The sequence below is a fragment of the Saimiri boliviensis genome, chromosome 4 (assembly GCF_048565385.1).
Source record: "Saimiri boliviensis isolate mSaiBol1 chromosome 4, mSaiBol1.pri, whole genome shotgun sequence".
Taxonomy (NCBI): Eukaryota; Metazoa; Chordata; class Mammalia; order Primates; family Cebidae; genus Saimiri; species Saimiri boliviensis.
The window spans coordinates 145,159,255-145,230,960 of record NC_133452.1 but is presented as its reverse complement, the minus strand read 5'-3'; the positions used below and the strand labels follow the sequence as shown (position 1 = coordinate 145,230,960).

At 47.2% G+C, this 71,706-nt stretch overlaps 1 long non-coding RNA gene across 5 annotated transcripts; it reads left to right on the top strand.

Moving 5' to 3' along the window:
- The first annotated feature begins 25,398 nt into the window (after positions 1-25,398).
- Positions 25,399-71,212, top strand: LOC120361157 (uncharacterized). Of its 5 annotated transcripts, none has more exons than XR_012517425.1 (4): positions 25,399-25,636; positions 57,946-58,314; positions 58,785-58,938; positions 69,672-71,212. It is a non-coding gene; the product is annotated as an uncharacterized LOC120361157 (long non-coding RNA). The 5 variants fall into 5 exon arrangements; XR_005577513.2 differs by lacking the exon at positions 25,399-25,636 and adding an exon at positions 31,739-31,837; XR_012517426.1 differs by lacking the exon at positions 25,399-25,636 and adding an exon at positions 31,739-31,837 and having other exon boundaries at positions 69,085-71,212.
- The last annotated feature ends 494 nt before the right edge of the window (positions 71,213-71,706 follow it).

Below are 71,706 nucleotides of genomic sequence, written 5' to 3'. Positions count from 1 at the left end.
CAAAGACTCAAAGTGATGGAGAAAGATTTACCAACCAAACAGAGAGCTAAAATAAATAAATAAAAAGCAGAAGTTACAATTTTTGCCTCTGATAAAATAGTCATTAAAGCAACAAAGATCAAAAGAAGCAAAGAAGGACATTATATAATGATAAAAGGATCCATGCAACAACAAGAAGAGCTAAAGATCCTAAATATATACGCTTTCAATACAGGAATACCCAGACATACAAGACTAATAAAGAGACTTAGACTCCCACACAATAATAGTGGGAGACTTCAACATTAACATTAGACAGATCAATGAGACAGAAAATTAACAACGATATCCAGGACTTGAACTCAGATCTGGAACAAGTAAACGTAATTAACATTTATAGAACTCTCCACTTTAAATACACAAAATATACACTCTTATCAGTACCACATCATATCAACTTAGAAGTTTAAACGAAATGTTGGTTGGCTCCTTGTTTGTTATTCTCTTCCCTCATTTTCCTTCATGTCTCCATTATTAAGGACAATTATAGGCATACCCATATTTAGACTGCATTCTAGCCCGGGCAATAAAGCAATACCCCCATCCTCTCTCCCTCTTCCTCTTTCTCTTTCTTCCTCTTCTTTTTCTTATTATTCTTTTTTTCTTTCTGTCTTAAAAAAAAAAAACACTAAACTGTGTCAGAAATACAATAGTCTTTAAAATGAGGTTAATTTCACATATTATTTGAAAAAAAAACAAAGATAAAACTTTGTAGACAGTATGTTCAAAAGCCACACTTTAAAAAAATACATAAAATTAATCACAATATTTATTAGTGTAAAAAAAAAAGATTTAAGATTAAGTGTTTTAAAAAGTGGCCTTTTCTTTGACTAAGTATTATAGAAAGTAATTTGGTTTCTGGCATGCTTCTCTGAATGAATAGTTCAGACATTTCAAAACGCTGGCGGATTTGAAAATCAAATTCACACTGAGAGGGTGAGTTGTGAGAAAAAGATAGCATAGGCACCATGATTCAGGTCTGCGGGGTGCTGCAGACTGACATCAAGAAATCAAGTGAGAGGCCGGGTGCTGTGGTTCACGCCTTTAATCCCAGCACTTTGGGAGGCCGAAGTGGGTGGGTCACGAGGTCCGCAGTTCAAGACCAGCCTGGCCAAGATGGTGAGACCCCGTCTTTACTAAAAATACAAAAAATTAGTCAGTGGTAGGCACCTGTTGTCCCAGCTACTCAGAAGGCTGAGGCAGGAGAATCACTTGAGCCCGGGAGATGGAGGCTGCAGTCAGCTGAGATTGCACCACTGCACTCCAGCCTGGGCGACAGAGTGAGACTCTGTCTCAAAAAGAAAGAAAGAAAAAAGGGAAATCAAGTGAGAATAAACTATGATTTAGCTGTGAGTGTGCAACACGCACATGCACAGAGGCAGCTAGTTTAAAAGTCAGGAAAGCCCACGCTTCTAGCTGCATTTTCTAGACTACATTGAGGGTTGGGCTTTTACTTTTACAGGTAGAAGGAGCTCAAGCCTGTAATCCCAGCACTTTGGGAGGCCGAGGTGGGTGGATCACGAGGTCAAGAGATCGAGACCATCCTGGTCAACATAGTGAAACCCCGTCTCTACTAAAAATACAAAAATTAGCTGGGCATGGTGGCTCGTGCCTGTAATCCCAGCTACTCAGGAGGCTGAGGCAGGAGAATTGCCTGAGCCCAGGAGGCGGAGGTTGCGGTGAGCTGAGATCGCGCCATTGCACTCCAGCCTGGGTAACAAGAGCGAAACTCCGTCTCAAAAAAAAAAAAAAAAAAAAGAAGGAAAGAAGGATCTGGAGAGCTGACTCTACCTGTGCTCTCCCGCCCTGTTGTCTGACCATGCAGCTTAGATGGCTAATGGCAAGGCTTCCTATGGGCCAGATGAGGTTGCAGAGAATTTTCCATTTCACAGTCCAGACTGCCCTGTTGACCCAGTCAGCAGTATCACAGATTAATGTCACTGGCTAATGGAGAGGACACTCAGCAGGCATGAATGCGTAGGGCCTCTGGAGCCCAGGAGCCGCGAGCAGAACCCTCACCGACTGGACCTCATGGCAGCTCCTTTCCAGTGGCCTCTCACAGGCTACATGGCCTGTCATTTTTGCTTTTCCTTACACATCTGCTCTTGTTTGCTTCTCTCAGCGAACTTCCTTTGTTAATTCACCTGGAATATGGCTCATGAATGCCACCAAGCTTGATTTTCCAATGCTACCTTTCTTGGTGATCGAATTCATTGCATCTGCCAACGGTGTCTGCACAGCTCAGTTAAAAACTTTGAGAGTTTCATTGACAAGCTTTGGAACTCATTGTCCAATCCGACTCATCTAATACCCTGGGTATTAGACGGCTGTGGGAGTAAGCCAGGACAGGTGGGAGGATGGCGGTGGGAGCCCCGTGGCATCCAGGACTACCTACCCTTCTTAGAGACTTCGGCTGGCAGCCAATAAAACAAGTCTAGAGCGCTGACTGAAAGCAAGTTGGATGAAAGAACAAATTGGTCGAGAATGAAGAGAGAAACATGCCCTCAGCTCGTAACGTGGTCCTGTTTAGCTTCCATCTCTCCTTGTGCAATAGTGGCCCTCTAGACATGACTCACTCATTGGAAAGACTGTAAAACCTCCATAGAAATAAAGCATTGTGATTGTCTTGTTCTTTTATGGACGGCCCTTGGTTACATTAATTAATTAGCCAGTTAATTAACTCATCAGCCTCCAACTGTGTATTGAGGCTGACTATGTGCCAAGCACTCTGCTTTCTCCCTTTCGCCTCAATGTACAGAGGCCCTTACAGTGGCTACGTTTAGCTTGGGAACTAAGACAAGCGTCCCCACACCTGGTAAAAGTACACCCATCTCCCAGACACTCTGTAGCAGCTCCTATATGTTATCATATTTAATTCCCTAGCAATTTCAAGTGCTAGGTCTTATATTTTTCCCTGTTGCAGGAATAAATCCAAGGCTCAGAAAGGTAGATGGCTTGCCCAAGTCACACAGCCAGCAAGTAGAGTTACCGCAAGTGATGTCCTAGATGGCCTTTTGCAAAATGTGTTCTTTCGGCACTCCGCAACCCTTGGCAAAGCTGTGATTAGTGGCAGATGTGCTGGAGATGCTTGATTGAAATATACACGCTGTAGATTTGTAACTCCCTGCAAGAAGTATAACCCAGATGTGTTTATTTTAAAGTGAATTTAAAAAAATACTGGCTGGGCACGGTGGCTCATGCCTGTAATCCCAGCACTTTGGGAGGCCGAGGTGGGCAGATCACCTGAGGTCAGGGAGTTTGAGACCAGCCTGACCAACATGGTGAAACCCTGTCTCTACCAAAAATACAAAATTAGCCAGGCGTGGTGGTGCATGCCTGTAATCCCAGCTACTCGGAAGGCTGAGGCAGGAGAATGGCTTGACCCCAGGAGGCAGAGGTTGCAGTGAGTGGAGATTGCGCCATTGCACTCTAGCCTGGGCAACAGGAAGGAAACTCCATCTCAGGAAAAAAAAAAAATATTGTGCCACTCTAATGATTTATCTGGAGAGAATAAGGGAAGGGGCTTCCTTTCTGATCGTTTCTAATTGTGTCCATTTCTTGATGCATCCTAAAACAACATTGATACGGTCTGTGTCTGTGTCTGTACCAAATCTCTTGTTTAATTGTAATTCCCAATGTTGGAGGTGGGTGGAAGGGCCAGGCTGGAGGTGTTTGGGTTATGAGGGCAGATCTGGAAAGTAAAACATAGAAATGTGCCTGAAAACACACACACACACACACACACACACACACACACACACACACACTTCTTTTCACTCTTACCACCCCACTGAACCTGATCTTGTAAGTGTCACCGTGTCGCCAAAACCATAGGAGGCTTCTGTCTTAGTCTGTTTTGTGTTGCTATAAAGGAATACCCAAGGCTGAGTAATTTATAAAGAAAAAAGATTTATTTTGCTCACAATTCTAAGAGCTGGAAGAGTTCAAGATTGGGCATCAGCGGTGGGCATCAGGTTTCTTCCACTCATGGCGGAAGGTGAATGGGACCGAGAATGTGCCCAGATACATGGCACATGAGGAAGCAAGAGAGGGGAGGTGCCAGGCTCTTTCCAAGAGCCAGCTCTCTCAGGAACAGAGTGAGAACTCCCTCACCCCAAAGGGGGCAGTAATAGGAGGTTCACACCAAGACCAAACACCTTCCACGAGGCCCCACCTCCAACACTGGGGCTGAGTTTCAGCATGAGGTTTGGAGGGGACAAATATCCACACCACAGTAACTTCTCTTCACTAATTCTCAAACTTCCAGCAGCGGTTCATACCATTGCTATTTGCTTTTGTGTGAATTTATTTTTCTCTTGATTTTGGGATGCCGTACTCTCCTGGTTTTCCTTCTAACTCACTGTCCACTTTCCTTCCCTTCCTTCCCTCCCTTCCTCCCTTCCTCCCTTTCTCTCTCTCTCTTTCTCTTTTTTCTTTCAGAGAATATGTTCTTGCTCTGTCCTTCAGATTGGAGTTCAGTGGTGTGATCTTGGCTCACTGCAGCCTCAACCATCTGGGCTCAAATGATTCTCCCACCTTAGCCTTTCAAGGAGCTATAACTCCAGGCACATGCTATCATGCCCAGCCAATTAAAAAAAAAATTTTTTTTTTTTTTTTTTTTTTTTTTTGTCGAGACAGGATCTCGCCATGTTGCCCAGGCTGGTCTCCAACTCCTGGTCTCTAGTGACCCTCATGCCTCCACCTCCTAATGCACTGGGATTACACGTGTGAGCCACTGTGCCTGCTGTCATTTCTTTACTGGCTATTTCTCCTGAGCCCAGTCTCTAGTTCCACTGTGGGATGCCTTTCCTCTCTATGTGGTCTCTCTATATTGTTCCATACTGTCCCTTGCTTTAAAAACCATCAACATGCAAATACTTCCAAAATATTTCCAACCCTGATGCTTCCCTGATAGGCAGACTTCGGAGCCTCTTGATCCCTCACTGGACGTCTTCACTGGGATAGCTAATGGGCATTTAAACATAAACTGGCCAAAACAGAACTCTTAATTTTCCACCGCAAATCTGTTCCTACACTAGTCTTTTTTCAGCTTGGTGAGTGGAACTACAATATATTCAGTTGTTGAGTCCGAAAATCTAGGAGTCGTATGAGATTTTTCTCTTTTGATTCAGTATTTTCATCTCTCCTGCAGCCCAAATCTGGCTCCTCAGCAATTCATGCCAGTTCTACCCTCAAAAAATGTCCTGAATCCATCTCCACGATCACCACCCGAGCCCGTGCTCCCTCCCTCACATCTGGCCCCAGTGGTTACTCTAGTGTCACCCTCCACCCTTGCACCTGATCCTTGCTTCTGTCTGGGGTCTCTCTAAGCCACCTTCTACCACGTGCTCCCTGCTTCTCCCTGCACTGCAACCTGTGCCCCTTCCTTGACTGTGCCAAGCCCACTCCTATCTTGCGGCTTCTCATTGTTTGCGTTTCCTGTGAGAGTGCTTCCCTCAACACTCAAACTGAAGCAGACCCTTTATCCCATAGCCCTTTGTAAATTTTCTTCTTAAGATCATCACTCTACAAATATATCTCCTTGATGAGTTCTTTACTTGCATTTTTTTTTTTTTTTGAGACGGAGTTTCACTCTTGTTACCCAGGCTGGAGTGCAATGGCGCGATCTCGGCTCACCGCAACCTCCGCCTCCTGGGTTCAGGCAATTCTCCTGCCTCAGCCTCCTGAGTAGCTGGGATTACAGGCACGCACCACCATGCCCAGCTAATTTTCTGTATTTTTAGTAGAGACGGGGTTTCACCATGTTGACCAGGATGGTCTCGATCTCTCGACCTCGTGATCCACCCGCCTCGGCCTCCCAAAGTGCTGGGATTACAGGCTTGAGCCACCGCGCCCGGCCTTTACTTGCATTTTTGTCCTTCTCTTCCGGAATGTAAGAAGCAGGAACTTCTCCTGTATCCCTGGCTCCTAGGATTGCCCTTGCTTTTAATCAGTACCCTAAAAATTGATTTATTTTAGTTCCCAGCGTATCATATTTGTCTTTTCCTGTGTAAAATATTTTTCCATATTGTTTACATACAACAGTTTTACATACTGCTTTTTTTCACTCAACATAGCTATTTTACATGTTATTTAACCATATTCATAAACACTCTTCTAATGATTGCATATGATACATGCCGTGGTTGTTTACTTTGGTTTATTTCCCTGACATTCAGGCCATCTCAAATTTTTCACAGTTACAGGCAACATGTTCATTCATTTTTATGCAAGGGTGCCTGTGTGTGAGTGTGTGTGTGTGTTGCCCTGTTTCGTCTGTGCCACTGAAAATATAATCAATCATTGGAGTTCCATGACACTGCAGCATTCTTCCAGAGCACTGCACACCTGGTCTGGCTCTAGTGAGGGAATAAAGCAAGTCTGGAGTGCAATTAGCATCTGAATTAGTGACCGGAGGATAAACAGGTGATTAGCCCATTCAACAGCTGTTGAATGGTGTTAAAGAGACACTGTCTGACAGCTTGAGCTTCATATGTAGGGTTTATTAACAAATGATCAAGAAAAAAAAGAGAGGACTATTGGTTTAAGTAAATGAAAATAGGGTTTCCAAAAGGAAGTTATTTCAAAGTGCTTTAAACCAAACCAAATTAAACTGATTCCAACTCTAAATCAAGTTGCTTGTTTAAAAAGTGAACGGCACAAATAATCACATTTCTACTTGCTGCCTTTCGTCAGAAGAGCTCAGAGTACAAACATAGACATTCTTTTTTTTTTTTTTTTTTTTTTTTTGAGACGGAGTTTCGCTCTTGTTACCCAGGCTGGAGTGCAATGGCGCGATCTCGGCTCACCACAACCTCCGCCTCCTGGATTCAGGCAATTCTCCTGCCTCAGCCTCCTGAGTAGCTGGGATCACAGGCACGCGCCACCATGCCCAGCTAATTTTTTGTATTTTTTAGTAGAGATGGGGTTTCACCATGTTGACCAGGATGGTCTCGATCTCTTGACCTCGTGATCCACCCGCCTCGGCCTCCCAAAGTGCTGGGATTACAGGCTTGAGCCACCGCGCCCGGCCGACATTCTTATTATACAATTTTGGTTAGGCAAAGAACATGTATAATTCAGTATCTGCATTTTGCCCACCGGGAAACCAAGTCAGAACTGTCCACAAAGTTCCATGGAGGTCACAATCAGATGTTGAAGACACAAAATTAGAACTCACTGTTCTAAGCTTTAGAAGCATCAGCTTCTAAAACTAACACTTTTTTTTCCTCTGTGAAATCAATGTTGAGATTTTTAGAGTTAGCAACAGATGAGAACATTTTTATTATCGATGATGTTTATCTTGACAGTTTTCCTTTAATTACCTGTTTTGGATTAGAGCTGTGGGAATCTGTGTCTGAGTTGGCGGGGACCTGACAGCACGTATTACAGCTGCTATTTGCTTTGTTTTCATAAAAGTTTATGCTTCTTAACTTTTTTTTTTGTATTAAGTTTTGGGTTGGTGGATTTAGGGTCAACACAGCATTATAAGCAGTGGTCTACGTTTTTCAGAATTTCTACAAAATTCAGTAAAACTTTCGCTGAGCCAGCCTTCTTGGTCAAGAAGCAGTAAAACCTTCTTAGCAGAAGAAATGCTGGAAAGAGTGTGACTTTAATAAATGCAAATATCACTTTCTCCTATGTACGTACGCGTGCAGCACTCAGAAACAACACAGTAAAAATGTTTTTCCTGTCAAAGAAATGGAAATACCCTTTAGGAAGCTGATTTTAGATAATTCGCAAAATGGGAGACCGAGTTCTGTTTACCAACCAAGTAACTCACGCTGGTGTTTGGATCTGAGGGAAGATTCGTGAACTCACCTGTCTGTGGCTAGCCTAGCCTCTGGCTTATGATTTGCATGTATGTAAATCATGCCCTTTCGTTTTTTCTTTCATGAACAGCCTGATAGTCCATGGGTTAGATCATCCTGAACAGTAATCTGGCACTTTATCTGCTTTTAAGAGAGAACTCACCTGCTATACTTTTTTTGGAGCCCGACGGTGGGCAGTGAGGCGGGTGGGGACAGGCTTAGGTTAGATTACATAGACTTACTGTATACATGGCCCAGATGATACGTGGAAGACTTACACAAAAATTCACTGTCTTTCTGAAGGTCAGATTTAACTAGGCATCTGTATTTTTTGTTTGCTAAATCAGGTTCGCTAAGCAGGCTAGTGCCGGCCACCCTTTAGCGGCCAGGCGTCCTGGGGGTCTCCCCAGCACGCTGTACAGAAGCAGCGGCTCCCCTCCGGTGGGTGTGGATCTCTGGGTGTGCTGCTCCGATGGGGTGCTGCCTCTCCCTTCAGGAGGAACATGGGAGTCGGGCCAGTTCACAGAGGTCTTTCTGGTCCTCGGTTAATACATAATATGAATGAAACTTATCACTTTAAATGAACCCAGGTAGCCGCCCTTGTTATCTTAACTACCAACGAGTGTCTCCGGGGCCGTTAAGACAGGGCAAAGGGGTGGGAGGATGGGGGAGAGGAAAGCCCGGACAGTCTTCATTCTGCCGTCAGCCGTCAGCCGTTCTGGAGACTCTTTCAGCGAGGGAGCAACGTGGCGTCTCTGAGTGGTTTTTTTTGCCCTAAAGGATGCTTACGTTCATAGGAAGCTTTTCAATGTGTTTCCTCCATGGGTGTCTGGGGCTTTTGTTTTCAGCTGTGCTTTGCACAGGAGCTGGAAGGCTAACTCCCCAAAAGTGAACTTCCTCTCCTTCTATAAACTGACCCCTGGTGGTTGCTATAGCAACTGCAAAGCGGAGCATAATGAGCCCTGTAAACAAGCCCCACTCCCAGTGCTGGGGTGCTGCAAGCCCTCCACCGAGAGGGCGAGGAGGAGGATGCTGTGCTTGGAAAGCGGCTCTTGGGGAGAGCTGGAACCGCCGCAAAGCGCCCACTCCCTCCCCTCCCTTCTCTCACCTCTTGAATTCCCACCAGCCCCTGGGAGGAGACAAAGGACGGAGGAGGGCGGCAGCATGCAGGGGCCTGCCTTTGACGCTCAGGACTTGAACATCAGACGGAAAATGAAATCTAAACATTTACCCAGAGCCCTGGGCTAGAAATGTGCCAACCTGACCCTGGAAAACAAATAACCCGCGTCACCGCCACACCTGCTGCTGGCCCCAGATGCCATCGGTACTGGAGGAATGGGCTGCAAGGCCAGCTACTCCTTGATTTAGCAATTGAGGAAGAACTGCCCCGGAGATTTCTGAGACCTGTGCTGCTTGCATTCATCTTCTTTTTCTTTTTTTGGAAAGAAGGAAGGTTAGAGAAAAGAACATAGTCCCTAAGTGTTTTGTGATTATGAAGCTACACGCACACACATACACACACACTTTTTTCCTCTCTGGGGACTTGACTGCTACTTGCAGGAAACTTTCTGCCCATAATAGCGAAAGTTCTAGTATTATTTTCAGGTTTTTTTTCATTAACTCTCTCCCACCCTCGTTCAGGCTGCTTTATTTTATTTTTTAGAAACGGTCTCACTCTGTTACACAGGCTGGAGTGCAGTGATGCGATCACAGCTCACTGCAGCCTCAACCTCCCTGAGCTCAGGTGATTCTCCCACCTCAGCCTCCCTAGTAGCTGTGACTACAGGTGCGTACCACACCACACCTGGCTAGTTTTTGTATTTTTGTAGAGATGAGGTTTCACTCTGCTGCCTAGGCTGATCTCAAACTCCTAGACAAGCAATCTGCCTTCCCTGGCCTCGCAAAAGTCCTAAGATTTCAGGTGTGAGTCACCGTGCCTGACCTCAGGTTGCCTTAAAGAAAAGTTTCTGTATATTAAATATAAACTATATGATGCACAGAACGCAACTTTCCTCTAAGCCTCCCAAAAAGATGATCCAAGTAAATTGGTGGGATGAATGGAAATCCCATATTGTTTCAGTCTTTACCATTGCCGGTATAGGTTCTCATTGCTTTCCATGAATATCAATGTGTTCTCAGTCACTGTGATTGGAAATCTAGTATAATGAACTGTATAACTCTTATAAAGTCACTTATATTTTACTACTAACTTTTTAGAATGTGCATACATCTATGATTTCAATAGGTTCTGACAAAAATCAGCCACATCTTATAGGGCAAATTATATCTCAAATTCTTCAGCTGAGAACACTGACATTAGGGAAATTAGATGATTCTACCACAGGGTCAAAAATTTAGGGCATAAAAGGAATTATGAAGGCACGAGTCACTACTGTTCCCAAGATATCAAGCCTCTGTATTTATATGAATCTACATAGCAAAGAACTTTTCTTCTTCTTTTCTTTTCTTTTTTTTTTGAGACCAAGTCTTACTCTGTTGCTCGGGCTGGAGTGCAGTGGCGCAATCTTGGCTTTCTGTAACCTTCCGGGTTTAAGTGATTCTCCTGCCTTAGCCTCCCAAATAGCTTGGATTGCAGGCACCCACCGTCACACCTGGCTAATTTTTTGTATTTTTAGTAGAGACAGAGTTTCAGCATGTTGCCCAGGCTGGTTTCGAACTCCTGACCTCAGGTAATCCGCCTGCCTTGGCGTCCCAAAGTACTGGAAATACAGGCGTGAGCCACCACATGGTGAGCAAAGAACATTTCTATAAGCTATATTTTACACATAAACTACAAAGCCTATGGTTACAGAGCATATTCCTCCAATACATTCAAATATATTCTACCTAGTATTACTCGTTACCTTATCTTTTCATACAGGTAACCAGATCATATTTTTGAAATTTGATTCCCAATTCTTGTCTTGTTTCCACTTTGTTATCTGGCGTTAAAATATTGCCCTCATTTTCCTTTCAAGCCATATTAACAGCTATTGCAAAGGCTGATCTGCTGTAAATGTATTCCTCTTAGAAAGAAAAAATGATGGCCGGGTGTGGTGGCTCACACCTGTAATCCCAGCACTTTGGAAGGCCAAGGCAGGGGATCACCTGAGGTCAGGAGTTCGAGACCAGCCTGGCCAACGTAGTGAAACCCCGTCTCTATTAAAAATACAAAAAATTAGCCAGGCATAGTGGGGCACCTATAGTTCTAGCTACCCAGGAGGCTGAGGCAGGAGAATTGCTTAAGCCTGGGAGGTGGATGTTGCAGTGAGCAGATATCATGCCATTGCACTTCAGCCGGGGCTACAAGAGCAAAACTCCATCTCAAAAAAAAAAAAAAAAAAAAAAGAAAAAAGAAAAAAAAGAAAAAGAAAGAAAGAAAAAGTGACCGACATCATGATAGTTCTTGCTTTTTCCACAAATTTTCTTTTTTTCTTAACTTTTGAAATTAAGTTATAGGCCACAGCATCTGAGGGTCTTCTGTAACTGCAAAGCTCAATCCTGACGATAAAAGGAAGGCACTCTGGACTGGTGATGCTCTTTCCTCAGGGGAAATAAGAAATCGTATGAAAAGTAACAATACTTTGGAGCCTAGCCCACTCTTTCAACTATTCAATGGAGGAAAACGATGACAGCTTTCTTCTACTAAGTGCAGCTTGAGACTCCCAGGAATCTGTTAGGTGCAGCCTCTGTGGGTGGTGTGGCTTGTAGAATCAAGAAATGCATTTCTATCAGTGAAACAAACTTGCAGTCTCCACCCCTAAGACCAAGGGACTAGGATTCTTTCTTTCCTTCCTTCTTTCTTTTTCTTTTTCTTTCTTTCTTTCTTTCTTTTTTCTTTCTTTCTTTCTTTCTTTCTTTCTTTCTCTTTCTTCCTTTCTTCCTTCCTTTCTCTTTCTTTCTTTCTTTTTCTTTCTTCTTTCTTTCTCTTTCTTTCTCTTTCTCTCTCTCTCCCTCCCTTCCTTCCTTCCTTTCTTTCTCTCTCTCTTTCTTCTTTCCTTCCTTCCTTCTTTCTTTTTTTTTTGTTTTAAGATGGAGTCTTGCTCTGTCTCCTGGGCTGGAGTGCAGTGGTGTGATCTCAGCTCACTGCAACCTCTGCCTCCTGGTTCAGGTGATTCTCCTGCCTCAGCCTCCCAAGTAGCTGGGATTACAGGCACCTGCCACCCCGCCTGGCTAGTTTTTGTGTTTTTAGTAGAGATGGGTTTTCACCATGTTGGCCAGGCTGGTCTCAAACTCCTGGCCTCAGGTGATCTGCCTGCCTTGGCCTCCCAAAGTGCTGGGATTACAGGCATGAGCCACTGCGCCCGGCCCAAGGGACTAGATTCTGATGGGATCTTATCCCTCCCTTGGGACCTCAGAAGGTGCAAACTTTTATCAGCCTAATTTATAGGCATGGGTGCCTTCCCCCAGTATAGGACTGTGGTGAGCTCTGGAGCCAAGACACTCCCCCAGTCAGAAGAGATAGTCCACTCTACAGAGATGAGGGGTCCCCTGAGCCTTTGGGTCTTCCACATTGTATGGGGAATGACCCCTGGTTTCTCCTTTGACATGAAAGCACAAAGTTAAGTACCCCTCCGAAAAAAAAAAAAGAAAAAGGAAACAGGTGGTTCTCCATACAAGATAGACAAATAGTCACTATGCACGTGAAAAGATGCTTGATCCACCATTAATCATTAAGAAATGCAAATCAATACTGCCATGAGATACCACTTCACACCCATTAGAATGGGTACTGTGAAAAACTTAAAAGTAACAGAAAATAGCATTGGTGAGGACATGAAGGTGTGTCAGTTGGTGAGGGTGTGAAGGTGTGTCGGGTGGTGAAGATGTGAAGGTCTGTTGGTTGTTGAGGGTGTGAAGGTGTGTTGGTTGTTGAGGGTGTGAAGGTGTGTTGGTGAGGGTCTGAAGGTTTGTTGGTTGGTGAGGGTGTGAAGGTGTGTCGGTTGGTGAGGGTGTGAAGGTGTGTTGGTTGGTGAGGGTGTGAAGGTGTGTTGGTTGGTGAGGGTCTGAAGGTTTGTTGGTTGGTGAGGGTGTGAAGGTGTGTTGGTTGGTGAGGGTGTGAAGGTGTGTTGGTTGGTGAGGGTGTGAGGGTGTGCTGGTTGGTGAGGGTGTGAAGGTGTGTTGGTTGGTGAGGGTGTGAAGGTGTGCTGGTTGGTGAGGGTGTGAAGGTGTGTGGGTTGGTGAGGGTCTGAAGGTTTGTTGGTTGGTGAGGGTGTGAAGGTGTGCTGGTTGGTGAGGGTGTGAAGGTGTGCTGGTTGGTGAGGGTGTGAAGGTGTGTTGGTTGGTGAGGGTGTGAAGGTGTGTTGGTTGGTGAGGGTCTGAAGGTGTGTTGGTGAGGGTCTGAAGGTTTGTTGGTTGGTGAGGGTGTGAAGGTATGTTGGTTGGTGAGGGTGTGAAGGTGTGTTGGTTGGTGAGGGTGTGAAGGTGTGTTGGTTGGTGAGGGTGTGAAGGTGTGTTGGTGAGGGTGTGAGGGTGTGTTGGTTGGTGAGGGTGTGAAGGTGTGCTGGTTGGTGAGGGTGTGAGGGTGTGTTGATTGGTGAGGGTGTGAAGGTGTATTGGTTGGTGAGGATGTGAAGGTGTGCTGGTTGGTGAGGGTGTGAAGGTGTGTTGGTTGGTGAGGGTGTGAAGGTGTGTTGGTTGGTGAGGGTGTGAAGGTGTGCTGGTTGGTGAGGGTGTGAGGGTGTGTTGATTGGTGAGGGTGTGAGGGTGTGTTGGTTGGTGAGGGTGTGAGGGTGTGTTGGTTGGTGAGGGTGTGAAGGTGTGCTGGTTGGTGAGGGTGTGAAGGTGTGTTGATTGGTGAGGGTGTGAAGGTGTATTGGTTGGTGAGGGTGTGAAGGTGTGCTGGTTGGTGAGGGTGTGGAGGTGTGTTGGTTGGTGAGGGTGTGAAGGTGTGTTGGTTGGTGAGGGTGTGAAGGTGTGTTGGTTGGTGAGGGTGTGAAGGTGTGTTGGTTGGTGAGGTGTGAAGGTGTGCTGGTTGGTGAGGATGTGAAAGTGTGTTGGTTGGTAAGGATGTGAGGGTGTGCTGGTTGGTGAGGATGTAGAGAAATTGGAACCCTTGTGCACTGTGAATGGGAATACAACATGATAAAGCTGCTGTGGAAAACAGTATGGTGGTTCTTCAAAATATTAAACATAGAATTACCATACAATTTAGCAATTCCTTCCTTCTCTGGGGTATACACCCAAAAGAAATGAAGGCTAGGGCTGGGTGCGGTGGCTCATGCCTGTAATCCCAGCACTTTGGGAGGCTGAGGTGGGCAGATCACGAGGCCAGGAGTTCGAGACCAACTTGGCCAACATGGTGAAACCTCATCTATACTAAAAATACAAAAATTATCTGGATGTGGTGACAAGTGCCTGTAATCCCAGCTACTCTGGAGGCTGAGGCAGGAGAATTGTTTGAACCCGGGTGGTGGAGGTTGCAGTGAGCTGAGATTGTGCCACTGTACCACAGCCTTGGCGACAGAGTGAGATTCTGTCTCAGAAAAAAAAGAAAGAAGGCTAGGACTCAAACTGACATCTGCACACCTGTGTTCATAACAGCGTTATGTGCAATAGCCACCCTTAGTGGAAGCGACCCATGTTCAACAACAGATGATCGGGTAAACAAAAATGTGGTCTCTACAGAAAAAGGAATATTATTATTCAGCTTAAAAAAGAAAGAGCATTATGACACATCCCACAGCATGGATGAACCATGAAGACATACTGTTCAGTGCCGTCAGCCCGTCATAACAGCACAGTACTTTATGATTCCACTTACATGACTTGCCTAGAGGAGTCAAGTTCATAGAGACAGCAGAATGAAGAGTTATTGTTTAATGAACATAGAGTTTCAGTTCTGGATGATGAGAAAGTTCTGGAGATGAATGGTCGTCATGGTAGCACAACGTGGATGTACTTAACACTACTGAACCGCAACCTTAAAATGATGAAAATGGTAAATTTTGGTGAGGTGCGGCGGCTGACGCCTGTAATCCCAGCACTTTGGGAGGCCGAGGCGGGTGGATCACAAGTTCAGGAGTTCAAGCCCAGCGTGGCCAACATAGTGAAACCCCGTCTCTACTAAAAATATGAAAATTAGCTGGGTGTGGTGGTGGGTGCCTGTAATCCCAGCTACGCAGGAGGCTGAGGCATGAGAATCACTTGAACTTGGGAGGCAGAGGTTGCAGTGAGCTGAGATTGCACCATTGCATTCCAGCCTGGGTGATAGAGCGAGACTCCATCTCAAAGAAAAAAAAAAGGCAAACTTTATGATATATATATATATATATATATATATATATATATATATATATATATATGTATGTATGTATTTTATGATAATAAAAAAGTGAATATAATTTTATACTCTATGACATTTAACCCAATAAAATATAATCAGTTCTACATACAATCAATGCTAAAACATTATTAATGACATAGTTTACCTTCTTTTTTTACACTATCTTCAAAATCCGGTGTTTTGTGTGTATGTGTGTGCTTTTAGTACATCCCAATGGCCACATGTCAAGTGCTCAGTGGGTACCTGTTGCTAGTGGCTGCCATATTGGATGTACCTCTTTAGATAATGTTTAGTGGGAAGATGACTTCAAGGACCCCTGACAATTGTCTTTTCAACCCCAGGTCCTGGAAGGCCATGGGGTGAAACCTTGATGACCGTCAGTAAGACAGGAAAAACCGACTGTTTTTCTTTCTCTATACTCTCTCCGACCACACAAATCACTTCTGTGACCAGATGTGACTGGAGATAGTGTCAGATCCCCCAGATGAATGGCTTAGCCCCACAAGACTGCCCCTATTTCCTGTGCCATTGTAGGTAGTAGGGCCCAGGTTACACACAGCTTCTGTCCAACCAGACTGCAGATCTGAGGCTCCCATAACCTCCTTCTCAGGTTCGATCATTTGCCAGAATGGCTCACAGCACTTAGGGCAAAGCTCTGCTTACTTTTACCCAAGTATTGTAAAAGGATACAACTCAGGAACTGGTGGCTGGAAGACAAGGTATGGGGGAGCGGTGAGGAGCTTCCATGCCCTCCCAGATGTGCCGCCCTTCTGGCCCTTATGTGTGTTCTCATTCACCAACCTGGAAGCTCCCCGAGTCCCAGAGTTCAGAAACTTTTATGGAGGCTTCATCATGTGGGAATGGTCAATTATTAACATAACCTCCAGCCCCTCAGTCTCCCCAAAAGATGGGAGTTGGGATTGGAAGTTCCAAGCTTCTAATCATAGCTCAGTCTCGCTGGTGACCAGCCCCGACTCAGGAGCCCACCAGGAGCCGCCTCATTAGAACAAAAGCACTCCTATCACCCAGGAAATTCCAAGGGATTAGGCACTCTATGTTGAGAACCAAGGCAAAGACTAAATGTTAGAACAAAAGATGTTCTCCTATTGCTCAGGAAATTACAACGTTTTGTTTGTTTGCTTGTCTTTCAGGAGTTCTGTGCCGGAAACCAGGGACAAAGGCCAAAATACATATTTCTTATTGTAAATCGCAGTATCCCACCATTGCACAGCCTGTGTGGTGTCTCCTGCCAGGCAGGGCTGCCTGACTTCCAGATTCCTTTCCCCTCCACAGGCTGAGAGGGACTTGGTCACAGCCCAGCATCAGGACGGTCAGGGTAAGACTAGACTGAGCTGGCTCCTGAGCCCGTATCTTCAGGTGTGGTTTAGTAGCAAAGGCAGAATTCAGAACACACCTTGTAAGGTTCACCAATGGCTACTGGCTGAGTGAAATAAGAACTGGCACTAGAGAAGGCAGGGATTTTATGGGGGTGTGAATAGGGCTTGATGGGCAAAGTCCTAGATGAGCTGGCATCCTTATCATTGTAAAAAAAAAAAATAGACTTTCTAGAATGATCCTTCTTACATAGCTTAGCTGTTGATAGATCAGTCCCTCCCTTCCCTCCCCCTCCCTCCCCCTCCCTCCCCCTCCCTCCCTGACCCCTTCTTCTCTCCCTCCCTCCCTTCCTTCCTTTCCGCCTCCCTCCCTCCCCCCCCCTTCTTTCCTCCCTTCTTTATTCCTCCCTTTTAAGTGTATTTCTGTAAGGTGGCTGTTTCCAAGTCTGAGGGGACTAGGTCCCCTCCCGTCCCCGGCCCCTGCTCTCTGGGAAGTCTGCTGGGTATGCTGGGCTGGCTCCCGGACAAGCTGAAGCTGAGGACTGCAGCAGCTCTCCCCATCATCACCCTGGCTGCCGTGGTGAAGCTGGCAGGTTTCTGGAAGAGTGCTTGCTTGGAATGCTTAGCATCCTCCCAGGCCTCTGACTCTCTACTGGGGATGCAGAAGGTCTTCATTGCAGTTTACTCCATGACTGAGAATTCCCGTGCTTCTAAAATCATCCTCTCACCTACGAGGGACTCCAGCTTGTCAGATGTCCAGAGGAGACAGAATGGAACACTGCCTCATGGCTTGGTGTGCATGGTTGTCAGCTCCTAGGATGGCAAACACCAGATTGATTAAAAGGAGGTTTTCTCAAACATAACACATAGGCAAAATGAATGGCAGTCCTGGGAGGGGCTCTGTGCAGCCACCCTGGACATGGGTGTGTGTGCATGTGGGGGGTGTGTGCATGTGTGAAAATAAAGAGGGTGTGGGGTGCAGAAAGAAATCGTCTTGTTTTCGTTTCTATCATCGTTTTACGACCTCTGGCTCCATTTCCTCTTTTGGAAAGTGGAGGGAGCCAACTGTCGCCAGCCAGTCCCAGGCCTGTGATCTCTGCGCTGGTTTGTGTAGGCGGCTCCAGAGACACAGTTGCAAGACTTGTGTGTCTCAAACTTGAAAAGGAACAAATTGCTGAGGGGTGGAAGGGGCAGGAGTGTGGCTGCCTGTACATCTATCTGCGCTCCTGAAACACTCCACCCTGAACGCCATCCAGGAGCTCCTTGGAATCTCAAAATACTTCACGTGTATTAGGATTTAGGTTTCCTGCTCTTCACTGTACACTCACGCCCCCTCTGCACACTCACACCCCACTGCACACTCACACCCCACTGCACGCCCACACCCCACTGCACGCCCACACCCCACTGCACACTAACTCCTGCATACAAACCCCACTGCACACTCACTCTCTGCAACTCACACTCCACTGCACTCACATTCTGCTGCACACTCACACCTGCACACCCACACCCCATTGCACACTCACACCCCACTGCACACTCACACCCCCACTGCACACTCACACACCCTGCACACTCATACCCCAGTGCATACCCACACCCCACTGCACTCACACTCCACTGGGCACTCACACCCCAGTGCACACCCACACCCGCTGCACACTCACACCTGGCTGCACACCCACACCCCACTGCACACCCACACCCACACTGCACTCACACCTGCTGCACACTCACATCCCGCTGCACACCTACACCCCACTGCACACCCACACCCCCACTGCACTCACACTTTCCACACACACTCCAGTGCACACTCACACCTGCTGCACACTCACACCCAGCTGCACAGCCGCACCCCACTGCACACTCACACCCCCACTGCACACTCACACCCCTTGCACACACACCCTCCACACACCCCCAGTGCACACCCACACCCCACTGCACTCACACTCCAGTGCACACCTACACCCGCTGCACACTCACACCAACTGCACACTCACACCCCACTGCACACTCACACCACCACTGCACACTCACACCCCCTGCACACACGCCCTCCACACTCACCCCCAGTGCACCCACACCCCACTGCATTCACACCCCAGTGCACACCCACACCTGCTGCACACTCACTGCACACTCACACCCCACTGCACACACACCTGGCTGCACACTCACACCCCACTGCACACACACCTGGCTGCACACTCACACCCCACTGCACACCCACAACCGCTGCACACTCACACCCCACTGCACACTAACACCCCCTGCACACACACACCCTCCACACTCACACCCCAGTGCACACCCACACCCGCTGCACACTCACCCCAGTGCACACCCACACCTGCTGCACACACCCCCCCACTGCACACTCATACCCCCTGCACACACACACCCTCCACACTCACACTCCAGTGCACACTCACACCTGCTGCACATTCACACCCAGCTGCACACTCACACCCAGCTGCACACTCACACCCTGCTGCACAGCCACACCCCATTGCACATTCACACCCCCTGCACATACACCCTTCACACTCACCCCCCAGTTCACACCCACACCCCACTGCACTCACACCCCAGTGCACACCCACACCTGCTGCACACTAACACCCACTGCACACTCACTTTGCTACACACTCACACCCACATCCGGCTGCACACTCACACCCCAGTGCACACCCACACCCGCTGCACACTCACACCCCACTGCACACTCACATCCCCTGCACACACACATCCTCACACTCACACCGCAGTGCACACCCACACCCCACTACACTCACACCCTGCTGCACACTCACACCTGGCTGCACACTTACACCCCACTGGACACTCACATCCCGCTGTACTGTGACGCAGGGCAGGCTGGTGTCATTCTTATTTTTAAAAACATGGGTTTGTTCAGCTGCATGGGCTCTGAGGAGACCCTGGGATGTGCGCATACCGGCTTTGGTAAAATCAGTGACCAAGTGGCTGGAGGGACACCGCAGCCCCTCTTCTGTGCAGTACAAAGGCCCCTCCCAGGCCCAGCTCCGGATCCAGGCTCTGCGCTGCATCCACCTGCTGCCTGGCCCCAGGCCTTCCTCCTCCTTGGAGGGCCCCGGCGCCTAGAAGGGTTGGCTGCCTCTTCTGCCTGCCCTTGAGCTCCCTGTCCTTGCGCTCTCTGTCCAGGCTTCACGCAAGCACCTCAACACCAGAGGCTGCATCTAGCCTTTTACAGCAGACAATCCAGTGCTCACACGGATAATGTCATGGACGGCACTGCTTTTATTCCCCTCTGGGATTAATGTCCTATGAATAAACATTCCACAAAGCCTGTATTCATAGAAACACTTAGGATGTGGAATTGGAGCCAAATGGTGCCTGTGGACAGCTTGGGACAAGGGAGTGTGGAGAGAAGGTGGGCTCAGGAGGAGAGGGGCAGCCGGGGACTGCTTGCTCAGTGATTGGGAAGCGGCTGCGTTGGTACAGGGCCGTCAGCCTTCACAGGCAGGACAGGAGACCAGGCAGGGAGCCATGTCGGTCTCCACGATGGAATCTGGACTCCAGAGCTCTCACCACGGCATCCCACGAGCAGCAGAAGGGGCTCGGGGTTGGCGGGCGGAGGGAAATACACAACACCCATAAGCGGATCCGTTCAGCGGAGAACTGGGGGTGGACTCATTCGATGCCGTGTTTGCTCAACATCGGATTCCTCCAGGAGCTACTGTGTGCTTACTTGACTGATTGCGTTTTTGTTTTTGAAAATAAAAAATATCGGTAGTACTGGACAGCAACATGTTAAAGCTGATGAGTGGGTATTTGGGCCTTTGATCTATTATTTCTGCATGTTTCTACATATTTAAATTATTTCATGATTTAATATATGTATTTATATTTAAAAAGAAGGAACTGGATATTCTTTATTTAGTTCGGCAGAATCTGTTTTGGGAAGTCCGTCTTACCCATGCACTTTCGACATGATACCGTGGCTTTCCCTTCCCACCTGCTTTGCAAGTTTCCAGGCAGCGGCAGGAACACAGCATTCCTTGACAGACAAGGTGCTGTGTCCCTGCTCCCGCCTTCCCCTGCACCTCTGCACCATTCCAGCGTTGGCATATCCCGGAACGTAGGTGCTGGCCTCGCTGCACCCTCACAGCTAATTCCAAGACGTGCAGGCACCGCGCTGCCTCTGTCTATGCTGTAAACAACCGGCATGAATCATCGCGGAAGTCAGTAGTCATCTCTCCCCCGTTGGCAAAGACTGGGGAACTGACCCGCTGGAAGCCGCAGAGGGAAGATAACCTGGAGGAAAAACTAGAGCTGAAAAGCTGCAGCTGGGACTGAAGACTGGAGGCCGGGGCAGTGAGCCCTTCTGTTCTGGGTAGGGCTGAGCTCTCCCAGCAAAGGGCCTGTGTCACCAGCAGCAACCTCTCAGGGGATCCCTGGCTGCTGAGTGGCTTCTTTGGGTGGTGTGGCCTCCCTCTGGCCAGGCCTGCAGAGCGGCCCTCCAGCATCCAGCTTTGCTGAGTCCCTGCAGGCCTGCTCTGGAGGAAGGGGCTGATAGTTCAGACGTTCAGAGAAGGTGCCTGGTGGCTCAGGAACTGGTGAGACTGTGTTCCAATGCTTGCAGCCGCTAGGAGATACCGGGAGGACATGATCAGAAGCTGCTGGCTTGAGCAGAAGGTGTGGTTTCTAGGGGACTGGAACTGTTTCTTGGACCGCCCCCCCACCCCACCTCTATTTCTGTCTTTTCTGGACATTTTGCATCCAGGATATGCTCTTATAATATGACCACCTTTTTGCTAAACTATTGGGAATGCATTACACCTGGAATGAAATCTAAGCGCCCATGGTCCTCTTAGAGAGTTCCCATGGGTCTGATTTTGTGAGACGCCACTTAACCTCAGAAACAGTTAAGACACCCGAATATTTTCAAACTGGTTAATGTAACTTGGATTTTTTAAAAAGTGCTCCTTTATGGAGAAATTGTAATTTTGCTGTTGAATTATACATTTTTAAAGTCCAGACTTGAAGTACAGTTAGTACATCATCATACGTAAAATGATTTCTTCGGGTACGGCTGCTGCGGCCCTTGGAAACCAATGTCATCATGGAGAGTGTCACAAAGTTAACACTCCAGCATTCTCTTCTGCCAGGGCACTTGAGGATCGGTTCTGTCTGTTGCTTTGAAATAACAACCCTCCCTTATTTTGAGGAGAGGCACGGATTCATCAGCCTGGACTATTTATCAGCGGTTTCTGAAGACAGGAGAACGTTTGTTTTGCGAGCACATTTGTCCTACTTCAATTTGCAAGGGACTTAGAAAGTATGAAACACAATAGTAACTATTTGATTCTTGTGAAACAGGTTAATGTCTGTGACAGAATTTCTTCTACATCGGAACACCTTAGACATCATTTTCCAATGGTCCCAATTTGTGTGTTTTCAGAGCCCTTGGAGGGGGGATGTTGCAGGCGCCAGCCCTTGGGGGGACCCCACGCTCCGCATTTCCTTCCCTCTCAGAGTTCAAACGACCTGCCGTATCGGGCATTGTTCTCGCCCTCCTCACCCATAGGAAAGTCCCCATGGCCCATTTTCTGAGCAGTGCTTTTCCACTCTTTCGTAATCTATTATTGTGACCTTGAGATGCAGAGAGAGAAGGCTTTGGCAGGACACGCTGCCTGCGGAGCCAGAGCCGTTGCTATCTGTGCCCCGGACTGTATGCTCATGGCCATGGCCGTGCCAGTCACGCTGGTTCCTCGGCAACCGCCACCCAGGTCAGCACCTCTAGGACCGTGGGCACGGAGAGGACTGGGGCAGTGAGGAAAGTGTGCTTACCGAAGGGCCGTGTGTGTGTGTGTGTGTGTGTGTGTGTGTGTGTGTGTTGGAGAGAGGAACAGAGGTAGAGACACAGGAAAGAGAGTCTGTCTTTAAAGTAGACTTCAAGTTATTTGTTTCTAGGACTGTACCTGATAAATTTGATTCTCACCAAAATCAGTTACAAAAACTCTATGCATGAAAGTACTTTTCTTTTTTTTTTTCGGTAGGGACAGGGTTTTACCATGTTGTCCAGGCTGGTCTCGAACTCCTGACCCCAGGTAATCCACCTGCCTCAGCCTCCCAAAGTGCTGGGATTACAGGCGTGAGCCACTGTGCCTGGCCGATAGTTCATTTTTAAATAATGAGGAATATGAGACACACATGGAAGACCCTGGGATGTGGGGAGGAGAGAGCTGGGAGAACAGGAGCAGGGAAGGGAGTCTGCATGTCCAGGGCACGGAGCCATGGGGACTCAGAAACAGGAGGACTGTGGTCACTCTTTGGTCCCCACACTCATGTCCCCGTTCACTGCAGCCCCGTTCTTTTCTCCCTCTTCACCCTGCTTTGCATGGGCAGATGCTCCTGCCAAAGCTTACTTCATCAGATGAAATGAAGGGGAATCTGATTTGCCACTAATTGGACTTAGTGTAGGCAATTAGGGTTAAGCTGGCATGAGGGAACCACCAGACGCTGGGATTTTCATCACAGTCCTGGGAAATTCTTCCAGAATTGAAGTTGTTTTAAATTACGATATTAATTCACAGTATCAATATTTTAAATCAGTTTAAATCAGGATGTTGAGTGCCTAGACATAGCCAGTGCAGGCACTGCCATTATATAGATACAGATGTACGTAGTGTGTGTATCTGTATGTGTGTGTGTATATACAGACATGTACACGCATATATACACATGCAATGTACACATATATTTTTATATACACACCATATAGATGGTCGATGGTGAGAGTATATATGCGCATCTCTCGCCAGGTGAACCAGGGCATTTCACAGGCACACCCTTTTCCTTTTCTCAATGGCCTCATCAAATTCTGTCTGGAATCAATCATTCACAGATAATGAGGCTGGAGCAACAATTTCTGGGCCTTCTAGCTCCTCCCTTGAAAGGAGTTCTCCCTCTGCATGGGGCTTGCAGTGTTTTACGCCATCACCTTGTCAGCACTGTTGGCGATGCTTCTGCCATGCCACTGATCAAATCTTAGAGCCTGCCCTTCAGGGAAAAGCATCGATTTCACCTACTGGGGCCTTCACTCATGTCGTCATTCACTTAGTATCCAATAAACGCTTACTGATTGCTTGCTATCTGGACAGCCCTGTGGACACCACAATGGGGTGGGGTGTGTATGTGTTATGTGTGTCTGCATACGTGTGTTATGTGTGTATGTGTGTGCTATGTAAGCATGTGTCTGTGTGCGTGTGTCTGTGTGTGTCTGTGTATATATGTGTGTGTGTCTCAGTATCTCTGTGTATGTGTGTGCTTGTATCTGTGTGTGTCTGTGGATTGCACATGTTTCTGAGTGTGTGTGTCTGTGTGTGTGCATGTATCTGTGTGTGCCTGTGTGTCTGTGTCTCTGTGGGTATGTCTGTGTGTGTTTATGTACATGTGTCTGTGTGTATGTCTCTGTGTGTCTGTGTATGTGTGTGTTTGTATGTCTCGTGTGTGCATCTGTGCATGTCTGTGTGTGTGCATGCATGTGCATGTGTCTGTGTGTGCACATATGTGTGTATCTGTGTGCCTGTGTGTGCGTGAGCTTGAAGCTCTGGAGCTTGCACACAGATGCAGACATACACAAATGTGCCCACGCACACCAGTTCGATGCTTAGTCCTACTCTGTGGCTCTCAGGCTGCATGAGTAAGTCCTCAAGCCATTTCCCCCCCAGGTCAGAGCAGCCACCTGCTTTCGGGACAGCAGCTGCCATTTATGTTTCCATTTCTGGCGCCCAGCGACCTCGCTGAGAGCCGCTGAGGAGAAACAGACACTGACACCCATCCTTATCTGCAGCAGCTCCCACGGAATCACCAAAAGGGGTCTCTTCAAGGGCAGCGGCACAAAGCGAGGACAGCAAATGATGGGGGTCAGGAAGCTGCTCGGGACACGGCCTTGCCCCAAGTTTTGTACCAAGAAATGCAGTTGCCTCTGCCCTCTGATTGCGAGTCCTGCCAGATACTCTGAGCGGAATGCACGTTTGCCACGGCCAGGCAATTTCCGTGTTACCCAGTGCCAGCAATGGCTCTGCGTCTGAGACCTGCCGTTTTGCACCTCAGTATCAGTATCCATTTGCAGACGTTCAGTGTCAGTATCCATTTTCTGTTCAAATATTTCACCCAAGTATCTATGCCCCACTACTGTATTTCATTGATTCTAAGATACACGTTTGTTCTTATTTTAGCATTTTTGAAATTGAAATACATGTAAAATTGGTGGTGTGTCATAATTCGTTAGGGTTTATTTCTTAGTGGCACACCAAATAACGGTACACCGATGGTATTTTAGATTGCCTCCAGAGTTCCTAATAGTGGTTCTAATAACTCCCTTCCCAAGTAGGGGGAGGACACGGGCTTTTTGCTGTGTGTTCCTGCAGGTGCTGTCCTTACCTTCCACTCCAGACCTACCTGACTCTATCTCAGTGGCTGTGACTTCAGTCCTTTCACCTCCTACCTGGTGTTGGCTTCCCAGCCTGGGTCTTTGTTTGACTCCGACAGGGATGTTTGTTCATCTGAATCCTGGCTTTGCCTCCAGGCTCCGTCCTCTGCCCCTTCTTGGCTCCGCGCTCCGCAATCTGCAGGCACTCGCACACACACGAACACCAGAGAGTCTCCAAACCCCTGTCCTGCGGGGGCCTAGCTGCCCGCCAGCCAGGGCCATGAGATCTGAAGGAGGACACAGGCTGTCCTTTTTCCTTTTGTGTTCTCAGCACTTGCCCAGTTACTGGCACATAGTAAGGACTCCATGAATGTTGACACAATCAATCTGTGAAACAAGAGCTTCATTGTTTTTATCCATATAGGTAGAGAACATTTATTGCTTTTTTCCTCAATGAGGAGGTCCTCTGGCACGGAGCTGTTTCCTAGGCATTTGGTCTTGAGAGCCATTTGCTGAATTTTTTCTTTTCTACATGGTGCTTTTGTCTTTTATTTTTTTTCCTGGCCCTTTGGCTGGGATGAAATGTGGTTAGTGTTGCTGGGAGTGTGCATGGGCTGTGATAAGACACACATGTCTTATCGCTCCTTTTCTGCCTAGCCTCCTACCTGGCCTAGCCTTGAAATTTCCAGTTTACGTGAGGCAGGTCCAGGTTTGCTGCTGAGCCCGGCGTTGGAGCCAGGTAAGCCTCCACAGGCGTTTGCCTTCTATCGCAGTCTGTATGAAGGCCGTTCGCATCTGTCAAATGCATGGGACTCAGTCCTGGTACCTTATGTAGGTCAGGTTCACCTCCAGCTTTCATCTAACTTTTCTGTAAAGGCTGTGGCTCCTAATTCAGTTAACTCCTTCAGTACGGGCAGCTGTCTTCCTATTAGGATAATTGAGCTTCCCAGCGGATTGAACGCTTTGACCTTGTTGGAGGGCAAAGGAGCATTAAGGAGGCAAGGTCCCTGCCATCAAGGACTCTCCCCACCCCCACACTCAGCAACAAGCTGAGAAGCAGGACAGGCCACACAATCGATATGCTTCTCATGAAAGGGACTGACTACTCATAGTGATTACGGATGTTTTCTCATGAATATTCACTCAACCAGATTTTGGTATACTAGCTTAGATTTATTCTAGAAAATAAGGGCTGCCAGTGATTGTGGAGAAGGCACTAGACTTTATTTTCTTTTTATTTATTTCTTTTTTTTTTTGAGACAAAGTTTTGCTCTTGTTGCCCAGGCTGGAGTGCAGTGGCACAATCTCGGGTCACCGCAACCTCTCCCTCCCAGGTTCAAGCGATTCTCCCACTTCAGCCTCCTGAGAAGCTGGGATTATAGGCATCCGCCACCATGCCCGGCTACTTTTTGTATTTTTAGTAGAGATAGGGTTTCGTCATGTTGGCCAGGCTGGCCTCAAATTCCCGGCCTGAACTGATCCTCACATCTTGGCCTCCCAAAGTGCTGGGATTACAGGCATGAGCCTTAGCACCTGGCCTTTATTTTCTTTAGTTAGGGTCTGTGGCAGGAGCTCAGACTGGAATATCCCTAAGATGGGCCAATGAGAAGGTGTTTCGTGGTGATGTGCTATGACTTGCCTATATGGGCTCCTGGGAGCTGACTGTTAAATATTCAGAAATTTTGCTAGCTGGTTGGCCATGGTAGGAGTAATCATAATGGGGAAACCAGCAAATGGCATGCCAGGGCTTTTTCCCCTTTCCTTTATAGAGCCAGCTTACCAGGACACCACTGATGTTGACTGCATGGAACAGCCAGGAGGGATTATGCCTGGTTATTTCACTTTCTTTTTGTTTTTTAGTCCTGAATTTTATCAAAGGACACATATAAATATATGTTCCATTGTAAATAGGACAAGAAGACAGGCATACAATTAGACTATGAAATAGGCCATAATAAGGTGAAGAATCCAGATGTTAAAAACATACTAGCCTTCCGTGGCTCATGCCTATAATCCCAGCACTTTGGGAGGCCGAGACAGGCGGATCATGAAGTCAAGAGATCGAGACCATCCTGGCCAACATAGTGAAACCCCGTCTCTACTAAAATACAAAAATTAGCTGCTTGTGGTGGCGTGCGCCTGTAGTCCCAGCTACTTGGGAGGCTGAGGCAGGAGAATTGCTTGAAGCTGGGAGGCAGAGGTTGCAGTGAACTGAGATCATGCCACTGCACTCCAGCCTGGTGCCTGGGGAAAGAGCAAGATTCTGTCTCAAAATAAAACAAAAACAAACAAAAAAAACCGTGCCAGCCTTGGAGACATCAATATCCAGACACTGTAGGATGCGCTGTGGTGCCCGCTGGGGATTGGGAAGGAATGCAAGTATGACTTTCATCAAAGTGCAGCCGTGCCTCACCCCTGCTGGTCATCAGCTAAGGCCCCGCACTGAAGCAGGCCTGCCTACCCCAGAGAGGTTACACTGCCCCTTCTTTTTCCCACCCTAGGGCACAAGAGCCACCCCTTTGCCTCAAAGTAAATTACCTATATGAAGGTTATAAACTGTTTGTGTTCAAACCATCAGCTTCTTTCAAGCTTTTGCTAATTAAAGGCAATCAGGCAAACACTTGAGAATAAAATAAATCATTAACACTAGAGTTAGTGGCACAGCGCCTGGTCTTTATTTTCTTTAGTTAGAGGCTGTGGCGGGAGCTCAGACTGGAGTATCCCTAAGATGGGCATGGTGGCTAGTGAGGGTCCCCTTTCTGCAGTCCAGGAAGTAAAAAATGCGTTGCTCAGAGATCTTTTGTCTCCGTGCTAATTTTCCTTTGCAGCATGGAGCATCTATTTCCAACAACAGTGAAGCCAGAACATTTTAGATTTTTTTCCCTTCGTAGAGCAAGCCCTAAAAGCACTCATTTCCAAAAAAGGAGCCGAAGCAACAAGGAGGGATCCTCTCCCCTCCCACCTCCATCACCAATGTCCAGTGGACTGAAGTTTTGATATGAAGAAATGAGTTTTCTTAGCTATCATTATCACCAATGCCTTTACTAAATGTGAATTCCTTGCTCCAGCCTGTCTTACGCAGAGGGAGGGGTTACTTCTGAAAGACAGTGCAGGGAATAAGCCCCCAGGAGGTGGCATCTGAGCTAGGACTGAACAACTAATGGAACCAGCCCTGTGAAAATCTGGAGAAGGAGGAGACATCAAGTCCCTCGGCACATCCCAGAAATGAAAGAGACCAGGTGACAGCCCCAGGTGTGGAGAGGAAGCCAGAGCTGCCTGGGTGGCCCTGTAGCTCTATGGGCCTTGTCGGTATGTGGAGGAGTTCAGATATTTTCTATGTGTAAATGTCATCTGGCCGGGTGCAGTGGCTCACACCTGTAATCCTAGCACTTTGAGAGGCTGAGGTGGGGGTGGATCACCTGAGGTCAGCAGTTCAAGACCAGACTGATCAACATGGTGAAGCCCCGTCTCTACTAAAATTACAAAAATTAGTTGGATATGGTAGTGGGCGCCTGTAGTCCTAGGTACTCTGGAGGCTGAGGCAGGAGAATCACGTGAACATGGGAGGCAGAGGTTGCAGTGAGCCGAGTTTGCGCCACTGCACTCTAGTTGGGAGACAGAGTGAGACTGCCAAAGGAAAAAAAAAAAAAAAAAGCCTTCAGGTCCATCGCCTTGGTGAGGCAACCATCAATTTAAGTGACCTTCCAGAGCCCCCACCCCTACCCCCGGCATTCCCCCACACAAATACTTTTTTCTAAGAGTGACTAAAACTGATGTTTTCTAACCTATAGGAAAAATGGATCACTTACATGAACAGCATAAAATACCACTCAGTCTTCCTCCCCTATAAGATTGCTGATATATCGAAAGTCTTTGGATCTGTATATAGTAGTGCCCCAGCTACATCACTGTGGTTACAGGAAATGTGCCAGGACTGACTTTTCCCAGCCCTCTCATAGGGCCACCCTTCAAGCCGACATTGAACCTGAAATCCCAGTGCTCTAGGTTCAGTGGGTTTCCAATGGCACCTAGGTGTCAGGTTGATCTGATGGGATGCCTCAGGTATCAGGGCTGTGGGAGGATGGGAGGATGCAGGTGCTCCCTTACAGCACCCCACCATCCCACCAGGCTGTTTGTCCAGAAAACACAAACAGTCAGAGTGTTTTTCAGACTCTCAGCCTCCAGAAAGGGACTTAGTCTCCAAAAAGGTTGGTTTTATCTAGATGAGTTGATAGAGAATGTCTGTTGGAATTGTGCTCTCTGATTGAGTCAGTGATTGCTATTGAAATCAGCCTTAGATAACTTTTTCCCTATTAATTGCATCCTCTCTTTCATCAGAATTACTGCAAAATGCCTCCCTCGAGTTCAGTATTATTCTATTGCTTAGGAGACAGATATAGAAGACAATCTTTCCTGGGCAGGAGTGGCCAGTTCCCTGGTAAATGTTCATGAGTGTGTTGATAAAGATTACCTACTACTCTTAGGAGTGTGATCTAACACTTCAAGAAGGACCTCTGAGAGAGGGCCATCAGATATAAAACAAATTCTGGCCTGCCAGAGAAAAGAGTCTTTCAGTGAGCTCTTGAGAGTTGAAGCCAAGGGGGCCAGATGCTGAAGAACTTGGATGCTGTCTTAATGAGTTTCACAGTTAGTCTGTAGGTGATGGAGAGTCGTAAAAGAATTTTAAGTAGGGGAATGACATAATCACACTTGCATTTTAAAAATATAGCTCTGGCTGTGATAAGTGGGGAACGGGATAAGGGTTTAGTTATCATCATGCACACTAAGTTACTCCAAAACGTAATGGCTTCAAACAACAGCACATTTGGGTGTGTGTGGGGGTGGGGAGTGGAGATCAGGATTTCTGGGACTGCTTAGCTGAGATGTTTTGGTTAAGGGTCTCCCAGGAGGTTGCCATGATGATGCTGGCTAAGGTCACAGGCACTGGACGGTGTGACTGGAGCAGCAGTCAGGCCATTTCCAAGTGGCTCTCTCTCATAGCTGCCAAGTTGGTGATTGCTGTTTGTGGATATCTGGTGCCTTTCCACATGAACCTGCCATAGGCTGCTTGAGTATCCTCATGACATGGCAGCTGGCTCACCCTGGAATAAGGTAAGAGTGAGCCGAGCAAGTGTGGTGAAAGTGGCAATGTGTTTTGTGATCTGACCTCAGAAATCACATCCTGTCATTTTAGCCATGTTCTATTTGTTAGAGGAGAGCTGTTATGTCTAGCTCATGCTCAAAGGTAAAGGAATTAGACTCCACCTTTTGAAAGAAGGCATGCAAGAGAACTTGCAGATGTAATTTAAGATATTTCTTTGCTGAAGTTCCAAAGTAAGAGGTTATTTTATGATTCAGGTGAAAAGGAAAAGTGGTTGTAATCTAACCCTAAAGCAGTGAAAACAGGGCATACATTTAAAAGCCATTAGGATGCTGGAATTGATGGGCTTTGGACACTGCTAGTAATTAGCCTTAGCCAGGAGGAATCTAGAAGAGATGCGATCTACAGGAAGAAGGATATGGTCAGGACATGCTACATGTAAGATGCCTTCGTACAGTGAAGGAGACATTTCAAATAGGCAGTTGCACATATGAATCTGTGGGATTAATCTGGGGGTTGTAAGTGCGAAAGCTGTGAATGTAGATGAGATCACCTGTGCAAAGGAGGGGTGGACAGTGGCCACAGGATTAAAGGGTGAGAGCAGAGTTTGGGAGAGGACACTTAGGAATGCTTCCAGGCAACGTCGGGGGCCTTTGGGGGTAAGTAGGTGATTATGCATGTCCTGTGGTGACTGTCTGCTTGACTACATGGCTACCTTAAGCAGAGCTACCTGCTTGGTTGCAGGTTTAATGACAGTAGATAGTGTGAAGACTTTAACTTCTGTACCTCAGTTTCATCATCAGAAAAATGGGCATAACAGTTAACTATCTCATGGATTCATAGAGGATTAAATGAGATAATGGGTATAAATGCTTAGCAAAGCTCATAGCATTTAGTAAGTGCTCAATAAAAGGTCACTATGAACATTGGCAAATACCTTCTTGACTAGAACTGAGGACAAGAATGAGAAAATAATGAGATAGAGACATGAAAGCAAATGTGTCGAAAGGACCTTATTTACTAGGCTGTGAGGACTGCTGAGGGAGGTTGAGCTGAGATGACTTAGTGTCTGCATCCAGAGTCCCGGCAAGAAAGTGGACTGGAGACCACAGGGAAAACCAGGGTGCCTTCTCACAGGGTCATGGTGCCACGCCCTGCTTGGACTTTGTTTTGCTTTCTTTCTTTACTGGCACATTCGGGCCAATGCATAGTTTAGGAAATAGATGATGAGGAGTTCCGTTTCCCTCCCTGGGTCTGACCAGAGCCACACACAGTGATTAGGATAGGGGGCTCTGTGCACTGCAGGGGAACATTCCTCAGAGGGACCTCTTCCTGATTGTTCTGATCATCCCTGCTGGTTGGACAGCAGAGCGGGGCACGTTTTTCTGAAGTTGCTCCAGTCTGGAGTTCTCAGTCAGATGAAAAGAAAGCCCCTTATCAGGAGGCGGGGGTCTGGGCGAGCCATGTGGAAATTGGGACAAGTCATGTCCAGAAAGGTGCACCTAATCAGAGCGGCTTCTTATCTTTGCGCGTAGAGTCGAGCGGTCGACGTGTGTTTCCGCAGGCACTCTCCCAAGGTGACCTTTGGCCACGGCAGTCTTATTGTGGCAGGTCTGTCAGAGGTGACAGGAATGGGTGATGAGGAGGAGCCCCGTGTCCTGCCCTGAGGACCTCGCGGCCATCTTGCCTGCGGACACTACAACTCCCAGCATGCACCGCGCAAAGCCCCGGCCTCCGCCTCGGCTGCAAGCGAGGCCCGGAGGCTCCCCCTGCCTCCCTCAGAAATGCCCCTCCTTAACTTCTAGCAAGTTGGCAGGTGCCGCCCAGGCCAACACTCAGGTAAATGCTTTGTTTCAGTGCGATGGTGGTGCCCTTTTAATTCCTGGTGGCTTCCTTACACCGTGGTGAGGCAGGAAAACGAGATCTCTTGCAGAGCACGGCCTCACCTCCCATTCATTCAGCCGGGACCAGAACTCTGGCGAGATCCGTGGTTTTCGTCAGATGGGAGCCGTGGCTGTGAATAAAAAAAGTGAAACCAGATGTTCTTCCCTCCAGTTGCTTCATGTCCGTACAGGGGCTTGGAGGAGGCGGCTGTAAAAATGTCACAGCCCTTGATTCCCGAGGCCCAGATTTACGCACGGAGTAACCTTGCACCATAAATCCACTGCCCTTGCTGGAGCATCAGCTTCCGAAGGGGCCGGGCCCAGCTGCGGCGTTGACCAGAGCGGGCGGACGGAGTTGTAGGGACGCTGGTGGGGAACACGTAGGCAGGGAGTCTGGCCGGGGATCGAGATTGCTTTTCAAGAATTTTTACGTGGGCAAGAGATTTTAAAAGATTGGCTCGGAGTTTGGCCTTCTTAGGAGATAAGCCAAACTCTCTTTTGCATTGTAGTCCGAAAGGGAGCTTGATTCCTCTTTGGAGTGAATTGGCAGATGCAAGAGAACTTGGGAAGGGAACTCGGGTAGGCAGGGTTTTCATTGCAGGTTGAAGTATTCGCAATGAGAAGCCGGCCCAGGCCAGACCCTGTGAGCCCGCAGAGGCTGAGATTTATCCTGCCACAGGAAAGTTTTGGATTTAAGTTTTAAAATGGTTATTCTATCCTCCGTGAAGAGAACAGATACAGGGGTGGAGGCGAGTATGGAAGTAAAAAGGCAATTTAGGAGCCTACTGTGGAGGTCAAGGCAAGTGATGAACCTGACGTGGTCGAAGTGGAAGCATAAAAATGGGGGCTTAGAGGTGGGGTGAACAGACAGTGGGAAAGATTAAGGCTGCTTCCAGAGGTTCTGGCGAGAGCAGTGGAGTGCACAGGGATGTCACTGAGACAGAAGCCCGGAGGAGGAGCAGCTTCGATGATAAGATTAAGAGTTTAGTTTTGGACATGTTGGGTTGGAAACACTTAGAGACATCCGTGCGGATGTTTTAAACAGACGGTTGGATATAAGGGTCTGCAGATAGGATGAAAGGTCAGGGCTAGGATGTAAACTGGGGAGTCATCTTATAGACGGTAATCAAAAAGGGGCCTGTTCTGGGGCCACAGTTACCCTGTGCTGTTGACACTATCATTGTTGTCACCTTTTGCCTCTCCCTGGCCGCCCCACTAACACCAGGCAGGCCTAGGCGTGGATGCGATCACACACACTGCTGTTCCCCCTTCTGCCTATGGCTGGCATCTATTTTTATTTTTCCAGCTGGGCCCAAAAGTCACACTACCGCTACCATACATGATACGAAAGCGTCTTACCATCCTGACCCTAGACAAGCAGAATTCCTCCCAAGTTCCCCATTTCTGCCTTTCTGCATCATCTGTCTCAAGTTTTCTGCTTTCTTGACATTCTCTCAGCTTGTGGACATTTTTATGGTGGGTCTAGTCTGATTATTTGATAATTGTCACTAAACATGAGTGATTTACCTTTTCATGGCATCCAAGTTGCTTGAAGTATGGCAGTAGTTTTTAGTACATTCTAATGGTTACGTTCTGATAGCTGACTTTACAAAATGCTTCTAGGTGTGTGTCTAACCAGCTGATGGTCAGGGCATCCCTGATTACGGTGGGGACTGGTGGGGACGCCACTTGGTGATGCCTGTTGAGAAGAAGGCAGGTTACAGTCAGTCATTCTGTGCAAGCTTGTCATGTTTTATGCGACTACCATTTTACATAGCTACTGTGTTTTCTATTTGTTCTAATTAAATAGTGACAAATGTTCCATTCAGTGGGTTCTTCACATAAAATGACTCAAACAGCTTTCCCCTCCCCCAATAAGGCTGAAAACGGAGGCACACTTGTGCCATGGAGTTAAAAACTGCATTTGTGTGTCTAAAGCCTGAACAGATGCAGAGGGACAGCTGAGTGTCGCTTTGTTGATTGGGAGGGGGTTGTGGTCTTGTGTAGAGCCCTAGTACTGCTGTGTGATCCCAGGACAGGTCCCTTTTTCACTATATCAGTGAGCCTCATACCCCCCCCACTTAGTCATGCAGCAATTAGAAGTCTCTTCTGAAGGAACTGACAGAGTTCCCAGGCCCAGCACCCTGCAGGGATGCCCCCAGCTCTGCCTACTCTCTTAGTGTGTTTAACCTTTGCTGTTACCTAGATTCCTCCTGCACTGGATCTTCAGATTTCAACCCACTTTGGGAGGCCTGTTACCGATAACTGGGATGGCATTGCAGATCCAGGAGTCAGGAGGGTATGTGCTGTATAGGAAAGCGTGTAGAAGGTCGGATGGCCCACAGTGGGTATGGAGCACAAGAAGCAAAAAGAACCAGCATGGAGCTCTGTCTGGGGGAGACCAGCCAGGTCAAGGCAGAGGCTGAAACGAGCTTAGGAAGCAGATTGAGAGGGAAAGGTTGGATGGGGGTGGCGGTGGGGGTGGGGAGAACCAGGCCAGAGAGGGTCATGGAGGCCGGGGGAGAAGAAATTTAAAGGAGGAAGAGAGTCAGTCCTCCGCAGAGGTTATTAAGACACAATGAAAGTGTCCATTAGACTTGGAAATTCAAGAGCCAGTTAGTGGGATGTGGCGGGGTCCAACACCAGCCTACAGGAGGTTAGTAAGTAGGGCATGAAGCTACTTTTAGAAAATGTGGCAAAGAAGAAAGAGGGCAGGAGTTAGAAGGAGTGCCAAGGCTGCTGGAGCAATCTGATCGCTAGTTTCTGTGTGTAAGGTTTTCTGCTGTTTTGGTTGGAGGTAGGGGTTTCTAATGGTATTTACTTCAAGAAGGCTCAAGTCTCTAGAGGTGTGTCTGGAGGGGTTATATATGCTAGAGAAAGGCTGAGGGAGTGACAGACCAAGAGAACCGCCCCCTTTATAACCACCCACCTTTCTGCTTGATGGCTCCACATGGGCCTTCGCGTTTCAAACCTGGGGACTCGCCACCTCCAGTGCCCAGTCAAAACCCGCTACGGCCCCGGTGGGGAAGCCGTTTGGCACAATTCCTGTTATCCCTGGGAGAGTATTTTTGTTGTTGTCTTAATGACGGTTTTGGTTTTCCCTGGAGAGAACTGTGATGATAAGACAAAGGGCACACATGGAGAGCAAGGGAGCAAAGAAAACAGGGAGGGGGTGCTAGCGGTGGGAGGAGAGTGATGTCTGCACACCAGTGGCAGGCCAGCGGCAGGCAGGAGCGGAGCAGGGGTGAGTCGCGGAGTTCGGGGTGCTCATGACTAACCAGCTCACCTTTCCCTGTTTAGTAGGAGGCAAGGCTACCTGTTGGGCAGGGTGACAAGGGAGCCACAGGGCTCCAGGAAAGAATCTGAGGTCGAACTGTTGTGGGGACCGACAGGGAGCTGCGTGGGGCTGGGAGAGGACTGCCCTATCACCGTGACCTAGTCAAGGCTGAGGGTGAAGGTTGGCGTTCCTGGCACAAGCGGTCCAGAGTGTCTTCCATCAGTACTATCAAGACGGGGGAAGGAAGAAGGTGCGTGGGAATTAGGGGAGGGGACAAGATTGTAAGGCTGGTGAGATTATGGACTGATGGGTCAGAGGAGCTGAGGGTGATGAGCGACAGTCATCCTTCCTGCAGTCCCTCTCACCCCAGCCTCTTTACTGAAAAGCTTGTTTATTTCACTCCTTGTGTTTGATACAGAGAGGACGGTGGGAACACTTTTCCCTCTGGTAATCCATGCGCTGAAACAAGACCCCACAGCAGGCGTCCCCAAACTTTTTACACAGGGGGCCAGTCCACTCTCCCTCAGACTGTTGGAGGGCCGCCACATACTGTGCCCCTCTCACTGACCACCAATGAAAGAGGTGCCCCTTCCTGAAGTGTGGTGGGGGGCCGGAAAATGGCCTCAGGGGGCCGCGCGGGGCCGTAGTTTGGGGACGGCTGCCCCGCAGAGGAAGGGCCAGGAAAGGAGGCAGGTGGGGCTGGTTGACAGTGGGAGGGGGAAGACGAGCTATGCTGATAGGCCAGACCTAGAGTGCAATTTTTCTTATTAGGCTTTATTTTTAGAGCAGTTTTAGGCTCACAGCAATATTGAACTGAAAGTATGGAGATCTCCCACGTGCACCTCCTGTCCCTCCTGCTCCACAGTTGCCTCCACCATCAACATCCTGCACCAGAGTGGACCATTTGGAACAAGTGATGAACTGGCATTGGCACAACATTTTCACCCAAAGTCCACAGTTGGCATTCGTGTTTACTCTTGGTGTTGTGCGTTCTATGGGTTTAGACAAATGTATTACGCCATCAATCTGTCACTACAGTATCACAGAGTGGTTTCATTGCTCTAAAAATCCTCTGTGCCCCACCTAGTCAGCCTTCCCTCCCCGCTAACTCCAGAACGTCACATAGTTGGACCCATAGCAGCTAGCCTTTTCAGATTGACTTCCTTTACCTAGCAATATGCATTTAGACTTCCTCCATGTCTTTTCATGGCTTTGATAGCTCATTTCTTTTTAATACGGGATGATATTCCACTGTCTTGATGCAAGATTGCTATTCCATTCACCTTTTGAAGGACATCTTCTCTACTTCCAAGTTGTAGCAATTATGAATAAAATTGTTGGAAACATTTGTGTGCAGGGTTTTGTGTGGACATGTTTTTAACTCATTTGAGTAAATACCAAGGAGTGCAATTTCTGGAACATGTTGTAAAAGTAGTTCAGTTTTGTAAGAAACTGCCAAACTGTCTTCCAAACTGCTGTTTGGCATCCCCACAGCAATGAATGGGAGTTCCTGCTCCTTCACATTCTTGCCAACATACGGTGTTGTCGGTATTCTAGATCTGGGCCATTCTAATAAGTGTGTAGCGGTATCTGATTGTTTTCATTTGCAATTCTCTAATGACATATGACATGGGGCATCTTTTGGTATGCTTATTTGCCATCTGTATGTCTTCTTTCATGAGGTATCTGTTCAGATCTTTTGCCCATTTTTTTAAATTGGGTTGATTCCTTATTGTTGAGCTTTAAGACTTCTTTATATATTTTGAATAACAATCTCTTAACAGATATATCTCTTGCAAATAGTTCTCTTCTCACTTACTTGACAGTGTCTTTCACAGAGTAGAAGTTTTCAATTTTAATGAAATCCAATTTATCAATTACTTCTTTAATCAATTGTTTCTTTGGTGTTGTCTAAAAATCAATTGTTTCTTTGGTGGTGTCTAAAAAGTCATTCCCAAACCCAGGGTCATCTAGGTAGTTTCCTATGCCACCTGCTAGGAGTCTTACAGTTTTAGGTTTTACATTTACATTTATGATCTATTTGAAGTTAATTTTTATGAAGGACGTAGGGTCTGTGACTAGATTAATTCTTTTACATGTGGATATCCAGTTGTTTCAGCATGATTTATTGAAAATATTATCCTTTCTCCTTTGTCAAAGATCAGTTAATTGTACGTGGGTGAGGTCCATGTCTGGGTTTTCTACTATGTCTCATTGACCTATTTGTCTGTTCTTCTGCCAGTGTCAGAGTATCTTGATTATAGAGTTCTTTTTGATTTATCAATTATAGGTAATATCAATTGGCTTCCTCAGAGTTAATGAAAAGTTAGCTACCTTATGCTCTCTGATTCATCTTTCCCCATTCCTCCTCTTATATAGCTTTTTTTTTTTTTTTTTTTTTTTTTTTTTTTTTTTGAGACAGTGTCTCACTCTGTCACTCAGGCTGGAATGCAGTGGCATGATCTCAGCTCACTGCAGCCTCTTCCTCTTGGTTTCAAGCAATTCTTGTGCCTCAGCCTCCCAAATAGCTGGGATTACAGGCATCTGGCACTACATGGGCTAATTTTTGTATTTTTAGTAGAGACAGGGTTTCACCATCTTGGCCAGGCTAGTCTCGAACTCCTAACCTCAGGTGATCTGCCTGCCTCGGCTTCCCAAAGTGCTGGGATGACAGGCATGAGCCACTGCACCTGGCCTATAGCTGCTTTTAATTAAATCAATAATCGCTGTTCCATAATACCAAAACTATGTCGATATTGTTAATAGCAAATCTGAGTGGTATATTAGAACTATATTTTTTCTTTAGATTTTTTTCCCCTTGAAGTTATCTCTTTGCCATACTTATTAACTTACATGCTATTTTTATATGCATATGTATAATAGTTGAAGAATATGTCCAAAATTCTCTAATATTCTTTTTTACAAAATGCAGAGCCCTATTTCCTTTGCCTTGTAAGTGGGCTGTACTTACTGAATTGGTTCTAACAAAAAGAATATGGCAGAAATAATGACATGTGACTTCTGAGACTGTAATAAAAGGCATTCCAGCCTCCCCTTCGAACCTTCTAATGCATTGCTTGCTCTGGGGAAGACCAGCTGCCATGTTAGGCCACTTCAGCAGCCCTCTGAACAGGTCCATGTGGCAGGAAGCTGAGGCCTCTTGCCCACAGTCAACAAGGAACTGAGGCCTTCTGCCAACTGCAACATGAGTCAGCCATGGTGGACGCTGATTCCACAGTTCTGGTCATGCTTTCAGCTGACTGGAGCCCCAGCTGACATCTTGACAACCTCAGAAGAGATTCTGAGCTGAAGCTCCCAGCTAAGCTGTTCCCAGATTCCTGACCCTCAGAAAATGGAAGATAATAAATGCTTATCATTTTAAGTGTGAAAGTCTCAAGGTAATTTGTTATACAATACAGTATGTTTGATTTCTTCCTGATGATGACTTTGCATCTAGATCTGCCATATTTCTACTCTGTTAAGTAAGTCGACGTAATTTTTCCCGGGATGTCTTCCCCTTCTTCTCCCATCTGGCCGGCTTAGTCTTGGATCCACAGTGTAGCTGTCGGCTCTTCCACCCTGCTGACTGGACTCGCTGGTTCCTTCGTCCCTTTTCTTTCCTCATTCTCATGTATATTTCTTTCTTTTCCTGAAACCCATCAACTATTAGCTCCTAGAAGGCACATGGAAGGTAAATTTTAGCACTTGCATGTCTAAAGATACTTTTGTCTGCTTTTATTCTTGATCAATGGTTTGGCTGACTGCAGAATTCACGGTAGAAAAGCGTTTTCTTTGAAAACTTTGAAGGCATTCATTCTTTTCTTCTAGCAACCATTCTTTTCTTCAAGCATTCTTCAGTGCTTGAAGCGCAATACCATTTACATTCTTGTTCCGTTGTATATGACCTAGTTGTCCCCCTCATTGGAAGTTCTGGGCTCCTTGATTTGTCCCTCATGTTGTGGAATTTTATGATGATGTGCCTTGGTGTGTATGCTTGCTGAAGTAAAGAAAACACAACTAAAAGTGGTTTTGCTGCAAGTCAGTTTTTTTAATCTTGCATTATAAGAAGTCCAGAGATAAGGTGGCTCTAAGGTTGATTAACTTTGTGACTGACTTACATCATCAGGGAGTGACGTTTTCAAAAATCTGCCTGTTCCACCAGAGTACATTGTGCATTTCCCTTCATTGGCAAAAAATGGCAGCCGCCTATGTTCCAGATGCAGAAGATGGGATTAGCTCTTCCTCTGACTCTTTTGGAAACTGTGAAATATTTCCCAGAATCAGTCCCAGTCTTGGTTGAGTTTCCCTCATGGCCCCATGTCTAAAATTAAGTGATAAGCTCTTCTTAAACTCATCACTGGATAAAGGGAATAGAGCTAGTAGAGTTATCTTAGATTAATCAATATTTACTTTGTGGAACTGGGGTTAGGGTTGGTCTTTCCTGGTAATTTGACTCTGCAGTAGAATATGGGGATTTCAAATAGAATCTGAATCCTGTTACAAAAAAGAATAAGGCAAGAGCTGTTGGAGGGCCACCAAAATTGGCTGTTATAGGGGGTGTGGGTCACTCATTGTGACAGATATTTCTTGAGGTTCCCTATCTGCTGATGTCCCTCTCCTTTGCTCTTTGTCCTTGTGGGTTTCTGCCATTTTGTTTCCTTATCATTTTAATGAGATCTCTGAAGGGAGAGGTGATAAAATGTGTGTGTTCAATCTGTCACCCCTATTTGAAGCCCCTTGGCCCATGCTTTTCAAACTGTGAGTTTTAACCTATTAGCAAGCTGTGCACAGAATTTTAAAACAATGAAACAAGGTCGTACTGTATGTATTACAGAAAGTAAAATTAAATATTGTTTCATGAGATGTTTGTTTCAGTTGAGTGTGTATGTGTGTCTGTGTACTGAGTAGGGATGGGATGTAAAATGTGTTTCTTGCCATAAGCTGCATTCAAAAACGTCTGGGAAGCATTGCTTCAAAGAACTCTCTTCTAAGCATTTTGTGCCCTACAATGCTATCTTATTGTGGTTGGTTTTACAGATATCTGAGGTTAGGAGAACATAGCTAGCATATTAAGTTCCATGCCTACATAAGGTAGCAGGCAGGTGAGACTAAGAGCCACTGCACACAGAGATTGGCTAAGACCTGCTCCCAGTAGCTGGGGCTGGTCCACAGAACGTGCAGAATTCTGCTTTTAGGAGTCTCATGTCCATTCAGCAAACATCTATCGAAAGGCTGCATTCCCCATATGAAAGGAGAGCTTCAGATGAGAAGAAATGCTAGGCTTCTGTGGAGTTACATATCATAACCCTGGAGCTTCAAAACAGTGGGATCATGGTTTGTCTTCACAGATTATTTTAAAGCTACCTTGCCTTTTCCAGGCAGGTGTATCCAGTAAAACCGGATGTATATATTTCCTATGTCTAAAGATTCTCAGGACATGAAAACATCCTTCTGTGAAACCAATGTTCTTAGAATCAAAGTGGGTCTTGGGAAGCTCTTTCCTCTGTCTGAGTGAGGCTGCTTTCAGCTGCTCCAGTAATAGGCATGAAACCCCAAAACTAAACAATCCCGTGGCCACAGGGGTGGCCTGGAGAACTTCTCCTTGGTCTGGTGGCTTTTAGTCCCCTCTTGCCTTAGGGCTTTGCCTGGTCCGATGCCCTTGACTATTTCCATCTTGCCATCTTTGTTACATTGGTTTCTGTTGTCCATTTTGAAAACTCTTTGTTCATCCCTGCCTACTTCCTCCAATATTTTCTCCTCCTCTCTTTCTAACTTACCCAATTACTGTCCTACACGTTTTTTTCCTTCTTTATCACCCTTGTTTTGCTCACTCCTCCTTTTTTTCCCTTCTACCCTCTGTACTTCATCTCCCATGCAGTCCCATACCCCGTCCCTCCCGCTTTTCTCCAGCACTGTTGACTTGCCCCTTTGCCCCTTGCTGTGAAGGTCTACACCAGGCAGAACATGCCTCACAGACAGTGCACAGCGGGGCAGGCAGCCTTAGCCGGTGGGAGGTGACTGATGGGCCAGGCTCGGAATATCAGAGCTAGGCCCTGGCAAGGAAGGGCTCCTCAGCCATGTCTTGTCCAAAACTTTCAACGTGTTTCCGGTAGAAAGTCATAAAGGTCACTCTTGACCAAATTTGCTGGTTACTGAATGTTGAAAGACGAGCACACATTTAGTGGGCCGGAATCAGGACCCAAAAATATCTTAGAAGGCAAGGAAGTGGGCTGAGTCTAACAAGAAAATATACCACTGTCTTCACCTGGGGAGGAAACGAATTGCACAGGACCAGGATAAGGGAGCTGTAGCTGAGCAGTAAAGAAGACTTAAAAGTGTTTTAGTCAAAAGTAGGATAAAAGAAGCCACCAGCAGATGTGGACCCCGCAAAGCTCATTTGAGGTTAGACTTTAGAGAACTACAGCGTGGGGAGTGAGCAGCTGGTCAGGCACCACACTGAAGGAGGAAATGGCCAACCATCCGCATTTGTTAAGAGCAACCAGAGCAGGTCGAAAGAATTATGCATGGGACTGGGCTTGGTGGCTCACACCTGGAATCCCAGCACTTTGGGAGGCTGAGGCCGGCGGATCACCTGAGTTCAGGAGTTTGAGATCAGTCTGGCCAACATGGTGAAACCCCACCTCTACTAAAAATACAAAAATTAGCTGGGCGTGGTGGTGCGCACCTGGAATCCCAGCACTTTGGGAAGCTAAGGCCGGCGGATCACCTGAGTTCAGGAGTTTGAGATCAGTCTGGCCAACGTGGTGAAACCCCACCTCTACTAAAAATACAAAAATTAGCTGGGTGTGGTGGTGCACACCTGGAATCCCAGCTACTTGGGAGGCTGAGGCACAAGAATCACTTGAACCTGGGAAATGGAGGTTGTACTGAGCCGAGATTGCACCACTGCACTCCAGCCCAGGCAACAGAGCAAGACTCTATCACAAAAAAAAAAAAAAAAAAAAAAAAAAGAATTAACCATGGTTAGTGCAGGGAAAAAAGGATGTGATAACAGTATTCCAATACTGAGGAAGAGAAATCAGACATAGGGCTCCAAGGCAGGGGAGTAAGTTCGCTGGAGTCAGACTTCATTTTCAACACAGAGATGCACTTCACAGTAGTCAAAGTTGTCCAAGGAGGGATGGGCTGCTTCATGGGGAAGTATGTCTCACTTTTAAGATGTCTGAATGCTTGGTGCAATGTTTCCAAAGAGATTCAAACACTGGATATGTTCTTAAACAAGATGGCAATCATAACCATTTATGGTTGATACTAACACTAAAACAATAGTAAGAACATTAATTGAGCACTTACTATTGATTCGTAGTGCTCAATGTTTTCTCTGCATTATCTTATTTTAACTTTTACCATAACACTGTGGGGTAGTTATATTACTGACATCTTAGGGATGAAGAAACGGACTCGGAGGTGAAGAATGTGCTCCAAATCATAGCAGTGAAGAATGAAGCCTTTTTGATAGTTGTTTATTATGGACACTGGAAGGGTAGAGGGGAGTGGGATGTTTTTTTCCGTCATGGCTGCAAACAATAAGGGCAGGTGCTTTCTGTAGTCTCTGTGTAGGAACGGTACAGCTACCAGGAAGATAACAGGGCCCCAAAGGAATCTAATAGTGCTGTCAACTCTGTGGAATTAGTCTACCAGAAAAGAAATTGTACAAATCTTCATGCAATATAATTTCTGTCCAGCTTAATAGTTTTTGGCGATAATTTATTAGGAGAATTTCATGAAAACTACGTGTCAGTTTGGCTTTTGAATTACTGCACCCATGATTTTGTTTCTGATGCCTATAGGATTGGAGATGAATGACTGACAGTCCCTCATGATTCCCTGGATCAACAGCCAATATTGCTTCTTAAATTGTTAAAACAATTTAAACAGAAAGATTGTGAGTTATTTTATATTTTATCCACCTTGCAAACTGTTGTCAGTGGGAAATTTAGTCTGAGTATGTTGCCCAACACGATTGGAAACTGGAAGTGCCATCAGCGACGTGAAGTTTCCCATTCAGTTACTGGTGCACTCTATGCTAGATTGTGAGTGCTATTTCTATGGTTAGCACGCCCCCAGGTTAGAGCCTCCCTAGTCTTTGTCAACTGAAACCACTGAATTGAATGAGGAAGGAGGCAGATCGGAGGCAGATCAGATGCTGACGACCAAGAGTACGAAACTGGGCCACACAGAGGACCTGTGACGCTTAGCACCCAGTGTGCAGAGGGCAGGATCTGAAAATGAAATATTTGTGAATGGTGTGCAACAAACAGTAACCACTTCCTAAAGAAACGTCAGGCGCAGTGACAGATTGGACAACAGCCGCGAGAAGAGACTGGCTAACCACTCGCCTCCTGGGTTCCGAGGCCAGGGTGGAGGAGTGGAAATGCAAGGATAATCCGGGTGGGGAGATGGGGCAGTGAGAACCCCACCACCCAGCCCTGGGCTTGTGAGCAGGTGGTGAGACCTCGGGGCTGTTTGGTCGCCTGTCACCTCTGCTAGACACTTTCATCTGCCCAAGCCTTTGGGGGTCAAAGGTCTTCCAGTGAAATGGTGTGATGAATTCAGGGCTGTCCGCAGGAGCTTGCACGGAGAAATGAATAGTAAGATTACACAAGCCCCTCCCTCCCTGCCTCTGGTGACCAGGACCGATGGAAGGCCCACTGTGCTGCCCCAGGCTCTTTCCAGCACGCAGGAGCTCTTCCTTGGGGTGGAACCCCTTGGTGAATCTGGGAAGAGGAGTTGTGCGGTGGGAGGAGGGGCAGAGGCCAATCCTGGGCGCCCCTGGGGCGCTTTGAAGCGCAGAGCGGCCCTGGAAGGGGACGCCCAAGTGGCACTCTCGGCCTCAGGGAGGGATGCCACTTTCTTAGCTCTCTGGCAAAGCCGGGGTACGAGCTGGGGTTGTGACACACGTATGTTCGGAGCCAAGCGGCTGGACCCTGAATTGGGTCAGCTCAGAGTCGGGCAACGGTGATCTATCCCGATTGCTGGGATCGGATTTCATCTTTACTTGTAAAAACCCAGCGGTGCTCCCGGCTTCTGCCAGCACCAAGGCGCTCTTTTGTCCTTGCGTTCCAGGAGGCCTAAGAGCTAAGTGACCCAAAGGGCATGGCGCCCAAGCCTCCCCAGCTCACTCTCTGCGAACTGGTTCTGGGCGCTGGGTCGGGTCCTGGGTCCCAGGGGCTTTAAGGCGACCGGAGGTGTTGGGACCTCCACTTAGCTTCCTAACACACGCGGGGAGTGCAGCCCAGCTTCCCCAAGAGCAGCGTCCCGGCACCCCTTTGGAGTTGGAGGGATTCCCCCCTCCCCCGCCTGTCTTTCTAACTTGTTTTTCTGCTGATGCTGGAGCCACAGTGCTTTTGCTTTTTGAGACACCCTGTAATTGGAAACACACACACACACACACGCACGCACGCGCACACACACACGCACGCACGCACACACACAGACCGAGCCTGCTCACCGTTATGAAACAGGCACGTGCTGCCCTCTAATGGCTCCTGCCTGTGGGTTTCCAGGCTCCCCGGGGAACAGGCGCCCCAGGCCTGCCTTCCTGCAGGGTCTGCGGAGAGTTTCCTTCCTCCGGGTGAACGGGCCCCTTTCCCTTGAACAGCGTGCTCAAGGAACCAGCCCTTCGTGGGGGCAAGATGTCAGAAGACAGGCAGCTGTGCGTGGCTGGCTATGAGAGGAAAACGGTCCTACGTTCACTCCAGACCAGGAGCGTTTCTTGGAGCCAAGCACCCTACCAGCTGAGGAAGGAGTTGCTCATCCTTCCTCCCTGGCCGTCCCTTTCTGTCTACAGAGGAAAGCACGGTGCATGGCAACGGCCTGTCTGCCAGCAGGCTTGTGCACGCTGTCTGCCAGCAGGCTTGTGCACGCAAGCGGGCTTCCTTTTCCTGCCCTGCTGGCCAGAGGGGATGGGGGGGGGGATGGGAGGTTGGGGTAAAATGCTGCTGATACGCCCCTCAGACTTTCCACTGGCAGCCTCCTAAACCAACTCAAAAGCCGAACACAAACCTCTTGAAAAAAACATCTGCTGAGTTAATGTTTGCAGAAGCTGAAGAAATGGGTTGGACATAGTCCAGTGCTGTTTAGAGGCGAAGCTAGGACTTAATCAAGGAGCAAAGTTCATCGATGTGGGAGGAAAACCTGGGAAGCCTTCTGTTTTGGTAGCTGGGAAGCTGGTCTTCAGAAGCCAAGGGAAGACGCTGAAAGAGGAACTTGTATTTTCCTCCAGCGAGCTCAGACCTGGCACAGGGGGAGTGTGATGCTAGCCTAAGCTCTGGGGCTTGGTGGGAAACAGTGCAAAAGTTAGTGCTCCCGAGTTGAGAATGTTTTACGTAGTGAGGGTTCTTGGAAAAAAGACTCAGTGCAAAGCAGCATACAGAATGGTCCTGCCTGAGCTTTTCTTAAGTTGGGAAGTTATGGTCACAGAGCTTAATGAGGCAGTTCCTGTGGGAGCAGCTGCTTGTGAGGGGCAGACCATTGCTATCTTCTGCCCCCCCTCCCCCCAAGGGTGATGGAGGCAGAAAGTGGAGAAGGTTGGGTTGAACTCTGACGGAAGGAGCCTCATTTTCAGAGGGGGAGGCAAGTAGAGCCTTTCCTGGCTGGTCACTTCCTGCAGAAATGGAAAAGCAGCATTTTTTTGTTTTTTTATCTTATTTAGATCTTCAGTTACAAAAGCCCCTGATCAGGACGAGTCTTTCACCATCCCTTCCCTGCTCAACTCTAGAGGATGGAGGTGTTTTTTTTGTTTTTTTGTTTTTTGTTTTTGTCCCTTCTCTCTTTTCTCGTGATCTTGAGCAAAGTCTGAAGAAATACAAAAATTAAAATAAAAAAAAAAGTGTTCTCTCTTTCAACAGAACTGGCCTGAACTTTTGGCCTAGTCTTGCTCCATAGCCTGATGAAGCTCACTCCGCCTTAGACTGTGTGAGCTGCTCTCTAAGGCGGTAGGAGCCCCGGGCATGTCCTTTTTGGGCCCTGTGGGAGCCCTGGGGCCCTGCTCCCCCTGCTCCCAGATTGTAAGGGATTGTCAGGAAAGGGTAAAACTGGCTGTTAGTGCTGGCTTCCTCAAGGGGACAGAGCTGGGTCTGAAATAGTATGTGTATTTTCTTCCTTAGGAGTTTTGTTTAATGGGCACCCCCACAACCCACAGCTTAAAGATGGCACAAGACACCTTTGGGAGATGCTTGTTCATCAGGGAGCCCCTGTCCCCTAACCAAGCATTTCACACGAAGCCAGTCCCAACTCTGGAGACTAGCATTTAGTCTATTAGTATTTTCCCAAAACTGGATTCCCATTGAGCTGCACACATCTGTTCCCTGGTTGGGTTCTATTTGGGTAAAATTAAAAGTAAACAGAGGGCCCTGGGCTTATATGTGATGTTTAAAACAAAAGGATGTAACCAGAGGACCTCTAAAGAGTTCTTTGAATCCCTGACATGCCATGATTTGCTGTTAATGTTCTGCTAACAGTGGCTGGAGGAAGCCGGCATTCGGACGCAGTGATTCCCTGGGGGAAATGGCACCCAGCGGGAGGACTTCAGCTTATCGGAATGCAGAGGAGGCTCCGAATATACCCTACTGATGCAATAGGCAGCACACCAAACCCAGGCAACCCTTGCATCTTGGCTTTGCCCCGCCTGGCCCCCCATTTTTTATGAGATCAGGTCTTGCTCTGTCTCCCAGGCTGGAGTGCAGTGGCGTGATCATGGCGCAATGCAGCCTGAACTGCCTGAGCCGAAGTGACTCTCCCATCTCAGCCTCCCACGCAGCTGGGACCATAGGCGCACTGCCACACCCAGCTAATTTTAAAAAAATTGTTTCTATGTAGAGACAACGTCTCTGTTTGTTGCCCAAACTGGTCTCGAACTCCTGGGCTCAAGCGATCCTCCCACCCTGGCCTCCCAAAGTGCTGAGATTACAAGTGTGAGCCACCACGCCTGGGCAGCTTTGCCACTTTTATAGGCTCACAGGCAAGTTACTTCTTCAAGCCTCAGTTTCCTCCCTGGTAAAATGAAGGTGTTGTGAGCGTTAGACTGTTCAGATGCAGGGCTTATCTTTTTGTAAGAAGTCAGTATTGATATTATTGTTAAGGCTTGAGCAGGCAGGAATGACATGTAGAGCTGGTTTTGGTGAGCTCCTTGCTGCATTTGGGCTATAGGCAGGTGAGGGAAAGGATATAGGATCCAAGTAGAAAGAAAAGCTTTGCAAAGAAAGACGATGATTCAGAGGACAGACCTGGGACTCCTTGTGGAGAAACTGGTTCAGATCACAACCTGAGCCCTGAGAGCAGCCTGGGGGCGAGAGTCAGGGAAAGCTGGAGAAACAGGGAGGAGAAACCAGAGAGGCCAACTCTGCATGGGAGCTCCAGCAGAGAAGAGCATAGGACGGGACCTGCAGGGAGAAGTTTTGGCAAAGAGTGAAAAAGGGGAGCTGAGGGGGCCCCAAACTGGGAACCAGTCCAAAGACACCAGTCTGCCAGGCTGAGAGGGGAACCTGGAGGAACAGCTTGTTAAGCACTTGATTAATGAATAAGCTGTTGGCTGGTTCAGGTAAGGGTGCACCTGTGATTTGCTTAATCCCTACAAAGCTCACACAGTGAGATCTCCACACACTCAAGTTGTTTTGTACTCGAAGTGCTTGACTGAGCCTGGACTGTACTGAGCAGCCTTGTGGGAGGGACTCCTAGGAGAAAGTTTTTTTAAAAACAAAAACTGACTCTTTTGGGGTGGTTGTTCCTGCCCATTAACCGAAGTGGCAACAAAAACAAAAATCGGAGTTGCTTTATAAACTTGGGGGCTCCAGAAGCTATCATGGGACAAAATGTGAGCAAAAGTGAGTAGCCTAGCATATCATTCTAGAATTTAGATTCCCTTTCTTCCTTGTGGCCTTTTTGTATAGGTAGCTTTTTATTTTTGTTCCTATAATTTTTAAAAACTTTTAATTAAAGCATAACACGCACTGAGAAAACTGGCAAACATCTAAGTATATAGTTTGATAAAAGTTCAGAAACTAAAAAGGCTTATGTAACCAGCACACCTGTTAAACCGCAGAATACAGCCAGCTCCCGGGTGCCCATCTCAACTGCTTCTCCGGGCTGGGCCCTCATCCTTTGCATAGCTTAGTTTGCCTGTATTTCCTCCCTTTGGTTAAAAAAGTTTAATTGTGGTAAAATACACACAACATAAAATTTACCATCTTAACCATTTTTAAGTATACTGTTCCAGGACATTCAGCGTATTCTCATTGTTGTGTAACTGCCAACAGCATCCATCTCTGGAACTTTACTTTGTAAACCTGAAACTCTGCACACCGTAAACAACTCCCAGCCTTTGGCAATCATTTTTCTACATTCTGGGTCTATGGATAGTACTCGCCTAGGTACGTTGTGCAAGTGGACTCATAAAGCATTCGTCCTTGTGCGTCTGGCTTATTTCATTGAGCGTGATGTCACAAGGTCCATCCATGTTGCAGTGTATATCAGAATCTCCTTCCTTTTTAAGGCTGAATATCTTTCATTGTATGGGTACACCACATTTTGTCTATTCTTTCATCTGTTGATGGACGCTTCCGTGGCCTCTATCCTTCTGCTATTGTGAGTAATGCTGATTTGCACACAGGTGTATACAGATGTCTTTGGGACCTTGCTTTAAATTCTTTTGGGAATACACCCAGAAGTGGAATTGCTGGATCATATGACAATTCAATTTCTGATTTTTTGAAGAACTGCCCTACTGGTTATTCACAGCTGGTCTTGCTGTTTTTTAACTTTATATTCATGGAATCATTGAGTGTTCACTCTTGTGTCTAGATTTTTGGGTTCAACGTCATGTTTGTGAAACTCAACTTTTGTTGATGTCATTTTCAACAAACATCTGGTGTTCTAAGAAGTTACAATTTTCTTGATTTTTGTTTGTGTGTGTTTTATATTCTCTCGTGTCTTATTAATGTCTTATTAAGCCATGCTTTTTAAAATAGGTAGATCCTTCCAGTTCTGTCATTAGCTGTGCAGCATGTGGTACGCTTATTGAGTAGTCTGGAACATTTCTTTCTTAAAATTTCAACAGAAACCTTTGCTAAACGCATTTAGTAGAAGTTACATTAGGTTCTGTGATTCTTGTCTCCTGTGGGGACATCAAGCCCCAGCTCTCTGTTTTTGCTGCTCTAATAAACTTCACAGTCTGACGATCCTGCAGAGCTCCTGGTTATGCCTGCTAGTGTGGCCAGGATGCATTCCAATTTTAGGGCTCCTTTTATAATTTTATGATAGAGTACTTTGATCAGTCCTTTAGTTATCCTGACTGATAAGCACTGTTATCTACTAACATAACCTCACATTTCACACCTCTAAACCGGCTTTTCTAAAGAACTCCTCCATCCAAAACTACCAAGTTGAAAACAGTGCAGTTGGAATTACCTCTTTGCAGAAACTCTGAAGCTCTTGTGAGTTTCTCCGAAGACTTTTTTTTTAAAAAAGAAAAAAACATGTTTGTAGTTTGTTGAGAGAGAAACGTATCTTGTAAATCAGAATATCTAGTAATGTGTTAATGTAGCCTCTTTAACAAGCCCCTGTTGAAATGTTCCAGCAAGGTCTAGCTATGCTCCAGGGAGTTAGAGAAGTGTGCCCTAACTTGGTTGTGGAGAACAGAGAACTTCCTTTGAGGAAGGAGCTTCTAGGACTAGAAATGAGGGCCTGGAGGTCTCCCTGCCCTGTCCGTAGGTCATCAGCTTATGGTGAAGCAGAGCTGACAGATTTCTTTCCATGCTCTTTGGTGATTCCAGGATGGAGCACGGAGTTGGAGCTGCTCATGAAATGTTTAGATGAAGTCAGGGGTCCTGGATTTGGTTCCTCCTCTGACTCTTAACAGAAATGTAGTCTGGAGCAGGTCACCTGGTTTCTCCATGGGTGAAAACAGCATAAGCTGTCTTTGTCTGTTGTCTTTTTTTATACCGCCATTCCCAGAAAGCTGCCTGGCCTTCAAGCTCCTTGTTTTGCTAGGAGGTTTGTGGTGTAGGACTTAAGCAGATTTTCCCTCACAGATTTTGTTTTGAAAGCTTAAAGTCATGCAGAAGATCACACTAACTCATGCCCAAGGATGGGGCGTGTGTGAGGACAAGGCCACTGAAGCTGATGTTTTTGGTTTGGTTTTGTTTTCCAGGAGAGCTAGCTGCCCGGCAGAGACAAGACAGGTTGCTTTCCCGTGGCTAGTTGGTGGGTTGGGAATTCAGGGGGTCACTAGGAAGTTGAGTCCTAGATTGTCAGAGTCACAGTTCCCAGAGGTGGCTAAACCTTGGAAGGGGTGGGGTATCCCGTGAGCAGCACACAGATCTCCTTAAGGTACCAGGTGGGCCCAGACAATGACCAGGGCGGAAAAACCAGAGAAGACACTATGCATACTTTCCTTTGCTCACAATCCCGGAACTTTGCCTTTGGAACAATTCCAGGAGCTGGGATGAGACAGGACAGTGGAGAAAGGGTGAGACTGAACTTCTGACCATGCTAGCGGCATCTGGGCTTAGAATTTATTTAATCTGATCAAAATGAAGAAATGGTCCAGGCATTGTGGGCCTGGCTCAGTGGCAGTAATCCCAGCACTTTGGGAGGCCAAGATGGGCGGATCACCTGAAGTCAGGAGTTTGAGACCAGCCTGGCCAACATGGTGAAACCCTGTCTCTGTTAAAAATATAAAAATTAGGCTGGGCATGGTAGCTCACTCCTGTAATCCCAGCACTTTGGGAGACTGAGGTGGGCCGATCACGAGGTCAGGAGTTTGAGACCAGCCTGACCAACATGGTGAAACACAGTTACTACTAAAAATACAAAAATTAACTGGGCATGGTGGTGCATGCCTATAATCCCAGCTACTCAGGAGGCTCAGGCAGGAGAATTGATTGAACCCAGGAGGCAGAGGTTGCAGTGAGCCAAGATTGTACCACTGCACTCCAGCCTGGGCAACAGAGCAAGACTCATCTCAAAAAACAACAGTAAAAAAATTAGCTGGGCATGGGAGCAGGTGCCTGTAATCCCAGCTACTGGGAAGACTGAGGCAGGAAAATCTCTCAAACCTGGGAGATGGAGGTTGCGGTGAGCCCAGATCGTGCCATGGCACTCCAGCCTGGGCAACAAGAGCAAAACTCTATCTTAAAAAAAAAAAAGAAGAAGAAGAAGAAGAAGTAGAAGAAATAAACATTTCTTATGACTGGAATTTCTGGAGCAAAATTTCTACTGGCCACATGTAAAATGGAAACATCTTAGTTCACAGCTGCATGACTATTGTAGGAAGGAAGAGAGGTGATCTTCGTGGAAAGTTAGCAAATCGTGAAGCACTCCACCGGTTCCCATGAGGAGCTGGCTCTCCTGGCGACAGGGGAGAAGTGCCAGGAGAAGTCCCAGGCTCTCTTACTTCTGGGTAGCTGGGAGTGGAAAGTTTCCACCGTGAGGCTGGCTTCCCCAGGCCTCTGCATGGGGTTTTCCAGGGCCTGTTGCATTCATGGGCCTGCCAGAACAGGATGTTGACAGTTGGGGCTGCTTCCTCTATGGAATGGAGTAGGGTGTTGCCTCTAAACACTGATGCTGCAGGTTTTGCTTAGTTTAGTGTGGAAGAGAGAGAGATTCAAATGCACCTCGGACATTTTCTGGTGGGATTCTGTGTCCACACTCTGTTACGCCTCAGCTCTCTGCAGATAGTGCAGTAGTAAGCCATTCACAAAGAATTGGGACTACCTGGGTAGGTAGGACTTTAGCCTGAATGGGGAGGATCTTAGCTTGCGTCTAGTCTCACGCTGGCCAGTAGAAATCTAATGTGGCCACAATGGGACCACATGTATTATTTCAATTTTTTTTTAAGTGGTCACATTGTAAAAAGTAAAAAGAAGAAAGAGGTGAAATGAATTCTTACAATGTGTTTTAATCTACTGTATGTATAAAAAATAGCACCATTATAACAAATAATAGACGTAAAATATAAAGAATATAAAATGTAATATATTAATATTCATGGGAGATTTTACATCCATTTTCTTTTTTTATTTAATGTTTGAAATCCAGTACACATTTACACTTAAGGACATCTCAATTTGGACTAGTCACGTGCTTAATGTCTACATGTGTCTTCTGGATTAGACAGACCCGGTCTACACTAGGACTCTCAACGGGGGGCAGGCTCCCCCATTCAGGGGACATGCAGCACCATCTCCAGGCATTTTTGATTCCCACAGCTGTAGGAGAGTGCAGGCCACAGGTGTTGCTAAACATCCTGCAATGCACAGGACAGTCCCCGCAATAGAGACTCTTCTGTTCCAAGATATCAACAGTTCCGAGTTTGAGAAATCCTGATCCATACCAAGCTCTGCCCCTTCCCCTTGCCCTTTTATATTTCCCCACATGATGGGAATGAGGCACAAGAGCCGTTGGTAGCAGGACTGGTGTTGTCCTGAGTAGGGCCCAGGGCAGCTCTGCCCGCCCGTGCCTCCTTGGGGCATGTGACTGTAACAGGTGTTCTCAATCCTTCCTCCAGCACAGCTCAGCAGCGGAACTTAAGTGACAGGACCCCAACCACAGCAAGAAACTACACCCCCCGCAAAGTTCCTTAGCACAGAAGTTTCTTTTGTGTTACATGAAAATTTAGGGAAAATTCATCCACTTGTCAGAACCTGAAGACTGTCTGGAGAGACAAAGGAAATGCTGAACCCAGCAAGAATTCCACAGCTGACACTCAGCCAGCTCTGAAGGGGGACCGCGAAGCATGGGGGTCAGAACGGGAGCATCTTTGGGTGAGGCTGGGTTTCTTACCCAACAGCAAGAGGATCAGGAACAGTTTTCTTATTTTTAATTATTATTATTTTTTTTTTGGAGGGGGAGTCTCGCTCTGTTGCCCAGGCTGGAGTGCAGTGGCATGATCTCGGCTCACGGGATTCAGGTGATTGTCCTCCCTCAGCCTCCTGAGTAGCTGGGATTATAGGCACCCGCCATCACCATGCCCAGCTAATTTTTGTATTTTAGTAGAGATGGGGTTTCACCATACTGGTCAGTCTGGTCTCAAACTTCTGACCTCAAATGATCTGCCTGACTTGGCTTCCCAAAGTGCTGGGATTTCAAGCGTGAGCCATCACACCCGGCAGGAACAGTTTTCTGAATGTCCATTTGAATGTTTATTCGCATCAGCCAATGGAAAGTACCTTGCAGTATGTAGAAGCCACAGCTTAAAATACAATGACCAACTGTGTTTCCTTTCCTTGGTCTCCCTAGGAGCCCTCTTCCTCCATAGTAGGTAGGTAGATGTGGAACTTGAAATTTCTGTAGAAACTCACAGGAGATTGAGTGAGTGAATGAATGAATGGATTTTACAGAACAGATATAAACTATTCTTTGTCTTCGTGTCAATGTTAAATCACAAAGTTATTTTTTAAAGTTCTATTTGGAAAATGTTATTGATATGTAACAGTTGTACATATTTTGGAGGTATATATGGTATTTTGATGCCTCTATATGATGTACAGTCAAATCAGGGTAACTGGGATATCCGTCATCCCAAACATTTATCTTTCATTTGTGTTGAGAACGTTGCAATTCTTCTCTTCTGGCTACTTTGAAGCATACAATAAGTTACATAAATCACCTCGTTATTTTATACTTGTTCTTCCCTGAAACTTTCTGTTCTTGCCTCCAGCCCCCTTCTGCATTCCTGCATTTGTTTGTGGATGACTTGACCCCAAGATGGAAGTATTGCCCTCTGATAGCTCCCTGGAATCTTTCCACCCCAGCCATGGGCCTGGTCCTGGGGGTCCCTATAATAAACTTATTTTCTCTGTGTCTTGTACCCCAGGGGAATTTTAGACCTCACTTCTCGAATCTATGACCTCTGGGATTTCCTGGAGCCTGTCCATTCACCATGGGGAGAGGGGTCCTTCGCCTATTTCTGCAGGACTGGGAGGCCTTCAGCCCATCCCAAACAGACTCCATATCCGTGGCATGCTTACTGGTTGGCAAAGCACAGGCCACCGCGTATTCACTCCATTTGTGTTTTTTCTGGGACAGTTGTTCATTTTTGCCCACCTTATGCGTTTTACTGCTCATTCATTCAATAGGGGTTGAGTAAGCAGACTTCAAACTAGCCGCATCCACTTTGTTATCAGCACGTGTTAAGGACAGAGTTGCAGCTGTCGGAGACTGAAGTGCAGGAGAAGCTCTGTGGCTCTAATGCCTGGCTCCTACCCCAGCCCTGTATCATCATGGGCCAACTGCTGGAATCCTGGCCCCCAAAGATGCACAGATGTCACAGGCCAGGTGACGCCTAGAAATTCCCAGTCCTCTGACCCATGGGTGCAGCCTGGCCTGCTTTCCTCCATGGTCACTATTTTTCTCAGGCCATCAGCAAGAGACTGAGAGTTCTCTAACTCTACTGGGTGTGCTGGGCGCTGGCTCACTGAAATCTAGGACAACAGTCCTGACTCTCAGAAGTGGAAAATAAGGGGCCTTAAAGCTGAAAATGAGAGCCTTGTTCTGCAAAAGAGGAAGAGCACCTTCCGTGTTGCTGAGACTGGCTTAATCCACTTAATGCCTTTCAGCTTAGTCACATGGAGGGACTAGCCCCAAGGTCATGGCTACAGCACCAGCCCCTGGTCCCAGGCAGCTGCCCAGTATGCTCATGTGGTTAGAATGTCACAGAGTAGGACGCTGGGCCAAGCACATGCACTATTCTGTCCACCAACCAAGCACAGGTTAAACCTTTTGTAGACACTGAGAGCTGTGCTTCTCAGGGAATTAAAGGGTAGCTTTTGAAAACTATTTTTCTTTGTTCTTTCTCATCTCCATATACAATGCCCTTCTTGAATGAGGTGAAGCCCGGAATCTAAGGATCGGTTTTAAAGTGCAGTGGGTTTTTCCAGATCACTCATGAACACTCTGCTTCATCTCACCCGTCTCCTGGCTGTCATTAGCTAGAACACAGGCCTGCATGTGGAGGGGACCCCCAGCATCTCTGCGGCAGCTCAGAAGGGCATGGAGTGAGAGGCAGATGGAGCTTCCCTGCTGTTGTGCAGCTGTTTAATCACCACCTCGCCTCGCAGGCAGCTCCCGCTGCTGGACTGAGGATGTGCTGCTGTATGACATGGCCTTGTGCTGCAGGCAGATGCTAGGACCCACGCAGGCCTGTCATGCAAGTGCTACGATGAACAGGAGCAAGTGTTCACTTTGCATTCAGGGTTTTTTGTTTTGTTTTGTTTTTGAGACGGGGTCAGGCTGTAGTGCAGTGGTGCGATCACGGCTCACTGCAGCCCTGTCCTCCTGGACTCAAGTGACCCTCCCTCCTTAGCCTCCTGAGTAACTGAGACTACAGCCACGTGCCATCATACCCAGCTAATTAATTTTTATTTTTAGTAGAGACGGGGTCTTGCTGTGCTGCCCAGGCTGGCAGGCCCCGGTTTTGCAGCTGTACTTGCTGACCCAGCACATCGCTTCTGCTGAATCTTAATGAAAACATTCTTGAACAGGGATGAGTCACAGATGCTTTCATGAAACCGATTTCAGAGCACTGTGGGCCCAGGTCCTCCGTGGATGCAGCGCTCTTCCCATGGGTGCACCATGCTCATTTATTCCTGGAGAAGGACCTGAGGCAGTAAATGTCGAAGGAATGTCACAGCTCACTTTTTCTGCTCTATCTCTGGCTCTGCTGCTTTTGTTTTTGTTTTAAGAGACGATACCACATTCTGGTGGAGAGGGGGTGCCCTGGGGAGTCATTTTTGGTGCCGGGGAGGGTATGAGAACACCGGCACAAGGAAAACCTTCTCTAACTGCATTAGTTTTTCTAGATTTTTTTCTATTGTGGATTAAAAAGCTGGAAATGCAGAATCTGTTAGGAAGACAGGCCATGTGCTTTCATGATACACAATGGATCTTAAAACCATCCACCCTCCAGCTCATCTGTGTTGGCGAACTGTGAAGCCAAATAGCACTATAAAAAGCATCCTATGCTGCAACTCTGCCTGATGCTGCAGCTGCCAGCGACCCCTCTTTGGAAGGGCGGCTGCTGAGCGCGGGCACTTGCTGAGGTTACTGAGAGCCGTTGCTGCTCGCTTTCGCATGCCTCGCAGCACCTCCCAAAAAGAAAGCACTCCCACGCTGGGTCTGGCCTCTCCTCCTTCCCTGGCTGTTCCCAGGCCGCTGCTGTGCGTGTTCGCTTACTTCCCTCTAGAGCGGAGCTGGCGCTGGTTTGGGCAGCACAGGAAGTGTGTGGCACCCGGGTGCCTAAGCACCAGACGGAAGGAGGAGGCTGGATGGCAGCGGTGTCCCTTCTGTCATCCTGCCCTGCTGCTGATGTCTCCCTGGTCTCTCTTCTGGGCTCTTAGCGCATTCTCCAATAGATGTCCACACACAGGGCTAAGTTCAGGTCTTCAGGGCACTGCTTAGGAGGACAGGTGCAGTAAGGGTGAGGCCCCTGGACACAGTGTCCTCCCCGGGGCTCTCTCCCCAGCCCTGACGAGGCCCGTTCTCTGCTCTGTCTAGGGCTCGTCGAGGGCGTCTCCCCACTTCTTTGAGAAGCAGCTTGTTTGCCTTTCTCTTTCAGCACTCGCCCATTTATCGCAAACCCAGAAGAGATTAGGCAGCCACGCAGCTCCTGCCTGGAGTGGAAGACTTATGACTTCAGTGCTCCCAAGAGGTGGTGCAAGTTGAAAACATGATCAGATGCCAAAAAAGGTCTAGATTGATTCATATGTGGCTGATGCCTGAACATTTTCAGAGGGACCCAGGAATTCCTTCCAACAAGCCTCTGCTGTGTACAGAGGCAACAGGAAGGCGATAGCAGGTCGTGCCTGGCGCTCAGGGAGTTCTCGGTCCAGGAAGGAGGCGAGTTGCCCGCCCACACATCTGGCAGGAGGGGTACCCTGCTGGGGGCCAGGCACCCAGAATGAAGCAAGCCCTCCCATGCATGCTGCTCCCAGCCCCCTTTTTTTTTTTTTTAAGCAGGGGCTGAACACAGAGGTGCACAAATCAGACTCCAGTCTTGAATAGTGATGTGTGTGCTCACCGAACTCCTGTGGGGCTGAGCCTACATGGATTAAAGACTTGTGGGGAGGCCGGGCGTGATGGCTCATGCCTATAATCAGCACTTTTGGAGGCCAAGGTGAGGTCAGGAGTTCGAGACCAGCCTGACCAACATGACGAAATCCCATCTCTTCTAAAAAAAAAAAAACAACATATATATATATAATTAGCCGGGCATGGTGGTACATGCCTGTAATCCCAGCTACTTGGGAGGCTGAGGCCGGAGAACTGCTTGATCCCAGGAGGCAGAGGTTGCAGTGAGCTGAGATTGCACCATTGCACTCCAGCCTGGGCAACAAGAGTGAAACTCTGCCTCAAAAAACATGGGGAAATCTTCCCCCACTCAGCTGTCTCTCACATTCTGTGCCTCCTGGAGACTGTTCAGAATTTCTCTCTCTTACAGCCAAGCCTCCTGCTGTGTGGCTCTCTCACTCCCCCTCCCCTTTGTCAACATCAAACCGCATTTCCCCTGTATCCCTCAGCCCCGGAGACGGAGACGTCTTCTTTACTTCTCCTTCCTTTTTCAGTAGGTCTCGGTTCCCTTGCAAGTTCTTTCCCACCCCTCCCCCCCATCAGCCCGTGGAGGCTTGGGGTGGAGCACAGCAAACCGAGGGGCCTCCTTCGGGATCCCGCGACAGTGCAGGGCTGCCCCTGAGCCCTGGACCTCTGGAAAACAGCCAAGGACAATCGCCCACACTTGTATGTCAGATGTCTCCCACACTTTTGTGTTCCAGGAAATGACTTTCTGCAAAGAACCACTCTTCCCCACGAGACTTAGAGAAGACCCGCTTGTCATGGACTGACTTGTGTCCTCCTAAAATTCAGATGTTGGAGTCCTAACCCCCAGTAACTCAGAGTGTAACCGTATTGGGAGAGAAGGTCTTGAAAGAGGTGATTAAGGTAACATGAAGTCACTAGAGTGGGCCCTAATCCAACCTGACAGCTGTCCTCATACGAAGAGGAGATGAGGGCACAGACAGACACGGACGAAAGACCATATGGGGACACAGGGAGAAGATAGCCACATACAAGCTGAGGAGAGAGGCCAGAGAAGAAACCAGCCCTGTCCATGCATTGATCTGGGACTTCCAGCCTCTAGCACGGTGAGACGGTGAGACGATGCATGTCTGTGGTTAAGCCCCTACTCTGTGGTGCTTTGTTATGGCAGCCCTAGCAGACCAGGGGGTCCATTCATAAATGCCCTATACTTGTTCTTGTGATTCCCGTAAGAGTCATAGGTGACCCCCTGTCTCCTGTGATAAGGACACATAGAGACCCTCCAAATGACCATTCTTTGTTTATTAAATGATTAGCTGAACTATTTGTCCCTCCAAAGGAGCTAGAAACAGAGCTAGATATTCCTTGTCCAGCTGATTGACAAATGCCTCCTGATGACAAAAACATCCCAACTGTAAAATCACCCCCACCTAGAACTGGTTCACTCCTCCCTATGAAAGTCTAGACAAAACCACCTGCCAGGGCACTCTGGTTTGGGGATCTGGGTGCTCTCCCTACTGCCATAGCCTGAACAAAGTCAATTTGCTTACAAAGTTCAGGTCTTTATCTTTGACAGTTGGCTGCTGTAACATGGATGAGATTGGAAGCCCATCTGGAGCCCTGTCTTCTCCACCCAGGGACTGAGGCTGCTTGAGCTCATCGAGCTCCTTCTGTCTTCCATGAGTCTAGCTCCTGGCCCCATGCTCTGGATCTCCATCCCTGGCAGCATGGTAAGGATTTGATTTTGATTCTTTGCTTGAGTGCTCTTCTGGCTTTGTTTTGTAGTTGGCTTCTGTTTAACCTTGGTACAATGGGGATTTCTCAACCTACTTTTCAACCCCTTTAAAAATCCCTTCCAATGATATGTTTTCCACTGTGATGAGAATTCAGTTCATTATCTCAAAAAATGGCAAGAGTTCGCTGAAGACAACTTGGACTGCAGTGATCCCTCTGGGGCACCTGGAATCTCCCTAATCATGTCCATCTACAAGTCTCCCTCAAATTCTGGGGCTCTAAGGTCTCTTCTCTTCAAAGGTCAGCTAATTTTGCTTGGTATAAGGAGGCTGAAACACGAGAAAGTGTCTCCAGTCTGGTTCAAACTGAGCAGTCTCTTAAGGATGTCTCTCTCACTACCAGCCTCTCCTCCCACTACTTCTCCACCCTGAACAAAACCTCACAACTGGTTCCTCCCCACACCCTTCTATAGGCCCTGCTCTGATGCTTCCCCCCGCCCACCCAATATTCCTCTTTAGTCTGAGGGACTTTTTTTCTCCTTCAGCCCCTACTCCCCAGTCTCCCCTGCTCCCACTTCCCTATTTCATCCCGATTTATTGGTGCTTCCCCATCTTGATGAAAGGCCCATGGCCCAAGGGCCCAACTGGATAAGGACTCGCTCAGGTCCATATGCTATTGTTAGGGGCTTTTCAGATAGTGAGAATGGGGAAGAGTTTAGCAATCCATTCAGTCTGGTCCTTGGGGCATGTTTTCCTGGGTTCCCTGAACTGTATCCATTTTTGCAGCTGTTAGTGGGTACCAGAGATACCACCTTATGGTTTGAAAAAGCCAGATGGGCTACTCTTCATGAGGACTTTCAAAGAAATCAGAACACCCTGATGCAGGCCAAAATTATAGGGGAGAGAAACTGATGGGTCAAAGATAAAAGATGGCAGGCCACACAGAGATGAATTTGCCTCCCTCTGTAGACGTACATGAGAGAATGTTAGGAAGGATGACACTTCGAGAGAGTCAGTTGAGAGAGGTACTAAAGCTTAACAAAATATATGATCTGTTCTTATATTTGATGACTGAGCCACTTTTGCTTTTATTATTAATTGTGTTAATGGCTTATGATCGGAAATCAGAGATATTACCCCAAAACCCAACGTAAGTAGGCAGAACGCTCCTCTCTCTCAAAGTGTACGCTAGCCCAACACCCTGATGACTCCATGAGAGAAAAGGCCAAGTCAACACAGTGAAAACTGACGGCAGCACAACTTCACTGACCCCAAGGGAGCAAACTAGGCCAATCTGCTCATTCCAACCCCCTGCTTCAGTGACATATGTGCAGATACAAATCAAAAGAATGCTGGACTTGGCATTGCCTGGTTTTAAAACACGAAAGAGAGGAAGACTTTAAATATCCATGTTTTCATGACTTTCTGGAGGGATGCTCCCCCTTGTGTCCGCACTAACTCATAAGAGGAGAGAATCTTCCCCACCAATGGGCACCCCACTCCCTTCTGAATGGACCCACAGCAACACATCTCACCACGATCACCTCTCACCATTCTCATAAGAGCACACAAGCCATGCTTGTGGCAGGACTGGATAAGCATCCATGTGCTGCCTTTATCAGTACCTTTTTCTGTCTTCCTAGGATCCTCCCTGCCCAGCACAACTTCTTAGTTCCAGTACCCAGTAAACCTCCTGCAAGGAGAGTTACTTTCCAACTGGACTATCGGGAGTTTTGCTCCCTTAAGGGCCCTGGGTCCCCACCTTGCATCTTTGCCCTTTCATGGCTCTCATTGACCGTCACACTTCTCTTACTTCTGTCAAAATCCCTGATCCCCCTTTAAAGCCTCAAGTACGAACTATGCTAACTGAAATACCCAACTGCCTTTACGCTGCTCACTCCACTGACACAGGCCAAATCAAGAAGGCCAGACCTCTCAAAGTAGAAATAGAACCTTCCATGCCACTCTCAACATTACCGTAAAATACTTAAGACAAGACTTCTCCAAGATCTTCGACTTATAATTCAAGGTGTCTTACACAAGGCACTCGTAGTCTCCATGTCTAATTCCTGTGATACTCCTCTCCTCTCAGTAAAGAGGCTGAGTAGGATACCAGCTAGTCCAAGGCTTGCAAGCAATTATTCAAATAGACAATACCAGGCTTTCTCTAAGGACCCCACATCATTCTGGCTTCTCTCCACTCAACACTATTATTCTCACAGTCATCCACTTATGTTCTGCGTTTTTTGTTTTTTGTTTTTTTTTTGACTTGGAGTCTTGCTTTGTTGCCCAGGATGGAGTGCAATGTTGCCATCTTGGCTCACTGCAAACTCCGCCTCCCAGGTTCAAGTGATTCTCCTGTCTCAGCCCTCTGAGTAGCTGGGATTACAGGCACACACCACCATGCCCGGCTAGTATTTTTTTTTTTTTTTTTGTATTTTTAGTAGAGACCAGGTTTCACCATGTTGGCCAGGCTGGTCTTGAACTCCTAACTTCAAGTAATTCACCCGCCTTGGCCTCCCAAAGTGCTGGGATTATAGGCATGAGCCACCATGCCCGGTCATGTTCTGCTTTTATCAGTATGCTTTCAACCCTGACTCAAATATCCTTTTGCCTTCATGTGAAAAGGTGAATAATATGCATGGACCGCCATGCCTTAGGGGTTTACTGAGGCCCTCACCTATCTTTCTAGGACCCCTTGCATGCTGTTCTGGGCTCTGGCTGATGAGGAGGAATGCCTTGGATTCAGTTTTCCATTTTATTTGTCTATAAAGCCCTAATGTGAACAATTTTTTTCTTGATAAGTATTTTCAATAACAACCAAGTAACTGAGTTTCCCCTAGATCAGCGGCTCTTAACCAGGGGTGTCTTGCCCCGTCAGGGGACAATTGGCAATGTCCAAAGAAGACACTTTTGCTTGTCACAAGTGAAGGGGAGGAGACGCTCCCAGTGCCTCGTGGGTGGAGGCCAGGGATGCCACTATACATCTTGCAGAGCATGGGATGGTCCCACATCAAAGAATGATCCCATGAAAAATGTCAGCAGTGTCAAGGCTTAGACATGCTAATCAAGACAATGACCCTTTCCAATCTTATCTGAGAAATAGAAAGAACTCAACCAGTTTGCTTTGGTGATGGAGGATGGTTCTTACAGCAGTGTCTTCTATTTAAGTTGTATGAGCTATAGTGTAGAAAGAAAAATGGCATAGTTGTCTTGTTTTTGGATGAAAAAATTGGTCCAGGGCACACCATGAAGGGTGATTCTGGGAAATCAGATATTGCTGATGCAAGAGAAGTTGGCTGGGAGCAAGCTCTGGGTTCTAGCTCGAGTTCTAATGTCAATTTGCTGGGTGTCCGGGACTGTCACTCTTCTGTAGTGGTGGAACTAAAGCACTTTCAGACCTCTGCTGCCTCTAACAGAGTTTCTTCTAGAACAAGTCCATGCATGAGTCAGTTGAGAGAGTTGCTAAAACTTGACAGAATATAAAGGAATAAGGAAGAAGAAGCCATTCCAGCTTTACCCTTCCACTTCCGTCTGCAGGGTACACTCACTCATAGCACGGGCTCCCCGTGTGACCCATTCCCCTCCTCCACTTGGGCTTGCAGGAAGGCTGGCCAGGGGTGAGGTCCGTGCTTGGGGACTGCTGATGTAGGCATGGGTTGAGCAGAGGGAACTCTGTGGCACCTGTTTTTAAAATGTAGTCCAGGGTGAGCAGTGGTTTGTGAATGTTCTCAAGAAAGAAATGGTGACTAGCCTTGGGCATTTTGATGTTGCTCTTTGAAAAGATCCATATTCTCTTTTGAGATGAATTATAGCTCACTTGTGATATTTCTTTATTTCTTTTAAATATATTTTTTAAATATTTAAAATTATTTTAATTTTTATTATTTTTTTAAGAGATAATGCCTCGCTCCATTGCCCAGATTGGAGTGCAGCGGCACCGTTTTAGCTCACTGCAGCCTTGAACTCCTGGGCTCAAGTGATGCCCCCACCACAATCTCCCAAATAGCTTGGAGTACAGGTGTGACTTACGATATTTCTTATTACACAGGAAGGTAAATTTTTTTCTTTAACTTGCAAGAAGAGGTCTGTGGCATTTTTAAAATTTACTTTTGTTTTTACAAACAAGTAGAGTAAGTGATTTAAAAACATATACACATGAAATCTTTTTCATAGGTGATCCATATTACATGGTAAGCAATTTAAACACACAAAAGGTTGTACAGACAAAAAAGAAGTCTTCCTCTCTCAGCTCGGGGTTAGGTGATTTTTGTTTTCTTATCCATGTGGTCTTGGGGGGCACTGAAGAAGTTGGAGAGTTGATGCCATAGTGAAGCGCGCACCACACTGAGAAGGCTCAGGTCTTGGGACAGCTTAGGAAAGGAAACTGAGTGGCCACGCAGAGGCTGAATGGGACGGTGCCGGGAGGATGATATTCTGTTCTGGATGCATATTTGCAGGGCAATAAATGACTGCACACACCTGAGGCAGTTGCCCTGCTGCTCTGTCAATGAAAGAAGAGGGGACAAAAATCAAGGAATGGGAACAAGGCAAGAAATGGAGGCTTTTGGAGTTACAGGCTGGAACTGTGCTGAATTTTCTTCTGAAATAGTTCACTAAGGTGTATTAGCCAACCACCTACCACTTATGTCTTTTCTTCTATGTCATCTTTCTTCTCCTTCCCTTCCCCTCCCCTTCCCTCCCCTTTCTTTCTTTCCTTCCTTCTCTTTCTTTTCTTTGTTTCTTTCTTTGTTTCTTTCTTTCTTTCTTTCTCTTTCTTTCTTTCCTTCTTTTTCTTCTTTCTTTCTCTCTCTTTCTTTCTCTCTCTCTCTCTCTTTCCCTCCCTCCCTCCTTCCTTTCCTTCCTTTCTCTCTTTCTTCCTTTCTTTCTTCCTCTTTCAACAGAGTTTTGCTCTTGTTGCTCAGGCTGGAGTGCAGTGGTGGGATATTAGCTCACTGTGACCTCTGCCTACTGGGTTCAAAAGATTCTCTTGCCTCAGCCTCCCAAGTAGCTGGTTATAGGCATACACTACCACGCCCAGCTAACTTTTGTATTTTTTGGTAGAGACAGGATTTCATCACATTGTCCAGGCTGGTCTCGAACTCCTGACCTTAGGTGAAGCCTGCTTTGGCCTCCCAAAGTGCTGGGATTACAGGCGTGAGCCACCACACCCAACCTATGTCATCATTTTCAGTGTAAGTCGTTGTCTAATATGGGGAAGTAACATGAGTTCAAAAGAATAGAGTAGGGTTGCTTGATCTTCTGTGTTTTCTTAGAACTCTATCATCTTCTTTCTATGTTAGAGCAAGTTCTGATTTGGACAAAAAGCATGGCCTCTTCGGGCTGCCAGTGCCGCCGTGTACTCGGTTATGGGCTTAATGTGTTTACTGTGCTGGCTTTGAGTCTCGCTGATTCCCACGTATCATGGGTCCCTGGAATTCTGTGCTCACGGGGCATCCCCAACATGACCTGCGCATGGGGCAGCAGGGAAGGGGGACACACTCTGTGTAGATATCTGCTCATGTGCGTCTCCACTGTCCTGTAGGACTTCACTCACCAAACACAAGTTCACAGATAAGATTAAGAATGTAGATGGTGGCCGGGCGTGGTGGCTCACACCTGTAATCCAAGCACTTTAGAGGCCAAGGTGGGTGGATCACCTGAGGTCGGGAGTTCCAGACCAGCCTGACCAACATGGTGAAACCCTGTCTTTTTTTTTTTTTTTAAAAAAAAAAAAAAAAGAACGTAGATGGTGAAGGCAGAGCATTAAGCCAAGTGTGGGCCCTTCTAAGCACGAGGTTCTGTGCAGCATGACAGGTTGGTCACCATGTGCCGGTCTGGATGTGAAACCAGGAGGGCTGAGGGGTCTTGAACCAGGAGATGAACTGCCTAAAGCCAAAAGCAATGCTCCGAGGATGGTAGAGCCAAGAGCTGGAAGGCATTTATGTTCCTGATAACAATGCAGAACCACTGGTTGTAATCTCCTTGGAACTTTCCGGACTTCTTATCTGAGATGAAAATATCCTTGTTTGTAAAGGTGGTTTGACCGGAGTGTCTGCTACTTGCAGGTGAAAGCTTTCCAGGTACACAGGGACATCTTGTCCATCATGAGTGAATGCTGTACTGCTTTACCTCCTTCTTCCTTACCCGGCTGCATCTCTGTAGCCTGCTTTTGACAAAGGTGGATACATAACTCTAAGGGACACCTAGCTATGCTGATAAGGCTCTGGAAGTCAAAAGCTAAAGAAGACCAGGGGACCAAGCTGGAAATCAGGCTCTGCAATCAGATTCCAGAGGGAGTGCCATTCCAGGCAATCACCTAGCCACGAGGGTTCCCTTCCTTCAAGATGCTGTGTTTACAGGCACTGCCTCTTTAGGCAAATAGATTACCTTGTAAGAGTGACCTGTGACCTGAAAAAGCATTAGCCCAGGCACACCCAAGCTTAAATGGCCCGTTTGAGTCTCACTGCCTCTCTGTGTTAGCTCCTCATGCTTTCAACTAAAGGGTCCTTCTGTTTAGGTGGTGAAAAAAATGATGGTTAAAAAAAAAATTAATAAACCTGGGAACCTCTGATAGCCTGTGCTCAGCCAGAGAGGTGTGTCAAGCAAAGCCCTGCCGACAGTTCTGCCAGCCTGCAGATGTCTGTTTTCCTCTCCTGGATTTGATAAGCGCTCACTTATGCCAAGGTGGCTACAATCATAGTTCAAAGGCCTCTGGCAGACGTTGTTCAGGCTGACCTGACAAACTGAAAGCCATTATCTTTTCCCTCCCTGAGACCCTGGGAGCAGTCGGCTCACTCCCTGCCAATGCCCTGAGATGGTTACTGATGTCAGGCTGAGGAATATCTAGGAGTAACGAACATAAGTAGCTGGAAAATGCCAATTCTGACAACATTGTTATCAACATTCTTAAGTCTTGCAAGCCTTTTTTTTTTTTGGAGACAGAGTCTCACTCTGTCACCCAGACTGGAGTGCAGTGGCATGATCTCGGCTCACTACAACCTCTGCCTTCCGGGTTCAAGCGATTCTCCTGCCTCAGCTTCCCAAGTAGCTGGGATCACAGGCATGCACCACAGAGCCTGGCTAATTTTTGTATTTTTAGTGGAGATGGAGTTTCACCACATTGGCCAGGCTGGTGTTCTCAAACTCCTGACTTCAGGTGATCTGCCTGCCTCAGCCTCTCAAAGTGTTGGGATTATAGGCATGAACCACTGCGCCCGGCCATGCAATTCTTAGAGTCACAGAAGTTTATGGTTAGAGAATTCCCACTGCGCCCGGCCATGCAATTCTTAGAGTCACAGAAGTTTATGGTTAGAGAATTCCCACAGAGGTGACCTGATTCAGCCCTGCCATCAAGGTCACTGAGACACAGGCATCTTGCCCAAGGTCATGCCGACCTGGGATTAGGCGTTTCCGGCCCTTTCCCCGCTTCCCACATGTATTGTTCATACCAGTTTATTGCAGTCTCCTTTAATTGGTTTGTTCACGGGACACTCTCTTCGGGATAAGATTGCAGGATTTTTTTTTTTTTTTTTTTGTATTACTTCCCCTTGTCCCCAGTGCTGTAGGGTCACAGCTGCTGAGTCAAAAGGGACTTCCTGCTGAGTGACTTTTGCCCAGGCAGCAGGGCTGAGGAGCTGGGGATGAAGGAGAGACCTGCCTGTATTCGTTCCTGTATTACACATCAGGCTTGAGTGAATTTGGTCAGGTTCAATAATGTGCTACTGTTACTCTGTAAATACTTAGAATCATGCAGTGGCAGGTCTGGAAGGAGATTTAGAGACAGCCTGGTCTTACGGTTCTCAAACTTTGCTCCAAGGAACCCTAGGGGCTCCTGTGTGGGGTGGGGAGGTGCCTTCGGTTTGACCTCTAAGAACAGGTGGGCTAGGGAGCTGAGCTGACTCAGGCCTAGGCCTTGGCCCCTTTTCTTGAGATATTTTATTTAATAAGGGTGCTGTATCAGATTTCTTATAAACAAACAGTTTGGATGGTAGAGCATGGTTGACAGCTACGAATCCAGTACGTCTCTTTCATTTTCACTTGGAGAAAACGAGGCTCATAGTGAGGGAATGAAGGAAGAGGGACTAGATCACTGCATGCACAGCTGCACACCTACCTAGTGACAGGCTGGAAAGCCTTTGCAGATGCCCCCTTGATACCTCACAGAGACGGCCTTGTCTCTCCGAGAAGTCCAAGAAGTCGTGTTTTTGGCTTAATTGAGAGGTTGAACTACAGAAACGAACTCTATGGGGGTTGCTCATCTGGGAAAAGAAAGGGACAGAATCTGCGCTTACCGAGTGACTGCGGTGTAACAGGCATGGAAAATCCATTCACTGACTCAGAGCAGGTTTGTGGAGCATCTCCTGCGTAGCAGGTACTGCCCTGCCTATCGTGGGCACTCTTTCCTGTAAGCCTCGCAACAACGCTTCAGGGGAAGCGATCACACACTCCAGAGCCGAAGGCTCTCCGGGTTATGCAGCTGGCTCATTAGTGGCAGAGCCACCTCTGAACTGACACCCTCTTAACTCCAAATCTGCTGTGCGCATCACATCCTAATATGCTTTTAATTTTTAAAAAAATGTCTCCAGAAGTCAGTGCCTGTCAGTTGCATATGAGCTTGAGCTTGCCAAAGACTTGAAACTCCGTTTAAAAAAATAAATATGAGTTTCCCTTTATCTGTTTGGAAAATGGGGGGGCATCTCAGTGCCTGTTCTCCTGGGGAGATGGTCTTTGGAACGTGGAACTCCCTTAGAGTCTTCATCTGTCTCTTGATTTGGGCTTTCATGAATGACACATATGCAACTTCAGCCTCGTCTCCTGCTCACAAGGAAAATTCTGCTCATCTTGCTGCTCAGCTGCAGGGTGGGTCTGGGAGCAGCCGTCCCTCGGGGAGATGGGTGAGGCCGTATGAATGCCAGTGATGGAGAGATAGCAAACTGTGGCGGAGGGGAAACTGTTAACGTGCACGAGGGATCCAGCCTTCAGTGGTGCAAGATGTTTTCAACTGTACTTGTCTTTCAAAAGATACTGTGTCTCAACAGAGTGTCAGCAACTTCTGAAGCCATTTCAGGCTGTATTTGTCAATCACATTTTAGAGTTCTTCCTGGGTAGGCTCTGCCCAGCTTCTGGTCGTTTAAATATTAGAAATCAGACTGATGTGGGTGCTGGGAGGGGAAGGAATTATGGAAAGACAACATGAAGGGAAGTTCAGGATTTATGGCAACTCTTGCCAGGGATTTGAGGCAAGCTGTTAGGATCTAGTTCAATCGCTCTTTCATACTGGGAAATATGATGGTTACCATTCCTTCGCATTTTCAGCATGAGTACCCAGGATTTTGTTCCCTTGCTCTTAGAGTGTGTTGTTAAAAGTTAGTGGTAGTAACGGTTCTATTGATTTTTAATTTTTTTAAGCTTTTTTTTTTTAGATGAGTTCTCCTTATGATGGCCAGGCTTGTCTTGAACTCCTGGGCTCAAGCAATCTTCTCATCTCAGCCTTCCAAAGTGCTAGGACTACAGGTGTGAGCCACTGCACCTGGCCACATTTTTTTTTTCTTGGGACAGAGTCTTGCTCTATTGGCCAGACTAGAATGTAAGGACGTGATCTCAGCTCACTGCAACCTCCGTCCCCCAGGCTGAAGCAATTCTCCTGCCTCAGCCTCCTGAGTAGCTGGGATTACACGCGTATTATTAACTGAAGAGTATATTATCCTCCACTAAAAAGTGGTAATTTCCAGATTACCTTTAAAGAAGAATGAAACACCTTCCTCTTCCAGGCAGCTAAATCTAGATATTATGTTCCTTTTTAAAGCAACTCCTTAGCAAAGATGTGGTAACTGTGGGCAAAGTATCTCTGGACAGGAGATCAATGCAAAAATGCAGCTGGAGAGGGGGCTTGGGGGCCAGTTCCAGGGAGGTTGGAGCAGCTGTGTTCTCACCAGCAGAAGTGGCCCCGCCCACCCCATCCCAATCCCTTCTCACGTGGGAGAAGGTCTATGAGCACCCTCCCTACCAGGTGGGTTCTATGACAATGTGGGCACATACTCCGGAGTGGGGACGCCCGAGGGACTTGCTCACTTTGATGTAGGAATGAAGGGAATGCCTGATGAAGCACTCTCCCTGTATGTGCTGCTTTCTAATTTGCAGTGTGCTTCTGTGGGCACTTCCCGTTCTAAGTAGAATCCTGAACAGGCTGGAGCAGATTGCCCACCCCAAGGGACAGATGTTGGCTGGTACTGTTGGTTTTCATGGAAGATTCCTCTTGACACTCCCTCCTTTTTTGTAATTGCCGTGAACTTGAGCACTGGGCCAACATAAATCATCCAAGGATGAACATGCTGCACAGGGACGGCTCCTCTTTGTTTGTTTTTGAAGGGATTCCATCTCTATTCTCTTGCCATGTGCTTCTTCACCCCCTCCCCACCCCCGCCTTGCATTTCTTTTTCTCTGGAAAAGATATTTCAACTCACAGGACTGGGATGTTGAAACGGACACCCAAGAGCATCACAGATGGGCCAGGCCTGGACCTCTCGGGGCGACATTCCTCATGACTCTTAGAAGAGATGAGAGATTTGGGACTGGTAGCAACTGGTAACATTTTCAGTGTTTGGTCAACAGCCAGGGTCGGGAGCTCTGGGAACAGCCTGATTTAGCTCTTTGTTTAAGTTTTGGGTTAGAGGCTCCCAAGAAGCTGGTGCAGGGGAAATAAATTAACAAGCATGGCTCATTCACAGCCGGGCAGCCAAATGGACAGCTCTGTAAGACTCAAGCCGACAGCGGAGAGAGTGCAACCGACAGCCTTGGCCCGGCTTTCAGAGGAGAACGTTATTCACCCCAACTGCTCTGCATCTGCCTGGATGTCGGCCAAGATCTGTGAGCACTACAGCGTTGGTATGCTTTGGGTGAGGCCTGTGGCCATGGCAACGGGTTGGGAGCAACCCGGTCCTTGGGAATGAGAACAGCGCCTAAAATCAGTCGGGAGAGGGGTAGGGAGGAGAGGTAAAGGTTGGACTTGCCTGAAGATGGAGCCGTTTTATTGTTGTGGTTTATTGCTGCTACAGTCAGAGGCTGTTTACAGAGCCCGTGCAGCTCAAGCTGGGAGCACGTTAGACTCAGCAACTACCATCAACCTATGGATTTGTTCCTATCAGACGGAGTAAATTAACTGTGGCAGTGCTGGCCATGTACCACTAACCTCCTGTGAACCAGCCCTTGTTGAAACATTTCTGCGAAAGGCTGTGGTGTTCCCGTAAGAGGGTGCATGTTAGCTCCCTTGACTAACTCTTCAGCAAGCCTCATTTTCACATACTGGTGTGCAGGAAAGAGTCCCACATGCCCCATTGACAGACATGCTCTGTATGTGGAAAGTCTTTGAGTAGAGCACTGGGCTCAGGTTTGAAGATGTGAGTTCGAATCCCAGCAAGGCCGTTGCCCCCCAATGATTTCCTCATCCACAAAATAAGGGCATTGGTGACGTGACCTCCAAGGCCTCTCCAGTTCTCACTTTCTGTGTCTCTACAGACTGGAGAGTAGAAGATTATGAGGCACTTTTATTAGTTGAGTCTTCTTCCTTTTCGATTTCCATTTCTTTAAAGCCATCAGCTAGAATTGAAGACAAGTTTTTTATTTTATTTTTATTTTTAACAGAGTCTTACTCTGTTGACCAGGCTACTGGAGTGCAATGGTGTGATCTCAGCTCAGTGCAACCTCCGCCTCCTGGGTTCAAGAGATTCTCCTGCCTCAGCCTCCTGAGTAGCTGTGATTACAGGCACATGCCACCACGCCAGCCTAATTCTTGTATTTTTAGTGGTGATGGAGTTTCACCATGTTGGCCAGGCTATTCTCGAACTCCTGACCTCGAGTGATCCGCCTGCCTCAGCCTCCCAAAGTGCTGGGATTATAAGAGTGAGCCACCATGCCCGGCCAAAGACAAGTTTTAACAATGGATAGGTTTCTTTTCTTTCTGTATCTCTCTTTAAAAAAAAATTTATATACTGTGTAAAAAAATAAAGGCTGAGCATGGTGGCTCATACCTGTAATCCCAGCCCTGTGGGAGGCCAAGGAGGGAGGATTGCTTTTGAGTTTGAGACCAGCCTGGACAACGTAGTGAGACCCTGTCTGTACAAAAATTTTTTTTTAAAAATTAGCCAGGCATGGTGATGTGTACCTGTAGACCTAGCTACTCTGGAGGCTAAGGCAGGAGGATCACTTGAACCTGGGAGGTTGAGGCCACAGTGAGCTATGATTGTGCTACTGAACTGTAGCCTGGGCAAAAGAGCAATACCCTGTCTGTTACAAAAAGACTATTTTTTAAGGATAGTTTTCGGTTCACAGCAAAATTAGGATGGTACAGAGATATGTCATATGTTCCCTGCCCCCATATATGCACAGCCTCTTCCATTAGCAATGTCCCCACTCAAATGGTACCTTTGTTACAATCAATGACCCTATACTGACACATCATCATCACCCAAAATCCATAGTTTACATTAGGGTTCACTCTCGGTGGTATACATTCCGTGGCTTGAACAATGTCTAATGACATTATCCACCACTGCAGGATCATACAGAGTAGTCTCACTGCCCTAAAGATCCTCTGTGCTCCACCTGTTTGTCCATCCCTACGCCCTAACTCCAGGCAACAACGGATCTTTTGACCGCCTGGAGAGCTCTGCCATCTTGGGAACGGCATGTGGTTGAAATCATACGTCATGAAGCCTGTCTGGATTGGCTTCATGTGGTTTCTTTTCCTTCCTTCCTTCCTTTCTG